Genomic DNA, 72089 nt, shown 5'->3' on the forward strand with positions numbered 1-72089 from the left:
ACTTAAATAAATAATAAATCGAGGGGATAGTTCGTATGGGAATCCACTATGCTAACCGGATCATCTATGGTAGACTCATAGCTTTATAAAAAGCATTTCTATCGCGCAACAAATATTTATTTAAAAAAAGCACAACATTAGTTGAACGACTATAACGGGATTATTCTATCGAGTCGTTATAGTCTACTCGTAGCATGATTCGTGAATTAACATACGCATGAACTTTCATCTTGTAAAAACCGCATATATTCAGTTAATTCAGAGTTTTTCCCGCAAGCGCATTATTAAGAGAGTATACTGAGTTCTGAAATATTTGGCTACTCAAGTACCATTATCTCACCATTGGGTATAGTTGCACAGGTGGCTAGCTTTAAAACCGAAAACGTAACCTAAAACCCTTTTCATGTATTGAAATAGAACTGGATTTCTCAAAGATTGCACCGCATTTTCGACTTTCTTTGCATATTTAACAACAAAGCAATGCGATTTTAAATCCCCACGTTGCCCGTAAAATTGCATTCCCTCATTTCGTGTAGTCAAATATTTATACCTCTCACGTTGATATTTCAACAGCGTAATGCTATTATGACACTAAATGGAATTCCTCTGTTTGCCATTGCAGTATAATAATTATATGAAAAAGATAATTGCAATGAAATAAGAATTTGTCTGGAAATAATGATTTAAAAAATACCCAGTGTGTAAAAAATCCAGTCCAGTCCAGTGCTAAAACGTCTAGTATGTCATAAAATACAACGCAAAAGCGTTGATGAGTCGTGATAAAGCACTGAAATCTATAATGTGTGTTTTTATGCCAAACTGTTGTCAGAAACGGATTAAGAGGGCATCCACTCCTCCTCTGTAATATCAAGAAAAAGATGGTAATTATTAAGGTGATTCTCAAATGAAAGTTTTTATTTCAGCATCTTAACAAAAAATACTAAAAAAATACTTGAAAGTAATGAAAGCCCCTTTTCTCCGCATATAAGACGCATTAACGCAGGGATCTATTGCCTACCACCAAGGCACCGCGGCAAGTAATGAACCAAAGCGATGATCTTAATTCACTTTAGCTCATTTATAATGTTAAACAGCAAGTTATCACTATGAATATGAGAAAAAATAAATATGGGAAGGTTCGAAGAACCCTCGCTACGTGCCTGACCAAAGAAGACTAAATATTTATGTTCGGATTCAGGACTACGCGAATCAGGAAGTCCTGAACCGGTTCAGAGTTCTGAAAAAAATCACAATTTTGGTACACCGATCCAATAAATTGAAACTGCTTTTTCTGCTGAACCGTTTTTTCTGGAACGGATTTTTCTACCGAAACTTTTTTCCAGTCAGTGTTACATAATCCAATAACTCGTGCATTGATCAGAATATTCCGAATAAACGTTGGAATATCGATCTAATGGTGATGCAGAAACGAGAATTGTGATATATATCCCCTATTTTAATGTTCAGAACCTCTTTTGGGAAACATCGTGCACCAGGAGAAATAATTTTGTTTTGGAAAAAAACCGGGTTTCCGATTTCAAGAGGTATACCGTTTTTCCCTTATTATCAATGAAACAACACTCTTGCAAAGCAAGCGTATGTTTTGATCTCATGATGTATATAGTAAGTTATGGTATTTGGTTAGAGGAAAAAATTCTACAATAGTAGAGAGATTTTTATTTGGAAAAAAACAGGTTTTCCAGTTACAAACGGTGCACCCGAAGCTCAAGAGGCCTCTCAATGCTGAATAAAACCATACCGGTTGGACCGGTGCACCGAAACACTGCACACCACTGTTTGGATTGATACTGCGATTGAGAAGCTTAAGCATTTTTATTTTCTCTCGGCCCTTAACCCCTAGCACAGCCTCCTCTGATTTCAACACTTCCTCCATCGGGTGAATGGGGGTTGAGGTCGTATTGTTAGTGCGAGAGTAGAACGGGAGTCGTGCAGGTCCATTTACACATCCATTATACTTAAGTGGCGATACTTGACCACTTTCGCGTCTGAGATAGTGTGTCGCATGGCGTCGGGAGGTTTTGATGCTCCTCACGACCGGACGTTGTCGCAATACGCGAGGCGGACGGTGGTCGTGGCAACTGGGAGGGAGAGGGGTCCAGGATACGACGGCTGCGATGGTCACGCTAGATTTCGCGTCGTCAGGCCAACTGGGTACGATGGAGTAAAGGAGGATGCTATGACTGTATACATACGTTGACTGGCTCAATGCGAGGACGAGAACAATTCTAGTACCTTCTACTTTTAGATGAAACTACGTACGGTCAAAGAATATTTCTTTCGGCTCTTACAGTCCGTGGCTTGCACTCGGAGTAAATATAGACAAGTGCGATGTCGGCAGAAAATTTTAATTAAGAGCGATGTTTTGCCGATCAGATTGGTATGCGAATACGTTTTTCCGCTGAATAATAAAGGCCTTTACTGAAAGCTATGTTGAACTCAGCAGGCGCATCTCGTTATCTTTTTGTTCTTTTTTAAGTTGGTACTACTTTAGGCTCGTTGAATAGCTATATACAAATTTTAAAATGTATCATCGGAAAATCTAGTCCTTCATTTACATAAACCTGTGGAAGTATTCTTAGCGATAAAAAATTCTTCGACGCAATTTTTCTATTTTTATCTTCTAGTTCAGCAACAGAAATCAACCGGAGCACTCATCCGTAAATCGTAAATGTGCGTTCAAAGCATACAAAATAATTTCAATTAAATCAACCTCGAACAGTTCGCCCCTGCTAAAATTATGGCAAATACATATTATTTCAACCGTTATATTTCATTATTAACATATATTGTAATAATTTAAGTTTCTATGTTATTTCAATTTTCATGACAAAATTGAAGATGGAGAATTCAAAGCTGTTCTCAACTTTTGGACACCGCACAGCTGTCTTGAGCCCTCCAATGATCTTTACTCTTTAAGTTGAACTTGTCGGTTTAATGGACCTGTTTCACCCAATGGAAGGATCTTCTAGACCCTGTAACCTAACTGGAAAAGTGGAATTTACACTTGATCAACAAGTCACAATTCCATGATACCGGAATTTTATCCATAAATTCGATAAGTTGCTGAATGCATACGTGTGGTGGTTTACGCAGGTAATCGACAAATAGCAGAAATGGATGAATAGTTGGATTAAGAGCATAGCTGATTTGGAGATTGATTGTAATGTCTAATGATAAGGGAAATATTTGATATGATCTTCCCTCGGACTATCAGGAGTAACACAATTTTGGTGATTCATACAACTACCAGCAATATTCTCTCGGGTGATTAAAGATATGTTTTTCTCTCACGATTCATTTCATTAATTTCGATACATCCATACTTCCAAATTAGGCACCAAAATGTTTTCAAAAATCATGGATGCTATAAATATTTCCAGGGTTCACTGCTAACAGTCATTAATGACCTGACAAGATATTATTATTCAGGTCTCAACATCGATAAGTGCAACTTTTGCACAATGATCTTTGGATATTTTCAAGCGCTTAGGGCAAATCCGAGAAAATCCATGGAGTTATTAATTCCATGAAAAACGTTTAATTCAGCCGACACCAAAGTTGCATTGCTGGAAAATACTTGTCGAAAAAGAAATTATTGATTAGAGAGCTAATTATCGATGATCTAAGACACTCGCAAACGAAGGCATTGAATTGATTTTATAATATTCGCGGTACGGTATGGTATTTGGGGAAGGCGACCGTCATGTTAGGCCATTTGCGCCTTGAGGAAAGGTTTGGGAAAGTAGAGTGGAGAGAAACGTGGCGTCCGTATTAGCCTGTTTTTAAGAAACGGGCTACAAGGGAACTGCGGCTTCACGCTTAATCCGATGGAAGGAGGGCTATAGTTCAAGTGCCCTCCAAAAATGCACTCCAGCGGGCTTTCTATAAAAAATGCCGCGATCGCCGGAATTTAAACATTGACCCAGAGGATAGTCAGCCAACACTCTGGCTACCACACCAACCCGATCCCTCTTGTACTTTCTGTGTTGCTTGACATGTTTATATTTCCTGAGGGAGTGAATTGCGACAGTTAGTGCAGATAACTAAGGCAGGATGGTTAGCGGACTGAAGGAATTAGGTCTTCCCGTTTTGCGATCACAAAGAGAAGGAGAGCTAGCCAGAGGCATTTCCTCGGTTTACGGCATTCCCATGTCACAATAATATTTCATTCTTATTGACCTACCCCTCTATTAACCTACTCCTACCTCTACCCCTTACCTACTACTTTTTTTCAAAACTGCCATTAGATTCAGTCTTCTGGTTTCTTAATATCCTTGGATTAAATCCTTCAATAAAATTGAAATTAATAAAGGTAGTCCACAAAGAAAAAGAGATATAAATAATGTGAAAAATGTGATTAATTTTGATAAATGTTGAAAGTAGATCACTTTAAATGACAGAATTTTAGGTGACCTACATCATCAACTGTCAATAATAGTAAGATTTTTGGACGCAACTCTGCACTAAATTCTCCTATCGGCTAATCTTTTGACTTATACGTAATTCTTCTGCATTGTGCTCTCCAACACCTACACTACGTATCTCATCCGTGACCTGCCTCGGCCCTTCTTTCCTTCCACCTCTTCTTCAACGATAATAATTACTACACCAAGGTGTCCAATGATATGGCCGATATTCCCCATATTGCCCCATATTCTCCCCAAGCTATTCAAAAGACTTCTCTCCTAATCTCTTTCCATCTTCCGTATAGAACTCACGATATATTCATTTAATCTTCATCACTCTTCTTTATACAAATTTTTGAAAGTTTTAAACCTTTATTTCCTCGCTGCTGTCATCGTCCATGCTTCACAGCCGTAAGTGAAACATGATACAAACGTAACTCAAAACAAATTACTATTCCTAACTTCAAAGTCTAACGGCCGTATTCATAGATTTCCGCTAAAACACGCTAGTAGGGCGACTAACTTAGTCGGCTACTAAGACCTTTTAGTCGCCTACTAAGATATGGTATTCATGGATTGTATTACGTGAGCTAATAAGAGCTACTAACTTAGTATGCTACTAGCCAGCTCGGCAGCCGATACTCGGTAGCGATTTGGGTTCAACCCGCTAGGCTACGCTTGACAACACTGCATCTGACTCCTCCGCGGCGCGGAAAATTCGTAACACTATCAAACAAAAGAAATCGATTCAGCAAAATGCATTGAAATTTTTACTTCATAATGGATAATTCGATTTGATATCGCATCTCAGACATATTTTTTGATTGCTGTACACAAACATTATGCAATACCTTTGGGAAAGGGTAGATTTATGAGTAATACCGAAGCATTTGTATGTTTGAGATGCAGTTATTGCTTTACAAACGGCCGTATATTTATTGATCATATACATTGCGTATTGTTTGCACTTCTGATATTTGTTTCTATTAGTGTATGCGTGATTAGTATGGAAAAACATAACTAGCAACGTCAGTACTATACATATATGTATTCGGAAAGCAGAAATACACCTCAATGTCGGAGTAGAAACGAAAACTTTTGCAATGCAGAAATGAATCGTTAAGAAAATAACGTTGAGATAAATGTGTGAATGATACACATTTATTACGTTACAAACACCTACGTGCGAGCAATAAGTAACATATGTTTGCAACTCCTAAAATGTTAGTCAAGGAAACAACAATCTGCTTCGCTACATTTAAATATTTCAAATATTGACAGCGTGCGGAAATATACGGCATATAGTTTACTAGAGGTGGTTAATGTAAAAAACAAAGCATAATTAACGTAACTTGTTTTACTTATTTATTGCTGATCATATCACAAATAGCACTACAACACACACAACATTTCACTTCACATTTCACGAGCTGTCTTTATTGACACTTATAATCCGTACATTCTGAATCAACTGGTTCAATGAAAAGCTTGACTCACACTTAATTTAAAACACTATAACGTAACTCTAGTAAACAATGATAATCAGTTTTCCAATCACTCTGCACACACCAAAAGAATTTGCACTCGTTGACGTTCGAAAGAATTCTTCACATCTCACTTCCCACTCATCACTAATGATTTAGAATCAGTTGATGTTATTTAAAATTACCATTACGTAGACAGTGAAATAAATAGGCTGAAACAAATTTTTAAACCAGAAATTGTAACAACAACAAACTTCCAATCTCACTCTCCACTATCACTCGTACCGTAACCAAAACAAAAACAACAGCGCAACGAAATACGCGAAATGTAAACACTGCCGAAAGCTCACGATAAAGTGACTAGAATAAGTAATATAATCAAACACAAATTATAAGCGTACAAACGAATGAAAATTTATAAGCGTTTGCTGTATCCCTAAAGAACAACTGCTTCAAATATGAAACATATCCCCTTCGCAACAGCTAGTAGATACCTTTGATCGAAATGGTTAAACCAGTATGAAAGAAATAAATAATTTTGTCGAAGCTCATACACTCACAAATCACTTCACTTGTCGCTTCACTCTTTACTTCATCGTCTATATGCAATCAATTCACTTAGGGGCGCATTGAATGTACAAATTGTGTTCACTTACACTAGAGGTACAAGCTCACTGCAAGTCGTAGCTTCCTCGCAGCTACGAAAAACTTTCAATTCCTGCCAACAATTACACTACATACGTTGCCTGCCTTACTTGAAGAATGGATTCTCGTATTCCATTTTGGCGCAAATGCATAAAAACTCAATAACATTATACAAATAAAACCGGAGTTCGATCATCCACAACGGTCCGCCATATTTAGTAGCTCCCTTAAACAAGGCCGGAGGGCGACTAAGAACCGGCTACTAAGATAGTAGCATACTATGCTTAGTAGCCCTTACTAACGATCTATGAATACCATTTTGCTAGTATGCTACTACTTAGAACGCTACTTGGGCGTTAGTAGCTTACTAAGGAAACTATGAATACGGCCGTAAGTGTTTTTGAGGAATGCTCTCTTCGTTAGGGCTCTTCTGCTGACTAAGCTTCGTCCATCGTTGGTAATTGGCTCCCCAAGTAGCACAACTCCACTGATTTAAATTGGCCTCCTATTACCTGTCAAACACATTCATTACGAACTCTTTAAACAGATATAAGAGTTGTGTCATTCGTTAAAATCACCAATACCAACCATAATTCTTCATGCAACCCAAATCCGATTTCCTTCTCAGTCACTTATTTTGCCCCACCCCCCTTACTACCATTGTCAATGCTTGGACATAACACGAGAAAAAGATGTAATGACGTTCAATCAGGCTGGAGCTACATTTATGCATTAAGTAAGTCAGAAAATTAGAGTTTTAACATCAAACAATTCCCAAATGAAATTTACTTACAGTAATGCAATGATAATTATTTATTGGATTGGAGGATTTAAAATAGCGTCTGATGATATTGCATCAGTATAAAAATGTTCACTCTATCATTTGCGATAAGTTATTCGTAAAAAGCAATGAAACGGACTTTAGCCATTTTTCACTTACTGAGATGACAGCATACTAGGAAATTTGAAATAAAGATGCGTAGCCATCGAGTGCGAATTAGGTTTTCATAGGATTTTGAAAGTTATGTTATTATGGATGTTATTATTATAAATTTCGAAAAGTTCCTCGGGGAGGTAAATAACATACAAAAACCCTTGGTTGGGCAGAATCACAGAACACACAAAAAAAAGATTAAAAAAACTCACAGTAAGTACTAAATTTTCGGTGGCGTATTACCACATTATTATTTTGCATTATTACTTTTTGTGTGTTCTGTGATTCTGCCCAACCTAGGTTTTTTTTATATTATTATAAATTTTATATAAAAGAATTGCAAAAAAATACTTTAACAAAAAATGTCAAAACTGTATCACCAGAAAATGCATGGTGTAACAAAATATTAAACGAAGAACGATACTGGTTAAAACTTTTTTGAGCTATGTCGCCGCGTCAATTTTTTTGGGTCGCCTGAACGTTTTCCGAACAATGGTGGTGGGAATCTGATGAAGTATGAATTTTTATTCATATATATTCGGGTCAGGGGGTGGGGGATGAACGCAGGAGGTTGGAGGAGTAGGAGTTGGGTGTTTTCTAAATTAACAGGTTGCCTTGCACGACTTATTTTAAGGGTGTTGTTCTTGTTAAAATTATCCTTATCCTTCTTTGTTATTTCAATGGCTTCTCTGAAGAGTGTCTGTTTAGAACCTTTCAAAATTGACGCGGTGACATAGCTAAAAAATATTTTTAACTAACATGAGTACCCGCGAAAGTTTTAACGAATAACTGCTTATCGATACTCCATTGTATTCGGAAAGCAAGCCGCATATTTGCGCTTACTCATTATTAATGGTATCCAAACTTGTCAACTGTTTTAAAATCTGACGTCTTCCTTGCCAATCCCCCCTATCCCCATTGACCTCTTCACCATCTAACCTTCTATTCGCCTCTCCCTCCCCAGATTTTATACTTCTACGTTTTGACCCTCCCTGTAACCTCCATCCCTCATCTTATCTTCCTCCCCCCTACTATTGTCGAACACATAAGGCTCGACATTATTGAGCGCTACTTCTGTTTTCCTTGATAATGACGCTACAGCCGTCGAAACTTTTCGATATCAGGTAAAAGTTTATGGAACAGTACTTTTACTTCACCATGAATATTAACAAGAGTTTTTGTTCTGTGTTTACCGAATGTTGCCCGAGCACCTACTACCTGTCCGTAGTTACCATATACATCTGAGTCACTTATTACGCTACATTTCGGTATATCTCTACCAGACAATGCAAACAAATAAAGCAGTATTATGCCTTTTTATTAGGGATCAGAAACATGTGGTTGCTTGCGTATGCACGTAGGTCTGCAAGGGATTTAATTCTTTATCATGGGTGCCAAAGCATAAGAGGGGTAAAAGCAACGCCAAAAAAAGCTTCGCAAATAATTTTCATTAGTGCGCCTGTACATGACACAAGAAATAATTATTATTTAAGTACTCTGCCGATTAAAGTAGGTTTCCACAGAGTGTTAAGGAATTATTCTAGCAGTTTCCCCTCACTTAATGGACTCCTATGTTATGTCATATAAAGGCCCATTCCCTTCCATTCTATCTAAAAATCCCATTCTCTCCCTCGTTTACCCAAAATGTATCCTCAAGCACCGTTTTTTACATCCCCTCCCGACTCAGTACTCGGTCCATTCATATATTGTCTCCTCCGTACCCCATGAAGAAGTTGCCTCTCCTCACCCAACATGTCCAGCACGCCGTTCCTCATCCTCTCCGTTCACTCCACTTCTTCCAAATTCTTCTCCATACCCCTTGATAGATTCTTAGGTCTCTAGCTTCTCCTCATCCTCCTGCCTAAGTGTCCACGTTTCCGCCCTGAAAAGGCTACACTCAGATCAGACTTTTCACTAGTATAGCTTTTTGTTAAACTCTTATATAACGATCCTCTAATAAGCTTCTTACTGTTCATGAACGGCTCCTTTGCTAACACAATTCTCATCCTGATATCCTGTATTTATTAATCCTGCTGTATTTGACGAGACACAAGTAATATCTTCTGAAAATATCATTGCTGTACTATCTAATGTAGTTTTGGTAGCGAGTTGATGAGCGTGTGAATCAGCCAGTACGTCTTTCAGGACATGTTATTTATTTCATCAGATTCAATACGCACTAAGGCAACCCCAAGAAAATAACTCCACCCGTAGTCCTTGGAATAGTCATCGCTTGACCTCTCGCAATAGGACTGCAAGAGAACTTAAATGCGCCGCGCATTCAGATCTAGCCACGCGCCTTGGATTCGTCGTAAATTTGGAACGAAGGCAGCATCAAGCGACAGGTCCGTCGCCCGCCGTATACCCACTTAACGTCTCGTTTCCTGGACTCGATGATGCGCGAGTGTGCACTGGGATCTTTCGGCCACGGGTTTCGCCGTTTGTTGCGCTCGACCGCGTTGATGATGCGTGATCTGAATCGGACTTTTCTGGTCCAAGGGGAGGGGAGAATTGGTTAAAACGGGAAGGTATGATACAAAAGGGCGCAAATTTTTTTTCGTTTTTGTCCAGAATTCTAACTTCTCCGAGAGCTCCTTCCAACATCGTGATAGTGGTAGTGCTGTCTGCTTTTTGCACGTGCGCATTCCCGGCATAATTATATAGTTTTCAGTGTGCTGCAATGCAATTTTTCGCATTTTAAGTGCTTTAATGTAGTTGATGAAGTTATTTCGGGTTTCCCACCGGATAAGGTTCTCCATCTCCGCCGAAGTTTCGATGGCCGAGTCGTCCATCGTCATCAGGGCTTGACTCGGCCATCGAAACTTCGGCAGAGATGGAGAACCTTATCCGGTAGGAAACCCGAAATAACTTCAACAACATCATACGCCGGGAACACCTCAGATCTTGCTTTAATGTAGTTGAAAAACATGCATTAGAAGATTTAAAAACGAGTTTAGTATAAAATTAAGCTCGTTTTCTCCACTTAATTCAGTGTGCATAGAAATGAATATTCCACAAATTATCTGTGAAGTCATTTGTCCAATCAAAGTGTGTGAACACTGACAAAACTCTCGTTCTCTTAGTGCTAAGTTTACAGAACAGACTAATGAATAGAGCGATTGAATAAAATTTGATTTAGTGAATAGAGTAAAGATTCATTGTTTGAAAAAAGAACTTTTTGTGTGAATATGCCGTGAATCCAATCAAAAGCCGAATACCCCGTTGCATCTGCCCGGTCTGATAAACGACAAAATGTAAGTAAACATTAATCACCTTTATTTTGGGTCATAAAATATTTCACCGTCAACCCCGAGGAGGATTATTAAGCAACTGCTCATAAAAGTTAATAAAGCATTATAATTTAGGTAGTGAGACATATAATTTATTTTAATGTAGGTACCGCATTTAATTCAACTTTCCCCGTTATGCTGGAAAGAGACTTAACATTTTGAATGGGAGAATTCACGTGCATAGGAACAAAAAAATTAATATTTCCTTCAAATGAGGCTACTGATGGATAAAACCCATTACGTTCCATTTTCTTCCAAGTTCATATGGATTTTTATGGCGAGTATTTTAATGATAATGCAATAAAATTACACAACTGCTACTCTCTATCTTAGCTTCATATTTCCATTCACTAATGAAATTCTTGCAGTTATTTTCATTTAGTAAATGTTAATAAGTGTAGGAATTGTTTAGTCATCATCATAAGTCGAAAATGGTGAGATTGGTTTGGTGTCGATTGCGCTTTCTTTTTGCGCGATTGATCTCTCATATCGCCTAACATTTTCGCGCTGATACATGTCTACTCCTTTACATTACCAACATCTGGTACTATTGAGCTCACACGAGGCTACCCCTTCCCTTTATTTCCATCTAACCTCCTCCGTCTTCACTAGTTTGTTATGCCTTTTTATAGGACCGATTATTTTGTCCCGTCTGCTTCTTAAGGGTTTTGGAAGACTTCTCTTTTTCTCCCATTCTTCTTAGCACTTCCTCATTACTCACTCGACCGATTCATTGTCTTCATTATTCCTCGGTAGCACCACTTTCTAAATGCGTCCACCCTTGATGTATCCGCTGCTGCTATTGTCCAAGTCTCACTTCTAAGGAGAAGTATATGCAAAATGCAAGTCCAAATGAATCGATTCCATATTCCCATGCTTGTATTCTCGGCTGTAAGTATGTTCGTCTTTTTGTATAATACTCTCCTAGCCTTCGCTACTTTATTAACTATTTCCTCCTTGCTTTATTCGTTGTTGATTATTCGGCTTCCTAGATAACAAAACTATTCCACTTCTTCAATAATTTGCTTTCCTAGTTTAATTGTTAGTCCCAGTCTCCACTATTTTGCAACATAATAGCATACTAAGTACGATTTCGATTTTCCACATGAATGTTATGCATTACGATTTTTCTGCCTTTTACAAACACCACTTAAAATACCCATAAAGCATCGTAGATGCTGGACCGACCGCACGTCACAGGATTGCGGTAGCACTCAGCTGCGACACGAATTCAGAAAGGGACATGCGAGGCGCTTCTCGGATTCGTCGTAAATATGGAACGAAAGCAGCATCAAGCGTCAGGTCAGTCGCCGAATGGTCATTTTAACATCTCGTTTCCTGATTAAGTTCAGCCGCTGTTGGCATTCCCTTCGCAGGGAACAACATGATGCATTGAAGTAAATAAAACTTCTTGCACCATCTAATGTCTATTCGCATCTGCGTGATCGAGGTCAACATTCCTTGGTAAATAAATAATGAAAAGGGGACAGAGAAATTGTAAAAGAAAATCTAACATGTGAGTATGAATTACGTGAAATTAGTAGACATTTTTACCAAAATAAAATTTAATTTTTACTTACAGTAAAAGAACGAATAAAAGCATTCATCTATGACTTTAAAAGCCCCTTCAATAACTTTGAAAACACTATTTACTGCGAAACTAAATATATATAAAAGCAATAAATTTTCGTGGAAAAATTATTCGGACAGGAAACACGGCTATTCTTATTCGTTTTCCGATTCTAGCGTGTTTTCTTAGTTCTTGAAATGTATTTTTTATATCTCCATCAGAAGGCAGAATCTGCGTGGAAGAATTCAAAAATAACCAGAAAATAGGTAAAAAAAATATCTAATCAAATTGACGAAGCAGAAGTATTCTTTTACTCGTAGAGTTGACACGATATTTTTTGTATTTAAATTCAGCGTCTCTTATAATAAATTTAGTTTAATTATTTATGGCCAATTCGTTTGACTTTTCACGCAGCGAGAAGCAGGTGCGCAAGATATTTTTTGCGATTTTTAGTTTGAGATGGTGATTATAAATCAATTATTATTTAATTGATCTGACGATGACGCTGCGTGTCAAAAGGCGTTGTTGAGAATGAAATTCAAGCATCAAAAAGGGAACAGTACAAGCGGAAATTACATTTTCTTAAGTTCCCGTTTCCTTGACGCGATCACATTCGTCACATTCGATCTTTTGCTCAGGGCTGCGTCATTTCGTGAAAGTGAGCCCCAACCAGGAGACACATAGAAACATTTTTATTTCAATGATGTGATTGCATTCGATTAAAAAAAATAACATTTCCTAGATTTAAATTTTCCAATTAAGCCGAATCAATTGAATTGCCATGCATTAAGAGACGATAATAAGGGCTTAAAAAGACCGCTTTTTATTGTATTTTTATCAATTCATTTTTGCTCTTTCCTTCAGTGCTAGTTATGAAGACTTTTCAATACAGAAATGTATTAGTTTCCCGTCATCCGCACGAAGTATCAAGTTATATTTACCCATGCTCATTATTAACTCATTATAACTATGTTTCTCTGCCTGTTCGTGAAATAAGATGGAAAATACGAATCTTAACAGCTGTTTTTCTTATTTCTTATGACCAATTTAGAGTGGCATTTAGGCTCGATTACATCCTCCGTCTTAGTCTTGAAGGATACTATTCAGTTTAGATTTCAGTCATCACGGCGCTTGAAATTAATACTTGCATTTTTTCACGATTGAAAAATTTATTACGACCTATGTTTCAAGGTTACGAAATCATCTTCAAGGTCGTATGTAGTAACACACTCATAGGCCGTAATGAATCTTGTAGTGGTGGAAAATAGCATAAATTCATTCCAATATGGAAAAATTACACTCAATCACGCTTGGATGTTCGGATTTTATTCATAACCGGGACGTTATGGACGTCTTTTTTTTGGTGTAACTAAACTTCTCTTCCATCTACCGAGTTCTTGTAATAAATTTCGATTTCCCCGTCTTACTATTAGGGTTTTTGGATGAGTCATGTTTTCTCAAACTCTTCTCAGCACTTTATCAATACCTACTCTCGCGATCCCTTTTGTTTCCATGCTACTTCGATCTATCAAATTCCGAATGCCTACGTCTCATGTCTTATAGTAGACACTGCACTGCCCGCGACGCGCGACTATGGTGACGTGCGGATCTGTCCGAATGGGATGCAGGGAGAGGATGGGTGAGCGGTGCGGGGGAGGGGTAGGTGTACATCATTGGAGAAGGGAAGGGAGTGAGTAATGTTGGCGGAGGGAAGTTGGATATTTTTCCCGGCGTACTTAGTCGCCATGGGCCCGCTTGACCACTGCGCCCTCCCACACTCCCCGCATCCGCCCCTCATGCTTCTCTTTGCGCTCTTCTGCGCCTCTTCTCCGGTCGCGCCGCACCCGACGACTCCCGCAGTCCTCGCACCGGTGGACATACCGCTCGCGCGCCGCAGGAGGCTCGCCAAGGCGGACCATATTCAGGGGACAGCGCTGCCGGAGACCAAGGCCCACGTCTTCAAGGAAACAGGTCAGTGTAGATTCCAGTTATTATACCGGTATGTTATGTCCCATCTTCCTCTTTTTAGCAGAGAAAGACGTGGGAAGATTAAGAAGATTGAGAGGATTTTAGAAGATTCCTCTTTTCTCCGACTATTCTCAGGCCCCATGCACACACACCGATTTTGGACGGCCGGTAAAATATTGGCCGTCCTCATTCCAATAGTGAACAATGGGAGGGCATGGGAGCTTGCACATTGACCAACCACGCACCGTCACCGATAAAAAAGCCCGTTAGCAGCAATCCATTGCCATTGTGGAGCTCCAGCGCTGATACAACAACCAAGCAAGTGATCGTTTGACCGGTTATAATCCGGAGTGTGTGCAAGCAGCGCTCCATCAGTAAAATATCGGCCGGAATTTTACCGGCGGTCTAAATTCGGTGTGTGTGTGTAAGGAGCCTTAGCCTGTAATCATGACTTACCCGGTCGATCCATTTTACCTTCAACATTCTTCGGTAACATCGCATTTCGAATACTTTCAATTTGGTACCACTCACAATTACACGCGAGGAACACAAGGATGGAGGCAGAGAAGATTGACAGTTAAAGGGTGAGGTGATGGCTACACCCCGTAATTTCTGGAATGGTTTTAAAGTTGGAGAGGTTTAAAGGTGGCAAATTTTTCAGGTGGCCCTTCAATGTATGACTTCATTTCACCAGCATAGCATACATCATCATCTTAAGCCAATAATCGCGAGATTGGTTTTACGCAGCTCTCCATTCCTCTCTCCCATCTGCCAGCCATTTCATTGCTATGAATATATTCTCTTGTGCACTTTTAATAACCTGTCCGGTGCAACTAATTCTGGAGCATACGTAATGTATGCAAAATAAGGCATATACGCCTGTCCTTAAGGGAGAAGGACACCATTAAGTCCAGTTATTATCCAGTTATTATTAAGTCCAGTTATTACCTCTGCGATGATTATATCTACGGACATCTCAGACAGGAGAAAACTCTCGGAAAATACTTGAGCAGCTTACTGTTTTACTTAGTAGTTCAATTGTATCAAACAATCCCAAGGGAAGCATCTTGAAACCGTCAACAAATATTGGTAACGACCTTTTCAGCTGGAGAGGGATTGGTGCTGTCAATCGAAGAAAGCGATAAATTAATTTTAATAGATACATGTGATATATTGAGCGGAATGATTCCAAGTTAAATTCCTTAACTGTTAGGTATGCGTTGCAACGCATGGAACGTTGGAACGCGTTGGTATTGGTGATCGATTTCCATCTCTTAAGAGTCCTGAACTCCAGCAGCCCGTTCATAAATTTCCGTAAATATATGAATCCCCCGGAAGTCTTATTGTTAGTAAAACGAAGGAGTCCACAGTATTTAGTACTTCAAAATAGTCGTTACTTTCACGACTGTTATATAAAATAAACTGACTTGAGTAACATTCACATATAAGCCAGCGTGCTAAATTGTTAAAAAAGTGCTAAATTTCCACGTGACATTATTATTACTAACATAGTTTTTCTGGTTGACCTTTCGATCAGATGGCAACATGAATTCATTTAACTTCGTTAGCAATAATTCACCTTTTACAAATAACAACGTTGTCCCCTTCCATCCTTGACTCCTTAACCTCCCACAGACAAACCAACACCAACTCTCCTAACAACGGAAACCATGTATTCAATTCCGATAATCTCGTAGTGCAATGAAACATATTGACTAGATGTGTTTGCTACACTTAATTTACGAAAATCATCGACCGCCAGAGTCATTTTCATCAAATCATTCTTATCAGACGTTGCTTTCGTCCATCATAATCCTATCTGGCGTTTAACCTTTCGGCATTTACCGATGCCACCACTTTGACCATTCCTCGGTCATTATTTCATAAGAAACTACACAGCCGGGTGTACACAGCCCACTGTAAATACCAACCTTGGAATTTGCGACATTGAGCATTACATGAAAGGAATTGCGGTCATTGCTGACAAAGGAAGGGTTTACCAACAGGAAATAGCTGATGAAAGGGGCATTGTGAAAGAACTTCGGGAAAATATTGGCAAAGAGGCTGATAGGATCTTAATTCCTGAAGGCTCGCGTAGAACTAGTAGAATAGAATGGAAATTTATAATGCTATGGGAGATAAACACAATTTACAATAATTGGCGCACCGAAAAGCTCATTGGGTTCGTTGAAAATAAAATAGAGATAGCTACTGATACAAAAAATGCGTGTACCAGCAAAGAAATATAGTAGCAGTATGATACAAACATAATAAAGCGATAACAAAGAAACAAGAACTTAAATTTCCCTAGATTCGTAATATGTACAATGTGATTAATTGAGCACAATAAGTTTAATTTTGACATTTATTGAGTAAATACATGCATAATGCCTCTGTCACTGTATAAATAAAGTCCCTGTGTTGTAAGCCATCAGGGAAGGAATTTCAAAATATAGATGCCGAGATGAAAAATAATTTCTGGTAGGCAGTTAAGCATAGATTAGATGGCGCTGAGAATAGTCGTTCGCGCGAGATTACATCTGAATGGTTTCTGACCTACTCTTGAAAATTTCCCTGAATGATCACAAATTCTCTCCATGAAAATCTTAGAAATAGGAAATACAAAAACATACGCAAAAACCCAAAATAAACAAAAATATAGCCCAATTCTTATTCACGAATATTCACATACTCTATTATTAGGATCAAGGAATAGCGCATAAAGGGCTATGCAGCCATTATATTGCATATTTCTGTATCTCGTGTTTCGTAGAACTCCGTGCCTTAAAAATTTTAATTTCTATGCATAATATCCCGAATAAAGAGGCCCAATAGTTGAGCTTAGGCGATTATCTAAAAAAATTCCACGTCCTATCACACTGCGAAGTTGGAACGCTATCCGTAGGTGAAGCATGCATGCTATCCATTATTATTAATCATCAACAACACACTTATACTCGATATTAAAACAAATTTACGACAAAACGATAGAAAACCTAAAAATATGGAGATTGCTAACAATATACATCATTATATGTATACTCATCATTAGCAACAGAAAAGAAGTAGCAAACAAAATTGAGCCTCATTTTTTCATTTCGAAGTCCTCTAAATCCCTCTCTTTCCAGGGGATCCTACATTCTTGAGTTGATTAACACGAACACGGACTACCGTAGAAGGATCTAATTTGGAAGTAAACATTACAATGTCAGATCTCCATAATTTTGGTTGCAGCCGAATAATGATGCAAGTGATATTTTAATAAATCCTATAGAACTTTGATTTAAATTTAAATCATAGGGATCGGTCGTTTAATTTGAGATTCACTCATTCAAGGAATACTATGTGATTCTCCTGAACGACTTAAACTGATATATTCATGATACATAGCTACATTTATAATAACTACACCAATATTTTCTCCGTAAGAGTTAATGACCCCAATAGACTCGAAGATCCGATGGATTTCGTCCCTATACATTGCATTTTGGCATATAAGAGAAATTATTACGAGGTAATCAAGAAGCCAGAGTTTACCAAAGAGATAATAGAGTTAACGGAAGACGAAAATGATTTATAAATTTTGATAGCTGGAGCTACTCCATCTTGTAGACCAGTGAAACACTTAATTGATTAATCAAACATGCCAAACGGTCATAAAAATCCCGCAATTTGCTAACTGACAAAATAAAATATAATAACATGACAATCCTATTGAAGCATTTTAGAAGAAATGTTTTGAGCTTAGAAGATTTTTAAGGACGAATGATTTTTTTCTTTTTTAAATTTAGATTACTGAGGACAGACTGTCGTTAAAACCAAAGGCGATCCTACACGGATTAAATTCAACGATCGCGGCGAATTATATTCTAGAGAGCAGTTAGAAATTTTTTAATGACCAGGACGACACTCTCATGAACGAATATCTTTATCCATTCTTTTCCCCTGTTTTTTCGTCCATTTTAAAATTCATCTATTCCTCCGTTAGGTAACTAGGTAACAATAATTAGATAAACATATCATAATTTACGTCTAATGGTGATGATTAATCATAGAAATCAGGCTCGCTTTATTTAAAAAAGAAGGGTAAAAGTTATTCGACCAAGAGACCGTAAAATGGAATACCACAGAGTTTAAAATGAGCTAGTGAGTTTTATTGAGTCCTTCATTCTCGAGTTATGCAATAATCTTCGTTTTCGACCCACGCTTAATTTTTCTACGCAAGTGGAGTCATTCCGTCTCGGCTGTGCTCCCGATCCGCTTGCATTCGCGATTTACACTCTCCGGGTGTGGGAGTCGGGGTTCTCTGGAGGGCGTGGAACGGCAGATATTATTACCTGGCGGTGATCCCCTCTGTTACTTCAGACGTCCTAATTCCCTCGGCGGGCTTTACTCACCGTATCGTGCCATTTCCATGGGCTCGCACCTTGCAGATAACCCCCGGATGCAGGCAGTGGAAAGGGGCAATTTCGGGAAGTGGGTAAACTCCACCGAGAGAGGCATATTTGCGTTACGTACCTATCTCTCACCTCGCATATTTCACTTGCCATCCACAGAAATTGGCCCTTCCTGTTCCGAAACTTTAAAGCCACAGAAAAGTATTTATTATTTTCGAGTGCAGTTTTCACTCACCGATGCATTCTCTCGTAACGTGTTTGATTTCGCGCGGTAAAGTTTTCCGTCAGACATATCGAACCTTTCAAAGCAAAGTGAGCTCAAAGTAGGTAGTACTTCATTAACAAAAAAGATATAAACTTTACATTAACTTCAAAACAACTCTCTAGTACATATTGAAACTGGGAATGTGATGAGATAATCATACAAACAAAGTCGGCTGTCTCACAGTACCTGACATTGAAAAAGGATACCTATTAATTCGTTGTCTCTGGTGTGACTTCATGTATTCGGCTTGACGTATTGAAATATAAAAAAACTCTAATTATTCATAAATGTAATAATGTACGGCTAAGGTTTTCACGTGATACGTCATAATCTCTAGATCATCTGCCTTTCCCCCTGCAACGTGATGATGGTGTGCCACGTCAAGAACTAGGTCGCACAATATTTAATTTATATGGAACCACCAAGTTTTTAAATTAAATTAGGATAAACTATGATATCTACGACGAATTTTATCGCAATTTTGTAATTGCGGAAAGAAATAGAGTTCATTTTTTAATGTAAATAAGAGTATAAATAGGTTTTAAACTTTTTACATCAAAGAAGGCCAACTCCTCGTATTGCACCTAATTAATACTACCCGGAAAAATAGGTAATTCCATTAGGGGATCCATCAAAGACATAAAAGAATGAACCGAGGATTCAGAAACAAAACATTTAGCACTAACAAGATCAAATATTGCACCAAACTGCTGCAAGCCGAAATTAAAGACAAATATTTCAACGAATTTGAGAATAATAAAATAAGAGAAAACATTAAACACCCCGTGAATATTGACTATTTTCCTAAGATATCAAATTCCAAATAACTCTAATCGTAATCACGTATTTTTACAAGGAATGCTCTTCAATTCACGTCTGATTCTACGCAAATACGGCTTCATTGAAATAATAACATTTAATTAGGATAAAATCTAATTCTACGAAGAATTTTCTCGTAACATAGGTGCTCCAAATAATTGGACAAATTGTATAATTGCGGAAAAATAAAAAGTTCATTTTTAATGTAAAGAAGAGTAGGTGTAAAACAGGTTTTAAACTTTTTACATCAAAGAAGGCCAACTTTTCGTAGTGCACCTAATTAATACTCTCCGGGAATATAGGTAATTCCATTAGGGGATCCATCAAAGACATTATTGATGTATGAACAGAAAATTCGAAAAAAAAAATATTTAGCACTGATATAACAAAATAATGTGGCAAACTACTGAAAGCTGAGATTTTGACACATATTTCAACCAATTTGAGAGTAAAAAAATAAGTTGTACGGAGAAAATATTTAACACCCCTTGAATATATTAACTCTATTTTGCTATAATATCTAATTCCCAATAACTCTAAGCGAGCCTACGGGGCGGAAAAGTAAAGCATAAACCTCAACCCCAAAGCGATATCTTATAAAGCTGAAGGCAATGGAATCATTTATTGAGACCCAAAAACCGAAATTAATTTTTAAAAATCGTTTGATCGAAGGAAAGTCATGCTAGCATTAGAAATATCTTAATCATTTAGCAAATATCTCGTAAATTAAAAATAAGAAAGTTTCCGCCCTCTTTTCAAGAGGCAAAAATGTCATTAGAGTTCCGCTTCATGAACTTTAAAGAGGAAAAATCCCTTTACTGCGGAAAGGTATCCACAACAGGAGTGCTAAGAACATTGAATCACGGGAGACCAATGTGCAAGGAAAATGAGTAGTGGAGAAGAAGTGTCACGCTTAGAATGAGTTCGTGTTGTCATTAAATTACCTGCAGAATGGTTATGCCCGATGACCTTAAATTGGTATAGCTGAAGACATTGGCAAACTGAAAAATGCAGGCCTCATTATTTTTTAAAACTCTACCACCATTGACACTGGCAAAAGTTCCATACAAGGCCTTCACCCGGTGGCAAGTCAAAAATATGTATAGAATCAGCATTTTTGCCTGTTCACAGGAAGACAATTTATGACAACATAGATTTCTGAGCAGAAGCTTTCACATTAACGTTCTTTACCAGGGACAGAATGGTTATTCAAAGGTCCCAACGAGCACATCCTTTTAGTCCTTTCAACGAATAGAGAGGACACATTTAGGTGAGCATGAATATATTTCGCTCGAAAGGATCGAGTGACCTCATCAACTACGATGAGAAAGGGTTTACCCCCTCGATTTTTATTCGCAAGATGCTTGAGAAGAAGGAGACGGATCGGGAAACCGAAAAATATGGTCGTACAAGACCTTTAACCGGTGGATAGTCTAAAGAAATTCAGCAATTAAATGTGTGGAAATTAAAATTGTGAAAGATTTGAAAAAGGAGTTGAATTCCTTAGTAATTGGCTGAAGGACATACACTTCTAATGTTAATTTAAGCCAATTAGCAACTCCGCACGATAACGAATACCATTTCTGCCTGCTTGTAAGCAAACAACTGGAGGCAGTAAGGATTTCTGAGTAGGAAAAAATAAAATCATTCCCTGATTTGGCGTAAAATGCAAAATTACATAAAATTGGGAAAAATAAATCTATGGATTCTAATATAATTTCATGTAAGTAAAATAAGACACATGCATGAAAAAAAGAAGCGTTTACTGAGGGGACACGGTGTTAGAAGTAAAAAATTTGAGATGGTGGATTCAAATGGTCAGGGAAAGGCTCATGCCACCTACCTATGCTCCCGCATTTTTCCCACGAATGCTAATTCAACAATTAAACTTACTAACATCACAGCTTAGCTCCATATATAAAGGTCAGCCCACTGTCTACAATCCGGTGGACGCACTCGATGACTTTAAGCTTAGACGTGGGGTTAAAAAGCAAAATGTAAGTACACAGAATGACAATAATGCTATCCTTATTTTTTCCGTTCTCACATACACGAGCTAATTGAGCCGATTTTAACGACATTTTCATGCAGCTTACAGGATTTGACTTTGATTAAAGCACTATTCTTGCCAAGGCTTACGCGATTAGCGGATGCTAATGATTTCCACTGAGTTGTTTCATGTCTGCGGATAGATCATTCAGCAAGATTAAAAGCAGTGATGGGCCAAGGACGTTACCGTGAAGAACACTCGTCGTTACTCTTCCTTCATCCAAGCACTCTTCTCCCATACTATGTACAGCCATTCTGGAATACGTCACGTAAATTTTTACACACCATAGCACTCAGTGGAAATCTGGGAACCACGGGAGAATTTTCATCACTCATTTGATAGACAGCTAGATAGTTTATTTTTTATAGGACTTTTTTTTCGAGCATCAATAAGTTTACTAAAATTCAGACAGATCATAATCAGAGAAACGAGTACAATATTGAAAATCTCGTTCAAAAAGTACAATCAGAAGGTATTCGCATTTAAGCATACGTATCTTATGGAATCACAGTCAGCAATGATTTGGAAAATATACATAAAATAAACAATCAAAAATATACAGTCTTCGTAAAAATCATATTTGAGGTAAGTAATGGTTGGTAGAATGTTGGGTAAACGAGGTAGGGGAAGGAAAAGAAGAGGATTTTTCGATAGATTGAAAGGGAGTGGGCTTTACAGCGAACTGAGGAAGGCAGTGCTGGAAGGAAAGGGAGGCTCCCAGAGTACCTCTTTAGTACTCCATGGAAACCTACCGTAATCGGTAGAATACTAAAATATATGCATATTTTCATAAATATTAATTGCCATTGAGATAATACTAATAGAAATGCTTTTAAATTTATCTACTGTGGTAAAGCTTTTCACTTAATCATTAGCTGATAGCTCAAGTGGTAGTCGTACTAAATTTCATTTTATCAGAATCTACTGGCTCAAATACTGATAAATGCCTTGATTTCAAACACACTCAGCACTATGTCCGCCCACGGGCCCACCTCCGACCGTCTCCTCGGCGGTTCCACTGGCCCTCAAGGGGATGCTTTCCGTCCGCACCACGGCCCGCACCCCGCCCTCATTCACGCCGCTTCTTCCCGGCCTCATCGCGGGCGGCGTCGGCATCACGCTCCTGCCGCCCAGGCCCTGGATACCTGAAGACTTGGACCCGAAGCGAGGGGACAGATACAACCCGACGCCACCCGCCACCACCACTCCAGACCCGCACTTGGAGGAGGGCAACGTGACGGGACGCCTAGGGTCAGTCGCGTACTTGGATTGCAGGGTGGAGGATCAGCCGGACACGATGGTGAGTAGGTATGCCATCACAAGGGGAGATTCCCAGTGGGTTCCAATCGTGGGGGTGAACATTGCGATCATCATCATCGTTGGTCAACAATACTTAAAATTGTTTTGACGGAGTTCTCCATTCCTATCTCCTATCCGCTAGCCTTTTCATGCAGAAGTATTTCTTTTACATCCTTTATAACCCGTTCTATTCGGGACCGTTCCTTGCCCTTCTTCCCTTCCACTTGTTCTTCTACGCTAGTTTTTATCAGGCCATCATGCCTCGTAATACGGCCAATTAAGTTGTTCAAACATTAAAATACATCAGTTACTCTTGAGTTTAAATCATTCAATTTGTTTCCTAATTCCAATATCAAATGGCAAACTACCGTTGCTCAGCCTTAGAAAAGAACCAAATTTTCAGCTTTTTCACTCCGTATGACCCTTACAGTAATGTTATTATGCTTATAAATCAAGAAAATTCATGTATGAGGAGATTCCTCCTTTATGTTATAATCCTATTTCCTAGAATAATTTTATTCGTTTAAATGGTCCATAATTTATTTGGCATTCACGATTGGTGTCAAAATACCATTCGGATACTATCTCACATAAGCGAAAGTGGTAATCATTTCTCATAATAATTTTAATATGATCCAGTAAGATAAATAGACAATAGACCATAATTTAGTTTCTCATATCAAGAAGAGTGAATATTTCTATGCGAATCCACTCAAATGAAATTAAAGGACATTCAACTTACTGCTGTAACGCAAATAAAAAGTTATTTCCCGATAGTATTTCAAACGACAATAAGAGTCACCGTACTCCGTATGAGGACAATTCAATAGTACAACAACCATCAAATACTCGTAAATCAGCCTGCATTCCTGCTGTGAAAGAGATCAATGAATTAATTGAGTAGCGCAGTCAGCATCACACATAATTTATAGCTGAAAAATATTCACGCCTATGACCCATTTCAGCTACTGAAATAGCCATATTGAAGCCCCTAAATGAAATTCGACGGGATAAAAGATACATCCTCGAATTTCTGCTCTCCAGTGATGAATTCATCGAGCTACCCAATTCAAACACTTTGGAACCGAAATTTCCATTCCATAACGTATTACTAGCATAAAAATTTAAATGCAAATGCAATACCTCCGCAATGTATTTGATAAGGTAAATAAACCTAAGGGTAGCTATAATCATCGTTTGCTTTTCAATGTTATTTTACTTCAAAGTTCTATACTTTGACAAGTTAAAAGAAAAATAGCAGCCACATCAAACTTTTAACTTTCATTATTATCTCGTAGTCTTCCGTGGCATCCTTGATTAGATGATATCTCCATCTTTCGGGTTCTCGCCAATTTTATGTATTAGAGTGGCAGAAATCAAATGATAATATTTATAAATACGAGGGTCGTTTTTTTCAACCTCAGCTAGCTCAGAAAAAAACACCATACAAGCGGCAGGTGGGTGCTACGCGCATAGGTCAAATTGTGCGTCCTCTGTACTACACGCTCAAGTAATTTCTTACCGTAATTTTTTAGTTTACGGTTAGGGGTAATCTCATCAACAGCACAGCCTCAATTGATTCTCACGCCAAGTGTGCACTGCGGAGAGACAGCCGGAAAACTCGCCGAACGTCTTTAAGAATGACATGTTTTGACCTTTATACCGATAAAAGAGAATTTTTTCAGCCACTGTGGCTAGAGTGTAAAACAGTGTGAAACATTATGCCCATTCCCACTCAAAACAAAAGAAGAGACATGCCGAATTCTGGGAGCGTTCTGATCTATGACAACGCCCGTCATTTTAGTGCTGATGCAGCCAACTGCTCTTTGAGCAATTTCGATGGGACATTTTTCATCTCACGCCGCGCAATACCGACCTAATGCCGTGTGGCTTCCATCTTTACGCTGAAATAAAAAGATGTGGCTTGGAGGGAAGCGTTTTCAAACGGGCGATGAGCTTCAGGACAAAGGCAACATTCATTGGAAGTCATTGGTGGCAACATCCTATGAAGAAGGTATATTAAATATTGTCCACTGGCACGACTAAATCCTCAATCGCCAAGGCGATTATGTCGCAAGGACACCACAAGTGCACTCATGATTTACCTATGAAATAATTTTTAATCAATCATTTCCTCTTCTATTCATGGCCCCTCGGAGGTTGAAAATTAAACGTCCCTCGTAAATCAAACCACAGCAGCGTGATAATGAGGCCAACCACAACGCAGCAGCGATGAACGAGGGCTATATAAACGCGGCGAAAATACCGCCCGGTATTGGCACTTCGACCTGAAGGCGCCGGGGAGAATCTTGTCGAAACTGTTGTCACCCTAAGACAAACAACGCGGTGAGAACCCGAAAGATGGAAAGATCATCTTTGAACATGCATGGACGAATGGCAAGAGTTCACGCTATCCGTATGGCATATATATCACGGATGTTACCTTTATTTACTCCGCAATAAGCTCATTTTCTGCTCCCATGAATCTTGCCACCCTAAACGGTGTTATGACTTTTTTTCTCCGAAGTCGCAAAATAAGGATACCCAAATCTCGGCGAGGTACTCACAGAAGCAATTTTATCCTCTTAAACTTCAATGAGACGCAAAATTCATTTGCAACGCACTTAATTCAGATTTTTTCATTTTGAATTTGACATTTCTGATATTGTTTCCCTCAACAACATGAGGAGTACCTACCCGCAACTCCCAATCGAACTCTCTATACTACATGCCAATAACCAGACTATAATAATTAAACATTCTCTTTTCTACTGTCTTTTTGCCAAAATATATTTTCTCCCGATTAATCCCTTTTCTTCATTTATTATATATTTTACTGAATCGGCATCAACTCATTTAACCCATTAAGACTAAAAAGCTTTCTAAACACTCTGAATGTGGCGCAGTCATATCGGTTAGTTGCTCTGTTTTGTTACCGTTTGACTATTAATTTTAAAAGTTTGTTTCATTTTTGACTAGAAGTGCACTTAAAGTAGTCAGTATTACTATGTGTGTAACATTCTATTTATAATAAATATCCAACAAATAAAATGGCAATGCAAATAATTCTTTTTCATTCCAATAGCAAACACAAAATTTAAGGTCACCGGTACATCAGGTTTCATCAGAGCAATTTTCAAAATAAAAAGAACAAATAGATATTAATACCATCCGTATGGCGATATGTTCCTATGATTTCAGGGACAAACTATCTATAAACAACTCTTTTCCTTCTTCCTAAATATCCCTTTTTCCTACACGTGTAATTTGAAGATAATATGAATTTTATAGGGTATATACAGCCGAATGCATAATATTATTTCGAATTCCAATCTATATCATACTCCCAAATAAAATATCCCCAGAATTACGACCTTAAATAGAAGAAAAAGAGCACTTATTTTCAAGTAAAACTATAAGTTTGCTTTTTTAGTTTTCTTGGTCCCTTTATGCTGCTCAAACAATGCGGGATAAAATTACCAATTTACAGATCAAGTCAAAAATTCGCTTTGAATATGAGGAATATTTTTTTTTTTATTTTTGCCCTAGAGAAATGAAGGCTTCCTCGTATTTGCATGTGTACATTAGCTTTTTTTTCTCTTTCCGTTCATTTCATGCACGGAGGCCATATCAGCGCGCATGCTAATGTTCGGATTCCGGCCCTAGATTTGAAAACCTCATGCAGCATTGATTAGCTTACCACGATTCCACGCAGGATTTCCATGGTGCAATTAAAAATGAATGCAAATACGTGTCCTTATCAGTGAGGGGGTAAGGGAACCTCTCGCCGGGATTTTGCCCTTAAAAATACGTTGCCGATTCTCGATTTGCGGTCCTTCGTTGCTTTTTCGGAAGCCCGCATTGCGGACCACCTCGCCGGTACGATTCTCTCTTCATTATTCCACTCTAAAGTCCGCTTTGAAAATCATGGAATTTCTGTTCTAATCGAGCGAAATCTAGTCATAATTTTTAAACCGTTTAGAATCAAATTAATACAAGATTTGATAAATATTCTCAAAATGGATCGATTGTGATCCAAAGTATCCATTTTGTATAAAAATTTATTTATGCAAAGCCAGCGTAAAAAATATTACCGTCAAAGATTAAGTCTTCGTTAGTCTTCCTATAGATTTAAACACCAAGGATGATTGTCGCCATGAAAAAATAATTTTGCTTAGCTGATATGGCGATAGGCTTTGACGATTCAGCTTAGCCGCTATGCCGAACATTTCAGGGCGATTTTCATCCTTGGAGTATATGTATATCTAACTTTGCACCTGTGCACATGACTGCGTATAAACATTACTTGTCTCATGCCAACAGACAATTTTTCCAAAAAGGTAGAATTGAACATTGTCCTTTTTTACATCACCAAGTACTTCAACGGACCAAGACTAAATCACTGAATGGCTATTGTTAGAAGCAACTATTAAACAAAAGGAAATGAACGAAAATATAAATTATAAGATGGAAGTAGGAAAATATTAATGCGAATAAAGACGAAAAAATTAATAACTGCGCAACAACTTTTTCGATTGACTTGGCAATCATGTACAAATGGAGCAACACTCCAAGGCGGGCTCGCAAGGAGGGCTAGATTTTAACCTCTGCACCACAGTAGGGGGAGGACAAGGAAGGAAAAAGGAAGGAGGCGCCGCCGCGATAGGAGCCCGACGACGCCTCTTGGAACGAGATAGGGAAGGAAGGGATGGGACAAGGAATCCCGTACCGTCACTAAGGCGGGCGGGTCCCACCATCAGCGAAACCTGGAAAAACATTTTTGTGTCAGCGATTTTAAAGGATTATTCTATGAGGAAGAACAATCCAAGGATCAAATCGCTAGATTGGCAGTCATGTACAGGGAGGAGAAAATGAGTCAATTAGTCAAGAGCTCTTTCTCCTGCCAAATGGTGGGGTGACATCCACCTTTATCTTTATAGATGATTGCCAAGTCGATCAAAACACCGGTTTGAAGGTTATCAATTTTTTTCCGTCTTAAATTGGTATTTTATTTTCCTACCTTCAAAAATTTACTCATGAGCCAATTAGTACCTTCAAAGCACTGCATATAAAATTTAACTTTGTATTTTCTCGCGGAAGTAAGATCATAGCAAGGATGATATTTACCTAGAGAGAAGCTGGAGACATAAATGATAATATACGTAACCGGCAAGCAAGAGATCACAGCTAGAATACCGGCTAAGCCAAATGATTTTTTTATGGCGAATTCCTTAGTGTAAAAAAATTAGTTTGAAAAACTTATTCTAAGAAATATCTTTTAAAAACGATCTGGAAGGCCTTTGAGGCTTGCACACGTCTTGCTAAGGGAAACTTCACGTCTTGCCTACATTAGTGAAGATTTCCGTAATTAGTGAAGCTAAAAATAGGTGTTTATTGGATTTCTCAATATGGAGAGTCATGTCCATTGAATGAAAGTTTCAAAGGCGCTGCAGGTGGCTTCCGAAGGTCAGTGAAGGATTCGATTACAAACCCAGCGTTATTTCCATCCGAGAAACATTATTAAAAGAATAAGAATTAAATTCACTAAAGTATGACTGCAAAACTATTTTTCCGGCATCTTTATCCAATAATAGCAATCTAAAACCCGATGATGTAAGAATGGTTTTTTATAGTGCAATATATCAGTGATGGTTACAATGAAATAAGAATCTTAATCATCTATTTTATTTACCAAGTCCATATTATCTTCTATGAAGGATTTATTAACGCAATATGAGAGTGCGATGGCTTACCCGATGAAAGGCGTTCGGCAATCATAAATGGCATGCGGCAGTAATAAAATAGTGACATATAGCTGATGGAAATAGTAGCGAGATGGGAATGTAAAATAATTGTAGAAAAGGACAAAGAAATTGACTGCATGAAAATTATCGTCCAACCATCATGTACGTGGGCCCAAAAAAGCCGGACAAAAGAAAGACGAAAGAAAGAAAGAAAGAAAACCGAGGTAGAGTGAGTACTCAATATTGAGTCAGGCAGTGGCGCAGCGAGGGGGGGTTTTGGGGGATATACCCCCCCTCCCCAGAGCTCAGAGAAATTTTTGGTTTAATCCATTTTACTTCATTGGATTGAAATTACTAATAGAATAGTGTAATAATTAATAAAATATCCCTCAGAAAGCCGTAAAACTAACCATTTTGAGCCATTTATCTTAAAATTCCGCAATTTATTAATCTCGCACCTAACGCTTATCCTGGTGGGTATTCCATACCCCCACACAACCCGGTATTAGTTGAACCTAAACTCCCCCCCAGTCTTAATTCCTCGCTGAGCCCCTACAGTCAGGTTCTGGAATGAATCCCTTTATGTCAAAGAAATCAAGTTTTAGGGTATCATCTGTATCTTATTCTCAGAGGAACTGATGAAATGGATGGCGCGGATTCAAGCTTTGCAGAGCACTAGTACAGCCATATCTTGTCCATGTTTTCAAATCGATTTCTTTTCCAAACTTACCCTTTTCTCCCATTCCCTGCGAATATCAGGTGACGTGGCTCCAACGAAGAGATGACTCGATCCAACTTCTGACGGTGGGTCGTGAGCCTTACAGCGAAGATTCGCGTTTCCTACTCTCCCACGAAGATCCTAATAACTGGCGACTGCAGATATTGCCTGTAATGAAGGATGATGAGGGATTGTACGAATGCCAAATTGCCACCCAGCCGATCAAAGTGAAGAGGGTATACCTTCAAGTGACCGGTGAGTAGAGTATCGTGTTCAGTAATAGGGCACAGCATTGTCTGATTCATCGACGACAGTACACTTTTATTTTATATACAGGGTGTCCCATTTATCTTGTTCAGATGCAAATTCAAAAATGTGTCAAGCAAATGTTCATTAGCTGTCAGGGGGACATTAATCAGCATGATTGTCTTCCTTGTAGCTTTGTTATAGGAGAGGAAATGAATTGCCGAATAAAAAATATAGGGTGCCATTTAAAAAAGACATACCGCTGTTCATATCTTTGTAAATAACAAAGCTACAAGGAAGACAGTCATGCTGATTAATGTCCCCCTGACGGCTAATGAACATTTGCTTGACACATATTTCTGAATTTGCTTCTGAACATGAAGTTACTTCGGGTGGTCAAGATAAATGGGATACCCTGTACATCAGGGTGGACCGGAGTACATTAGCTCACTTTTTCCTTAGATATTTACCTTTCCATCTTGGATTGATTCCCTCTATAGCAAAGGTTCGCCATGCTTAATGCAATTGAAAATTTTTTCATCGTAATCTAGCGGCAATCTTGGAGATTTATTTTACCATTTTATAACAATCAATTTACTCAGACTAATTTCACCTTTCCTCGGAGTAAGTTGGCCCATGGTTTGGAGCAAGTTATATATATGTGATACTTTTGTAGGAGGGGGGGCTGGGCTGCCAATCTTATCGTTAATTATTAGCGCACTCATGAGACTAGTCAGTGAACTAACATGGATGGGACATCCTGTCCTAATCGCCAATGTACCCCGGTCTACCCAATGACAGAAAATTCTTGCACCCGTAAAATTTCTGCGTGAATTACCATTACGAAGCAAGAATTTTTAGTTTTTTCAGAGCAGATTTTTAAAGATTTTTAATCATTGGTTTTTTAGAGTAGCAAGGCACTTCAATCACTGAATTCAGTTCAGAATGACTGTTCAGCATCTCACTTCATCTATAAATTTTTTAAAAGTTATCATATCATTTAAATACTGAAAAAAATGTATATATAAAAAACAAAATACAAGTTACTGTAAAAATATCAATATTATTTAGTGAAATATTACTACATTAATTTACGTCCAGTTTTTTGAGTAAAACAAGCATTTCAGATTAATAAAAAAAGCAATTCCACCCATAAATTTGCCAAAGAGGCGTAAAGCATTCAATTTAACTCCGTCTCACAGTGAAACCGAAAAAAGCTGGCCAAAAATGATTTTTTTTTCACTTTTTAATTTGAATAAAAAAAACTATTATATTTTCAAATTATAGAATGATCAGTGACCAAATTATTATATTTATAACTCTCTTTTTAAGGCGGGAGACGTCTGTCAATTTGATGAAAAATATCACAAAATATTTTTCCTATTTTTTTGAAAAAATTGACTGAAGTTTTATTGGTACTGTGGCGTTATGTCCTAAAACGCCTAAATTTAAATCATTACATAACAAAAATGATCATTTTTTGAATCCGTCTTTGTGAAAACTTTTTATTCTAGCGATCATTTTTATTACTTTTATTTACGCAATTAAAATGTCCTATTTTTCACGTATTTTTAACGTAATGTAGAGAAAAACTTTATGTTTTTCACTTTGCTTCACGAAGTGTTTAGCACCACATAATAAAATAAAGTGTCAACTTTAGTTATCAATTGAAAAATCCTGCCCCAATTTGCCACCCCGCCTCTCCTATCAAGTTATGTGCGTGAATGTCCAACCGCCCGACAGGGTGGTTAGATGCGAACATTTGTTCAGACTCAGCTGTAGTCGAGGATAATTCGCTAAAAGTGAGACGAAATTACAGTTGTCTACATTACACTTCGAAACTCGAAATTACACATCGAAATTACACTTCTAACATTTAGCATGCCACATTGGTCTTATTGTTCCAATTTTTTCAAGGGCACATTACGATTTCCTTCATAAAACATAATGGACTCAACGAATGCGCCGACAAGTCAAATTCTTGTCTTCGGAAGCGGGTGGCTGCAAAACATTGCACATAAATTCTTGGAAAACCCAATTCTATACACTATGCACTCGCATATTTTGCTCTCCTCGCCCTCCTAGGCCCATAACTTTATATTTTTATAACTCCCATCAGCTCAAACACTGGAAAGGGCACACGTGTGGCGGCGGGCACTACCCTGCCGACCGCGTTAATCCCTATTGTACCCGAAAACCCAACCACCCTGTTATGATTCTTATCTAGCGTTAAAGAAGTTCTGTACTCGATTCATAATTGTCCCTTTGTAAGAATGCCGCTTATAGCTTTATTGCCTCGGTCTATAAAGGGGTTTTTGGACAGTTGAGGATCGCTTCCCTTCGACATCCGCGCAAACGTTTTCTACGAAGTAGCTCGTGCGGGGTTTTCCACAAATGCTTCTTTCCAATTGATTGAAAAATATTTTCTTTCACGATTTTACTGAGAAAATTAGCCAGTTTGTCTTCTTGAGTGTAAAAGCATCACAGTGCTTGTGCTACGGAAGCGAAGAACTAGGATTTATTTTCCCTATATCGTGAAATTTCAGCGTTCAGGCGGAACTACTAGTGAAGGATATCTCGGAACGATAAAAATGTACGTTTTCCAAGTAAAATATCTCGGGCACGACTAATGATGGGAACATTGCCCGATTTTTTATGATCCCAAGCTAACATCAGAAATTACCGGTATATTTACCATCAAAAACTCCTATTTCATTTTTATTTATTATTTTCAAATTTTTTTTTTAATATTTAGAATTTTTTTGAAGAAGGATTGCGTGAGGACATTTTTTTTCCTTTTCAAATAGGCATTAACGAGGAAATCATCTCGAGGTTTACCTCAATTTTAAAGCTCTGACATCTGGACTTGAGATAGATTACGCCTTTTAAGCGTGTACTGCTGCATCCCTTTTTGTGGATTTGTATCCGTGGTACTACATGCCACCCACAGGGCACAAGGTGCTGTTTCATGAGCATCAATTGTCAAGGCAGCAGGCCAACTTTTGGAGGAAGCTTTGGAATCTCGCCTCAAAGATATCAGAAGATTCCGAACGCACCACACACGAAAAAATTTCACGCTTAGCTGAAATAGGAGATCTTTTCCGAAGGCACCTCCTTAATTCGGATCCTCTAATATCCAATAGTTATGTTTGCTTAAATGCTAAAAGAATTGTTTCAAAGGAAATACGAAACTTGTATTCGTAGAGCCAACTTCTGATGAGGACAGTGACAGCTGGAAATCCGATGAAAACTGGTAGTGGGCTGGTTAATTTGTCCCTTATGTTTTCTTATGTTTTATATATTTATGTTTATTTATTATGGTACATAAATAATTTTTTGTGGCATTGTGGGTTATGGTATAAATCGTTTGCTAGGTGATATCTTATATGTGTTCTCTTAGACAAAATGTTGACGTAAAGTTAAATGACTAAATCATTAATAATATTTAAAAAAGAATTTTATGTATTTAATATGAAATGTTTTATTTAAATTATTAAAGTTAATGTTAAACTACTTATTTTTTTATTCCTAACTATTAATTTCAATTAAATGTTCCCTCTCTACAAAAGCGGTCCAAATAGTCGATTTTTTGTTTTTTTCCGTCTCCTCGAATTTGTTTAAAAAAACTCCCCGGATCGATTTTTCGGAAAAATGTCATTATATTCATGTTATATAGCCTAAAAAAGGTTGGTGGGAAAAATTTCATCGAGCTAATTATAAAAATATGGGAGATATGATTTTTGTCCAGCTTTTTTCAATTTCAGCCCACTGTGCGTCTGTGATCTTATTTAAATCTTTCAGCTAGACAGTTTTTTCTCCCCTTTGGCATAAATTATTATTTTTTGCATTGTATAATAATAATATAAAATAATATAATGTATGTATATAATAATAATATAAAATCTTATGAATATTTATGCCAAAAGTTAAAATTTCATAGCTTTCACAAAATTAATCTTGTGATGTACTCTTGTTATTATGGGCAGATATATGAATATGGTGTAAAAATTCCCTGAAGGTCATTGCAATTATAATTGACATGATGAAAGGATTTAGCAAGCCCTATTATCAAAAGTTGAACTAAGTTTATGGATGAAAACAATTACTTCTTTAGAGAGGGTCTTAAAAAGGATTAAGGTAATTTTTGACCAGGTAACCAACTTTCATGAAAAGGATTGAGGTGTAGTGTTGCTTTTCCATTACAAATAATAAGAACAATTAAAAAGCATAAGCCATTTAATCCCAGCACTTTATGCAAGCATTAACATCAATATTAATCGGCGTAATACTGATAAACAGGATGATTGTCTTTCAAGGCATATTTTCCTATTATTTCGCATTCTCCTGCTTGGTTTTAAATGGAGCAATACAACCCGTTGCAGAGACTCCTTTCAAACTTCCTCCCTTCTCTCTTCACGCTTGAGCGTCTACAAAAGCCATACTTTTATTAGCACCAACAAGTGTGGAGAGGGAACATTTTATTTAATAGGAGTCTCGGAGAATCGAGAAAATGGGCGAAACTAGCTCACAATGCGAAATAAAATATCGCTCCACTACAACTGAGGGAAGGAAGGAAAAATGGGCCGTTTCCCCCCTAAAGTCAAGACTCTCCACAGGATTTCTATCAAAACACCTTTCATCAAGAGAGAGAGAGTGGGTACTGCATTCAGAAAATATTTTTCCCTCCCAATCTCTTTTTCTTTCCACGAGCACCCGAGTTGAAGATAGTGGACGAGGATCGTAACGAGCTGCTGGAGAGGCATTACAAAGCCGGGAGCGAGGTGAAACTGACGTGCCTCGCGACTCAGCTGCAAGAGGAAGACGGCGCTGCGGATGACGTCGACGCGGCGACGGAAGAGGGGAGAGATGTGCACAGCGGAGCAGAGCACGATTTGAGGTCCACGGCGCTCCAAGGAGTCGCGAGGAAAATTCTCTGGCGGCACGGAGGCTCAAGAATCGTTCGGAGCACGGTGGATAAAACCATCAGGTCAATGAGCACTTAGAATCACTCTCTTTCGCCCATTAAACAGTTGAAAAGAAACTCTTGAATTTTGGAATTTAAATCCCAGGATAATAAATATTTCAAGAATCTCTATAATATTCTGAGCACATAATCTTCAACTAATCTAAAGATGATTTAATTCTTGCTGGCTCAACTTTGTAGAAGATCCTTGTTCCTTAGAGTATGTCTCAGTGGGTGTGGAAACTAGTTGGTTTTAGTGAATATTGTGTGAAAAATTAGCAGCCATTATTTCTACAATAACTAGAATCCAAAGATAGTGTAATAACCTCGGCACAGTTTTTTTCGGGAATAGGTCGTGAAGCCAAATAAATATACGAGGCATGTTTTTAAAGTAAGTACCGTTTTGACATAAAAACAATAAGTACCTAATTTATTTTCAAAAATAATTTATTCACTTGAAAGGCCATACTTTACTCTACTTTTCTAAATAGTTCCCATTACTATTGAGGCATTTATCGTATCTTGGGACCAGATTTTGTATGCCATCGTCAAAGAAGCTTGCCGCCTGATTAGTCAACCACTTCTTCACGGTCGTTTTCACTTCGTCATCATCGGAATCGATTGAGTCTTGTGAGCAATATATAATCAAATCCTTGCGATGTTTATTAGAAAATTTACTATTTTTGTGTATTCATTTATTTTCCTCCATTATTTACTAATTGTTAATGATTAGAACAAACCATACAATCGATTACATCATCAGCTTTGAACGTTGGTTTACGCAGCGAGAGTCATCGTTGCTAACGGCTTCCGGGTGCAGCTGCTTGTTGCGCTTGCACGACAAAGCGCAACACGCAGCTGCACCCGGAAGCCGTTAGCAAAAATTACATCATCACTTTCCTTCCTTTCCTTCCCCCAATGGAAAATAGAAAAGGCCTTAAAATCTAACTTTAAAGCTTAAGAGAATAAAAATTCAAGTATTCCTACATTATTTTAGCCACATTCTCAGTCATTAACTTCAATTGATCTTGAAATTCTATAATGACCTCAGCAAAATTTTGGTAAAGGAATTTTGTGAAGTCAACGAGTAAATATGCATTAGTATTTTAACGTCTGTCACGACAATACAGTTTCACTGCATTGAATTGCATGTTTTATAATCACTAAATGTTTTAGGAAAATATGAAAGACTCACGGACGAGAAAAGTAAGATAACAATTTTTCTCGGAGACTTAGGTAAACTTTCATTATTAACTCAACTAAATATCTAAATCCCTACACCTGAGATTTAAAGACGCTTTAAGATATCATTTATTTCCCAAATTAATTTATAAAAATATATATGCCTGTCCTCCATGGATAAAAATTGCTCTGAAGAAGCAAAATTGGACGAAATCGAAATTAATCACTCGCCTAATGAAAGAAAGCGTTTTCGTCGTTCTACAACAATTATTTGATGAAAGATGCATATAAAAGAGCTGAGGTTGATTCACTGTTCTTGACGCAGCGAGAAGTGGAAGCAGGAAAATTCTCGTTCGGCATGGAGACTCAAGATTGTTCGTCGTACGGCGGAAAAATCATAAGGCCAATTAGCTCTAAATATGTCTCTCCTTCACCATTGGGCAAAAAAACGCCTTACTTTTAAATTAATAGACCACTTTTTAATCTTCAGAATATGAATTGCAGTTCACATTAATATGTGCTCGAATTTCAAAAATGCCAATTAATTTAGAGGACGATGTCTTTATATAATTCCATAATTCTCAGTCGACTTTACTGTGACTTAAAATATTTTATAGATATTAAAATATTTTATATGAACATATATCACAATCACCAGATTTTCTTTAACCAAAATTGGTGATATAACGGCTGTAACTTATTTGGCAAAATATAGAATATATAGCACTAAATAAAGAACAGTAAAATAGCTATTTTTCTCGTTATCATTCATTAAATCTCATTTTAGGCCAAAGAAAGTTCATTAGATTAGAATATCTCAAGTTAGGAGCATCTTTGAAATGCGATTTACTTCTTGCATGAAACACGAGAGGGAGATAAGATATTGTACTCGTCCAAAAATTTTTTAGTGACTGTAACATGCCTAAGAAGGAGCTGAAAACAATTCAAGTTACGCAGCACTGCGAGATAATTCAGGAAAAGTCTCGGGCTGCATGAAGCTCGATAATCGTACATAACACGGTTGGCCAATGAGCACTATGGATCACTATTATTCGTCTCTCAATACCGACGTTTGAATTTTCGATAGAATTGATGATGTAGCCAGTGCGTCTCGATCTGCCTTTGGACTGTCAGAGAATTTAAGAATACATTTATACATGCTAGTAAGCATATTTCATGCTTTATTCTCACTATCATAGAGATGTATAATATTTTCATAACAAGTAATGAATTATTATAATTTGAAATTAGTCAGTGAACATTGGAAATAAAGGTTTTATACCTTTAAATATTTATCGCTTCGTTAATATGTTGAAAAAATGTGTAATAATTATAACAGGCTGTGTGAAAGTATGTATAATTTACATACTTTTCCATAAGAAAAGCTTAAACAAGCCTAATTTCCCTGGTTTGATTCCCCGTCCTGCCAAATTTTTCACATGGAAATGCATGTTTATTTCACCACCTTTGAGACGGCAGGCTCAAATTATTACACATGATTAAAAATTATATTTCTGTAGTCTTTACACTTGATTAAAACTTCTCTCATGGAAAAAGCTGTAAATGTTTAAAACAAACTTCATATTGTTTTCCTTTGGCAGGCCCACATCAAGTGCCGATGGAAGGAACGCATCAGTGGTTTTGACGATCCATGACATCAAGGCGGAGGACGAAGGAAATTATACATGCTCGCTGGGAGAAGCATCTTCGGAAGCAGTGCGCATAAAAATAATTCGTGGTAGGTTTATAATTTAAATATTTTTGAGACCAAGCATATCAATAAGGGTTTCCATTATCTCTTTACATAGAAAATAAATTTAATGAAAACAAAAAATAAAATTTCCACTTCGCGACCGATTTTCAAAACATTTTGCATCATCTTCATATGCATTATGCTATTAAGAATTTGAACATTATTTTTTCTAAATGGGTAAAAACCTGCGTATGGAATTTTCTGATGCAAGCCTTTGACTCCATTTGAACATTTTAAAGTTAACGGAAAACTTCCAAAACAATTTAATACCACTTCACGACCAGTGTAAATAAATTCTGTTTTATATACAAGTTTATAGTATTTAAAATATATTGAAACCTATCGTGAATTGAAATTAAAGATTTTTTCAAATTTTGCATTTGCTCAAAATTTACTAGCATGTTATTATTCAACCAAACATAGTCTAAATCAACTTTCTATGTATCACCAACCTATGCTACTGACGGCGTGTACATGACTAAGGGGCAAGGAGAATACATATTTTGAATCGGTAGAAGGTTGGAGTTAAAATGAAAACATTTACTTCAGCCAAGGACTACACAATGAAAACTTAATTTAAGAAATGGACTTTGTGAATATTGCGAATTTATGTCATTTCCCAATTATTTTTTTATAAAAAATTATTTACCAATTATTAAAAAAATATCAATATATTTTCAGCATCTTAATGTCTTAACCTATATACTAATTATTTCAAATCAAAATTTACGACATCAACTGCTGAAATAAAATATTTGTTGACTAAGACATGTTCAAATATCTTCTGTTAAGTATTACCGTCAAAGGCACAAGAATAGCTCGAAAAGAGTACACCCGCTGCTAAGTCTTTGAATTTTCTTCAATGGGATAGGAGTTCTTAACTAACTAGAATATTACTCTATCATTGCCTAAGTAACTGAAAATAAATCAGGTATTATTGATATCACATATTAAAATTACTAATATAAGGCCTAAAGTACAAGCGGAGAGATGGACTGCAATATAAATATAAATACAAATAAATATATGTTGAATTAAAACTTTTGGGCTATGTCGCCGCGTCAGATTTTGGGTGGCCCCAACGTTTCCCGACCGATGCTGGTCGCTTTCTCAAGGGAATCTGAAGAGGTGGGATTTAAAATTGGTATATATAGGTATACGTGTCAGGTGGTGGGGGGAGGGGAGTGAGAGGTTGGAGGAGTAGGTTGTCGATTATTTTTGCCGATTACGGGTTGCCAAGTACGGCTGATTTTAAGGCCAGTGTCTCTGTTAAAGTTGTTTTTCTCCTCTTTAGATATTTCTATTGCTTCTCTTACGAGTCTCTGTTTAAAGCCTTTCACTCTCGCAACAATTTTTGCTTCCTTAAGGTCGATTGTGTGGCCCAGCGCTGCGTGTTCGGCTACTGCGGACTTCGTTGACTGCCCCAGTCGAATTGCTCTCTCGTGCTCCTCTAGACGTGTTTTAACCGATCTGCCTGTTTCGCCGATATAGTTCTTCCCACAGGTCTGGCAAGGAATTCGGTATACCCCTTCGACTTGTAGTGGAGTTCTATCCTTGACGGTTTTCAATAGATGCTTTATCTGTACGTGAGGCGAGAATATTGTCCTTATCTGGAATTTGCGTAGGATATTTCCTATTCTGTCAGTCTGACTGACAGAATAGGAAATATCCTACGCAAATTCCAGATAAGGACAATATTCTCGCCTCACGTACAGATAAAGCATCTATTGAAAACCGTCAAGGATAGAACTCCACTACAAGTCGAAGGGGTATACCGAATTCCTTGCCAGACCTGTGGGAAGAACTATATCGGCGAAACAGGCAGATCGGTTAAAACACGTCTAGAGGAGCACGAGAGAGCAATTCGACTGGGGCAGTCAACGAAGTCCGCAGTAGCCGAACACGCAGCGCTGGGCCACACAATCGACCTTAAGGAAGCAAAAATTGTTGCGAGAGTGAAAGGCTTTAAACAGAGACTCGTAAGAGAAGCAATAGAAATATCTAAAGAGGAGAAAAACAACTTTAACAGAGACACTGGCCTTAAAATCAGCCGTACTTGGCAACCCGTAATCGGCAAAAATAATCGACAACCTACTCCTCCAACCTCTCACTCCCCTCCCCCCACCACCTGACACGTATACCTATATATACCAATTTTAAATCCCACCTCTTCAGATTCCCTTGAGAAAGCGACCAGCATCGGTCGGGAAACGTTGGGGCCACCCAAAATCTGACGCGGCGACATAGCCCAAAAGTTTTAATTCAACATGACGAGCACCCGCGAAAGTTTTAACGAAGAATTACAAATAAATATATTTTCTTTAACTAAACATATCAGTATTATTTTGATGCTCACCATTTTCAACTGATTAAACAATGTAAATTATCCTAGAGAAAAACAATCACCCGAAAGACTTTCAAATAGCAATCAAAATCCACCCATGCTCTTATAAATTCTTCCATTGTCAAAAAAATCTACTACTTTGATTATATATCCCAAAATAAACTACAAAACAAATTTTTCCAAAGTATTTATAACACTTTCAACAATTCAGACGGAAATGCATGATGATGTTGTGGCAATTACTTAAAAAGACTTACGAAGAGAAAGGTTCTATTAAAATGTCCCTAACAACTACATTGACCTAGATGGCATCATTCGATTGGTATCAAAAGAAGGATGTGCACCTTTAAATCACGGGAGTAAGCCCAGTGACCCAGCTGTATCTCGTAACGTCGCTGGAATTATCCGATGAAAAACGATTCAAAGGATGACGAATTGCAACTCTCCGGAGATAAATAGATGCAATGTATTGTAACGTTTTGGTTGGGTACGTGACACTTAAATTATGCGCAAGTGACCTCATCTCTTGTATGTACAATCACTCTTCATTAAACCTACTAAGTATCACAAGGAGCATTAAGAATACAGTAGAAATACACCCATTTAAATACCACATTCTCCTATAATGGTTACGCATATTAATCTATCTACGCAAGAACAATTATTAGAAAATATGAATTAACTCCATTTGCATTTCCCCAAAAAATATTACAAAAATTAAAACTAGTAAAAATTAAAACGTTCCCCTTTAAACTGCCTTGATAAGTAAAAAGATACGTACTTTTGGGGCGAACAATAAAATGATGATTTCCATTGAATAATTTGAAGGATATAAAGCCAGGACAGATTCATCTCATTGCTAATTATGCATTATTAATCCAACCAATGTATTTACAACGCATTGCATAAAACAGGAGTTAAAATTTTGAAGGAAAAGGTAAATAATAAGAGAACAGGCAATAATTCACATAAGAAAGCAATTATGATAATAATAATATAAGGCAATGGAAGATAATTACAGGCTAACAATTTCTTTGCTACCACGTTCCACTGGACAACCCTTCAAACAAGTATTGTGATGTAATGATAATAATTTATTGCTTCCTTATGGTATTTTTCATAACATGTTAAACAATAGATGGAAGCTTTAGGATGTCCAAAAATAAATGCCTGTATGGGGATAACCAAAGGTTACCAGGCAAATGGAAAATTAACAAAATTATTTATTTAACAGATTTATATCAATGCCTTTTCACAATTCTCACAATATTCCGCCAAGTTCATTAGGATCACTATTTAATAAAGCTGGTTCTGATTAAATAAATAATTTCATGGGAACTACTGAAAAATATTTCAGTTTTATCAAAGTTAAAGAGTAATATTTTGATTGTTTGAAGAACAATTTAAAATACTCTAAATTTGGTGCTAAATACACTCAACTTCTCTGAAATTTGGTTATGTAAAGCCATGGGGGCTAAACATTTGATTGATTACTGAAGTTCCATTACCATTGTATTGTTATTATATTAAGCAAATTTCCACACCACAATTAAAAGATTCAATCCTCTACGTACGAAAAATTTGTTTAAAGACTAAATTTTCTATTCGTGAGAAAGTGGAAGAGAGTGATGTATTTTTCGAAGTAGTTGTTCTTATTATTGATCATGTTGATAATAATGACGGATGACACCCTGCAAATACATTAGTAACTCTATTCTATGATTTTGCCCGATAAATGTTCCATTGTACTATACCTATTGTGTTTTTTGTTAACGGATGTAGCGGGAAATATGAATGATATAAAGTAAGCGAGAGAGTTTACTTCTACTTAGGACACTCTTTTGGGTTTCCAATCGCATCAAAAACTCCAAAACTTTGGCTCCCGACACGGGTAACATCACCAAGGAATAAAATCAACTGATTTGGGCGTTACTTGGTTGAACGATGAAATTTCATGGTGAAACAAAAGAAACAAACTGTTCGTCTTGACGGTATAGACGTTGATAATAGTTGACAGAAAATAAAAAAAAGTATTTGAAACAGTACTTGGTTTTTTGTTTCACCATGAACATCACCAGGGAAATTACTGACTACAGCACTCTTAACCCTTAGTTACACGATAAGTGGGGATTTTGCCGCATTTTTGGAAAATTCGAAATAGCGCGTTTACTGCGTACAGGTGGTTCTCTGGTGATAGACTGATGGATTCACTCGTGGCATACTTTGGAATTCTATTTCTGTAATTTTTCCTCGACCGAGAACATTATAGTATGCAATTCCTCAAGAAAAATTATTCAAAGCATTTATGAAGAAATTTGCATATTAATATGCTTTATTTTTTAATGAATGGAAGAGAAAAATATTCAAAGTGCTTTTAATATTAGAAGTAATCAAAATGCGTAAAAATACCCAAAATGCGCTAACCTCATCGGCGCGTAAAGGCTGAGGGTTAATTTCCTGATGTTGGTGTCCCAGTTGTGGGCCGAAACATTGAGAGTTGAAGCGTTGAGAATCGATACGTTCAGAGCCTAAGTGTTGAAAGCCGCATTGTCGAGAGCCAAAACGTTCAAAGCCGAGACATTGATAGCCAAAACGATGCTGGCCGCGCTGTTGTTAACCGAAACTTTGGGAACAAAAACGTTTGAGGCAATGCAGATATTGACCCATTTGAAAACCTGAAAACAGTTGCTCAACATAATTTTCCGGGAGGGCATCAACTCGTATTCCACTTTTTCTGTTCAATATCTCTAAAAACTGATGCTTTCCTCATGCGTTCTTTATTTTAAGCACCGCATGGAAGAAGTAATTTTGTAAGAAGTCACGTGCACGGGGAAAAACAGAAACCAAGGATGAAATCGCCGTGAAAATCATTTGGTTTGGCCGCAATTCAATCCCGGATCTCCCAATTGCCAGTAAGGTATGCTGTCAGTTCCACCTGGCATCTGGGTGGTGTTACTGTTAGCTGGATTCCTGAAAGGCACATGGTACAGGCGAGTTCGGTACCATGGTAAGAAAAATAATTTTTTTCCATGGTAAATTTCATTTTTCGTGCATTCAACACCAATTTTAATTATTGCCGCTAGTGCTAGCGTCAGTTTTAGCGCAAGTTCATTTGTGTCGTTTTGAGTCCTTTCTGTGCACGAAACCCTCACATCGTCTTCACATAGCTCTTATTTTGCTAGCATTTTCTTTACTTTGACGAAGGCGGAGGCGAATTTAATGACCTTGATTCCCTCTCGCCGATTCAAGGTCGTTTCTTTTTGAGCCGTCTACCAGACGATTCCCTAGACGAGCGGAATTGGGTCGCTAGACCCTTTTTCACCGTTTTCACGGCATTAAAGGTGGCCATTAAACCTATTTAGCATCTGAGCCGTGCTCCAGAGTGGTAAGCTCTTGACATCATAGAAACAAGCGGAAATATTACGTCTAAAACTAGAAGGAGGAATTCTACGCAGGAATAGGAGAGAAGATATGCAACTGAATTAATTAGCATAGTAAAAACAAAATAAAAATTAGTATTAAATGCACTGAAAAGTTAAAAATTAGCTTTTTCTCCGTCGGAAAATAAAGCGTGGGTGCTGATTAGGCTTCCTGGAAATTGTATGAAAAACCTGATTGGAGTGCAATGCACGTAATATTAACATCTAAAACTAATAAAATCATCGACTGGTGAAAAGCGTATTTTATACTTTGTAGAGGGTTAAATATTACATTTGGAAAAATCGTGTTGCTTAATCTTTCCTTATTTTCTCAACTATTTAGTGGTGAATCATGTAATAGACAAAATCAGAACTGCCAAAAAAATGCATAAATATCGCCATTAATTGGTGAACCTTATAATTATCTTCCAAATGGAAGTTTAGTTATAGTACAGTGGAAGAAAATCCGAATGCAGATTATTGAATAATTAATTTGTCATAAGAAGGAAGTAAGCGCGCAAAATTTCCTGCCGATCCGACAATGGGACATGGGTTAAAACCAAATCACAAGATTCCATCGATAAACCAGGCATTTAACATAAACATAAATTTAGGCATAAACAGACGAAGCAAGTTTTAAAAAAGCGCTTAAAAAAGTGCCTCATGAAAGGCACCGCATTAGGTAAAGATCTGAGGAAGCTTTCTTAACTACCATAGCATTATTTTTACACTCATTAGTTTACATAATTACGTTTAGAATTAGAAAAATAGCATTATTATAGAGGAAAAATGATGAATAATGTATCTTGAAACCATAGTATAAAAGTATTGAAGATCAAGTAAAAAAATGGGTTCCATCAGGCGAGATAGTTTTCTCTTAGTTCAAATGTTCTTTTTGCGTAACAAAAATTGGAATAATAAATCTCACAAAAAAAGATATTGATTAGATTCACATAAAATAATTTTGCCGATATATAAGATAGGTACTGATGCAAATATCTTACGTGATTTAAAGTAATATGGCAGCTGAAAATCCCTCGGCACTTCACGTAGGACTCAAGCATAATTCAGTTTTGGTATTGACTAAATTTCCAGTAAGTAGTTGAGATCCCTCTATAAGGGCTCATTGGAGTGTGCTGCATGTTACACACAGATTTTAATGCATAAGTCGCCGCAAGGATAAAAAAGTGAACATTTTAGGTATCATGTCACAAAAGTGAGCACGTGTTGGCTTTTTGACTAGGGTCAATAATAGCTAAGGGTCACGGGTTCTAAGGATACTTTTTAATTGTTGGATTAACACTTCGAAGTTCTTAAACTGAAAATTTACACTGCGCGAGTCGCTTTAGGGAAAGTAACTGGCTGAAGATGTAACAAATAGGTTCTTGCCACTTAACTCTACATTCAGCGTAAACGTTACAATAATTATAATTCTAATGCATACTGAGAAATATAATAAAGTATTTGCTCGATTTAAATAAACTGCGTTGAATAAATTTGTACTAACCAAAATTGGTAAATTTCAAATCTTATATCGATTCCCACTTAATGATTCAACCTGAAAGTTGATGTGGATTGGTGAAGGTAAAGCTCACTCCGAACTAAGCAACAGGAGCGTGTATAACACACATTTAGGGTAGGCGAGTGAATTCCTTTACCTCGGCCACATCACACTTCAAGGATTTTGCTTGAGGGTATGCGAATGCTTTAACAGAGATATGAACCCGGGACTCCTCGATCAGTAACCAAGAGCTCAACCCACCAATCTACTAATGCTCTCCCTTGTGTAGACAAGGAATATATTTATGTAGTGATTAAAATCTGCGAAATTGTAATTGCACTGAAACACACGACCACACTACGATATTTTTTATATGAGACGTCAGCTAGCACACATACCAAGAAGCTAATTCAGGGGAAATAGGATTTAGATAAAACCGAAAGACAATTCCTAAATCGTAAGAAAAGGTCATTTACTCACTTTTTTGGGAAATTCGTCAAATTATCTGTACCACCCAAAAGTACTAAATTTCAAATTGCAAGGCCATGTCATAAATCGGTAATTGTTGCTTATCACTAAAATCCACGTCATTTCATTTTTGCTGAATCGGACTATTTCTATGTTTTACGATATGTGACATAACTTGCACGCAGAGCCATCACAGATCACAGATTTTCATCTTTCGCATTTTTTTAGTTTATTTTGTTGTTTTTAACGAGCGATTTTCAAAGCTCTTTGATATTTTTGAAAAATGTACACTATATATATTTATAAAATGTACACTGTGGGCAAAAGAATAGCTTGCTCGAAAAATTCTATATAATGGAAGGCAGTATTTCATCAAAAGAAATCCCATGTAAAAAGACGTTGAGGAAATGTTGATTTGATCCGCGGTGTTCTTGTACGAGTATATCTACCCCGGGGAAGGATTTTGAAAGCATGCCAATCAACCCAGCATTGAGAAGAAAGTGGATGATTGCCGTGTTAAGGGGTTTGAAAACGAGGTCGTCTTCATTATCACATTTGCGCCGCTGTGAAGACACGCAAGTGGAATATTTTAACATATTCCAAAAGTTGGGTGCTAGCTGACGCCATTATGCAAAGAATCCAATTCCTGGGAGTTCAAGTATTAATGTAAACAATACGAAAATCACGAAAATAAAAATTAAAATTAATATTATACGGGGTGAAAATCATCTGCAATAGTCCATGTTGACCTTATGGAATTGGCAGTAGACCCAGCCGTCCGCTGAAATCGATTTTATGGAAGTACTATTTCCACGAAAATTCTCTAGTAATGTGTATATAAATAATGCAATTTTTACTCTTGATCCTATCTCCAAGGAAGTGATAATGGCACCAAAAAATTGGTCGTGTGAATCTTTTATGTCTTTCATTGTGCTCTATACTGCGTGTACCTAACCTGGGTTATATTTGTATTATATACCTGATCGAGGAATATCAAGGAGTTTATAATGTAATTTTCATATATATAATGGATAGCATACCTAAAGGAATTCTTTTTTATTTGGATGGTAAATCCTTAATTGCGGCGATCTTTAAGGTAGAGTTTACATCCTTTTGTTCAATATATCTCAACTCCACTAAACAGTTTAATTGCGTGAGTTACTGTTCTCACGGTGCATTTAGGAAGCAGCTAGAGAGAGACTCAAGGGATCAAAAACCCACGAAAATTCTTTTTTAGGATAAGGTCATAAGTGCTTTCATTTTTATTGGTACATCGAAATACCTTTTGTGCAATCTTGTCACTGCGATGGTCAGTGGGGTAGCCAGGAATTTCGTCCGGGGGGGGGTTAGCTCGAATACCAGGGGGGAAATTTTTGAAAAACAGAATAGCAAGTAGAGCGTTTTAAACTAATTTTAACACCTTTCAAGTCGAAAAAACTTCATTTGTCTAATAAATCTTCTATGGATTCACGATTTTTTAATATTTTGATTTATTTTATGAAGGGAAGTAATTGTGTTTTTATATTTCGGGGGAGGGGGGGTCTGAACCCCCCGAACATCCCTCCTCGCTGCGCCACTGGCGATGGTCATCGTCGTTATTCAAGAATCTTAAGATTGGATTGTCACAGCTCTCCATTCCACTCTCTTGTCAGCTAGCCTTTTTATAGTGAAGTATTTCTTCTCTTTGACATCCTTAATTATCTGACCTGTGTGTCAATTGGAGACGTTCCCAGCCCTTCTTCCAGCCCACCTGCACTTTATGCCTCATCATGTGGCCTATGAAGCCTCTCTTTTAGGGTTTTTAACGCATAGAAATTACAATATTCATAAATTCCACCAAACACTACAACTGATGAGGTAAGGATTTTCTTTTTGATTTTATAAAAAGCTGCGAATCATCACCCATTCCTTATTTCTCGCTAGCAGTTTATCTCTTAACTCCTAATTGATTTTTCTACTTTACATCCTCTCTCACCTGCTCTATTTAACTTAAGAGTACCCGCCGTATAAAAAGCATGCAATAAGCATACAACCCAAATAAAAATGACTTGGACTCATGTTGACTGAAATGCATAACTTTCACTGAACTACTTTCATGCAGTTAATAGGTAGGATAAAATTTCACGCATAGCCGTTACCCCTGTTTATTTGCGAAGGATATATGCCCACCAAATAACGCAGAATGCGCAAACTGAAAAAATAAAACAAACATGAAAAGAAGGCCCACGCATCACTCCCGGGCGTTATCTGCGAGCCGCATTCATCCTAGTTTCGGGCCGGTCGTTTCGCTCCTTCCCTTTGGCCAACTAAGGCCATTCCCAGCTTCGCAGGCGTGTCGCAAATCTCCATCGCCGTTACGGACAAACCCCTTTCAGTGCGCCAATCTCCTCAGTTCTCCCCGCCCCTATCCGCCTCCCCTTGCGTCTTTCACTCCCGTCTTTTCCCTCCCTTACGCCACCGTTAGACTCAACCCTTCTTCCTTACACCCAAGTGCGAAAACCACAATCACAAGCAAACCCCTGTCCCTCCCTTCCCCTCTCTCCCAACCAACGAAGCGAAGGAATTCCGAGTGCGGCCCCATTTTCCATCCCCGTCTTCACACACATCCACAGCTTTTGTTCCCACGCCTCCCCCGTTACTTGCTAAGGATAAAGGCAAAGGCCACCCGCCGCCTCTGACACTAATGCCGGAGGTCAATTAACAAGTGCACCATCAAGTTTGCAACATGTACTGACTCAAGGACACCTTAGGGGCGTAACAGCAAACCGCATCGTATCTAGGCACGACCGAAAAACTATGGGCCAAAATATATCGAACATCAATCTCAAATTCTAAATCGAAGTAACTCTTTCCCGGTTATTATTTGCGTAAATCCTTCCAGGTAGTTCCACCAAATTAATTTCAATTGTTCAATACTCCTACTATGTTTGTTATTTTTTTTGCCGTTGGCTTTCATCCACGGTTGACAGCAAATCGAAGTAACTCTTTCCCGGGTATTATTTGCGTAAAGACTTCTAGGCAATTCAACCAAATTAATTTCAATTGGTCAATACTCCTATTATATTATTATCTTTGCTGTTGGCTTTCATCCACGGTTGAGAGTAAAACAAAGTAACTCTTTCCCGGGTATTATTTACGTAAAGCCTTTTAGGTATTTCAACCAAATTAATTTCAATTGTTCAATACTCCCATTATGCTTGTTATTATCTTTGCTGTTGGCTTACATCCACGGTTGACAATAATTAAAAATAAATTGTAAAAAAATAATAAATTAATCGATCAATAAAAAATTAAATACGTAGTTATCAAAAGGAAAAACATTTTAAAGACTGAAAAATTGTTAAAGTGCAAAGCTTTTAAAATGCAAAAATAGAAAGAATTAAAAAATAAACGAAAAAAAATATGGCATTGCTGTAACTGTTTTACGAGCAAAGTTGGGTGATTATGTGTTCCGCCCATTCAGGCGCTTCCCGATGCCACTTGGTCCGCTAGGTTTAGTAATCTATGGGTTTCGCGTATACTGCACGCACTCACTAGACGCATTGAATCTCTTCTTCAATTACACTGTGCCCTTCGCACTAGTATCGTCAATTTTCCCCATCGCACACATTACACACAAACAATTCCGCTGAAGAGGTGGAATTATTCACACAGAGACAGTGGCTAGTTCCCTCGCGCAAAAGCGTTGAAAATTCTGAGCGGGAAGAACGAGGTAAGTATCATCATATTGATAATTACTTTTTCAGTTGCAAAATAGGAAAAACTGATTTTATTTCTTTGCGATGCAACGATGATTTCCGAATTTTGGAGAAAAAAATATTCTCATCCCTTTTGGGAAAAATACCGTTAATTTAATTTAGTTTGCACGCGATATGTTTGCGCAGCAGATTCAAAGGTACTAAAGCAGGTACTAAAGCTAAACTACTTTGTTCTCGGCCCTGGAGTTTTCGGATTCTTTTTAAGTCAGGTAATATGTCTCCCAAATTGAGTGGTGAATACTTGGGTACTGACACTACCTAGTGGCGGAATCCAAGTATCAAACTAAATGGCGTCATAACGTCTCAGGGTGATAAAATTTTGGATGTGAAGGACAATTTTACTATCTTATGTGCCCCATGGGCCTCAGTTTTTGATATATTGCCGATGGAAAGTAAAATGTTAAGGTTTATGCAGCCCGCGACGCAGAAATATAGCATCCTCATGTCAATATAGCTCCTTCCGCACTTTTCCTTGACCCTAGCAACGGAATGGAAGAGTCTGTTTATATATTGCCATTAAATTGCTATTTCGTACCGCCCCGGGTTTTTTATTCTGCAGGAACATTCTGCAAAAAATCATTAAAATCTTCTCCTCAGACTTAGACTACCATGCGGGAGAGGATATTGAAAGACTCTGGAACAGGGGTCTCCAATTTACTAGGCCACGAGGGCCACATTCCAATTTCCGAATCGCCCCGCGGGCCGGATTGCAAATTTGCCGATGACAAGTATTCGATACCAACGTCTACTGAAGTATCCGGCGTCGTATTTCTTATTTACGAACAGTTGAAGGCGACTTTGACGTGTAGTGCATTGCTGCAATGCTCCAAGCGGCGTCTCACAGAGTTAAACGAGCGAGAATCGCGCGCTACTTGAAACGAGTGTGCGGGCCGGATCCGGCCCGCGGGCCGTATTTTAAAGACCCCTGCTGTAAACTGTGGGGTAAATGCAAGTAATTCTATTTCCATTAAAACCATGCTCAAAATCGAACCAGCCTTTCCAGATAATACCTTTTAATGCCCGCCTTATTCTTCATCGCAGGAAAGAAAAAAATATTTTATGGCGTCCTCACTTTTATAAGAATACTAGCTGACCCGGCGAACTTCGTACCGCCTAACAATCAATGAACTTACAGTTTACTTACACCATTTATAAATCAAGAGCGGCTGCATCGTTTTTAATCATGTTTAATTTATTATAATAAAATAAGGGTACAAATTCAATAAAACTACGTAAATGAGTACCAAAATTGCTTGTCAGAAAGACATTTTCTTTATTGAATCTACATAGGGTGGATCGGAGCACGTTTACGCGGATTTTTTTCAACAAATTTTCTTACATTTTAGGTTAAGAAATTTTGGGCATTGTGGTTTAATAAAGCAGTTCATGAAATAAAAATTATACGCATTCAGTTGTTGGCTATTATTAGCTGTGGTTGGTTATTAGCTGTAAAAAAATGTTTTTAGGTCCAAGTCTGTTGCATACACTTGGCCCATTCAGGGGGGAGGTTGACACAACCCCAGACCGACGCTTGACTGATGCTCAATATCGTGCAAAAAAAGCCCCTATGAGGCAGCATTCGCATTAAATGACCTAAGGCGCGCCAGTTTCAGTATCTCTGTTTGGAAAAAATGCTCTGCTTAAACGTACTGCATGCGTTAACGCACCACGGTGAGCCCTACACATTCGGGTTTAATATCTTGCGTCAAGCACCTTCTGATAAACAACAGTTTTTGTTTTGTTATCAGGCGCAAGATGAAGCTAAATAAATATAGCGAAGCAAAGCAGTGGCGCAGCGAGGGGAGGTTTTGGGAGATAAACTCCCCCCCCCCAAGAGCTTAGAGAATTTTTTTATGAAAGATTTTGTCATTAATATTAGGGGGACGGATGACAAACAAATAAAACATATTTAACTATTCACACAGTCGCAAAACCCACTATTTTGAACCATTTATCTTAAAAAATGTCTGGGGGAAGTGCCCCCACACTTCCCGCTTACCTTAGCGAGTTTTCTATACCCTACAGACCCGTGGTATTAGCTGCGCCCAAAACCCCCTATCCTAGCTACGCACTTGAAGCGAAGGAAGAAATACAGAGGATGGTTTATCGACTCGTGAACATGCACGTTAAATTGACCATGAGAAAATCATGGGTTTTCATTAGTACATGAGCACAAACAACACAAAAACTGAAAGAATGACCATGCGATTTTTTAATCGTTATCACGAATGCAACACGAATTGGAAATTTAATACGTTTAAGCTCAAAACGGCATATGAGTTGAGATCATGGAATCTACGGAATAAGGACTTCCTCACCTTTGAATTTTCCTTTGAGTAAAGTTGCGTGAATCACATTCATTAGCAATTATTTTAATCACCAAACACGTTCCGTTGGATAGTTATGGTTGGTTTAGGCTTCGAAAGATCATGAACACAGAAATTACACTTTGCTGTAAATCGTGCCTTGGTAAGCCAGGTACGTCCAAGGACTTAAAATATTCAGATAGATATTTGGTGATTTCGTCTTCGTTTGTTACACATTTAAAAGATTCGAATCCATGCAGAGTACGAACTATTTGAATTTACCTCGTTTTAGTCATCCACATCTTCGTTCTTGCTCGCTAAATCAACCATCTTTGATTCTTTTGGTGATCAATCATATTCTGGAACTCTTTGTTAATGAGCTCACCTTTCGCTGAAACTAATTTGTATTCATTCCAAGGAAATGAGTTAAAACTACTCGATTCCTCGACAGGAACACGGACATTACGTTTGTAAACAATTGCTTGGAGATTTGTTTACAAACACGGTAGTGAAGTGTCAACTCGAGCAGGGCCACGGCTGGGCTTACAATTAGCTCGAATTAAAGTTTTTTAATGTAATTTCAATTTAATTAATATTTTGAATATATTTAGTAATTAAAATGTTATATTGTTACTAAATTCAGTTATTAAAGTGGTAAAAACAAAACAAATTATTTAATTTGTAGTTTTGACCGACTTATCAATTGTTGTGTTACTATAACTCCTAAAAGCATGTCCATAGGAAAGAGATGAATTTTTTGTGAAATTATCCTTTTTTTAATAGCCTATATGTAAACCCCGCCTGAGGCGAATCTAAAGAATCAAATCTCATTGAAATCGGTGCAGCCGTTCTCGAGTTATAAGTGTTCTAACTAACACGATTTTCGACTTTCTTATATATATATATAGATGATTACTAAAATATTAGTGCTTATTCGACCTTAGAGAGAAAGTACCGAATACTAACAATCGCTTACCTTACTTTGCAGGTCAGGACTCCAGAAGTAATGGAGCAGGTCACATTGCACACGCGAGTGTTATTGAGAAATGCATGATTTTGTACATCATTATTATGCCACTGAGCGCTCTCACAAACAAAATCACGGATCATCTGATGGAAGCCAACATTTTATCATGAAAAGAATCGATGCAAAACTCCGCTGAAAAAGTCCTAAAGTGGTTATTTGTGATCAAATACTCTATAATAAATGGGTACTACTGAGCCGTACAAACTTTAAATGCACGTAAATTAAAAATAATAGTCTTATCAACTTAATTCAATAAGTAATGCACATTCTAATCTCCTGTAGTTACACAAACTAAACCTATGGAAACGATCTGAAATTTCGTCACTGATATTATTAAGCTTACTTTAGGTAGGGGGTTTATGTAACTTACTCTGACATGAATTCTCTTTGTGCAAACACTAGTCCAACCACTGAATTTTTTATGTATATAATCGTTACTTAGTGTTTACGTATACGATATTTGAGGATCCTTAACTTATCTTGTGATATGAGTTGTAAGCACTATGGACTGCAACCTGCAGGCATAGACCATTCGATTCAAAATATTTGAAAACTATTGTCATCCTTGTAGGTAGTCTTCTGTTTTTTTATCATTTGTATGATAAGTGCACGTTTAATATCATTTTTTTCAGTTCACCAATCAGATAAAAATTTAAAAATGGCAAATATGAACCTAATATAAAAACATTATTTATGGATAGGTACTTATTTTGTAATCTAGAAGTATTCTCAATTGGTGCTGTCAATAATCATATGTATGTACGTATATGAGGTAATTTTTAGCCAGATAAGATATTATTGTTCAAAACATGAATGGCTTTTTTGTAAAATAAAGCTTGAATACACAAAAGTGAACGCTCTGTGGCACAGAATGCATTTTTGAATGTTTTAAAAGTATTTTTCCACTAACATGAACAAATATGATATGTCAGTCATATTAGTGAAGTCAGGTTATGAAAGGATTATTTAAAAACACTAGATGTATATTTCTATTGAAGGGAAGTTCAAAAGCTAAATCAACTGAACATTAAACGTGGGCATTTTTCCAAATCGACAATAACAGTGTTAACTTGATGACAATGGACAACAATCTCTTAAGAAAATTAATGAAGAGACTCCAATGAAGAAGACATCTATCGGTAATTGCCGAGTTAAAAAAAATGAGGAATGAATTTCTAGTAGTATTCATTCATTTATTGGATGCACTTCATAAATTGTCATTTGATAGGCATAAAAAAAGGTAGAAGACGACGTGAGAACTGATTTTAGATCGAGGAAACATTATTGTTGAATTGTAAAGCCTTGAATGCACATATGTTAACGATCTAATATTGTAAAATAAATAAAATCTAATATAGAAAATTTACGCTAAATTCATTATAATTTAATAAATGTAAATTGATATTTAATGATGCAGCTTAGCAACCATAGCAACTCTTTGCATGAAAGGTAAGTGTCAACTTTCTATATTTTTTTCTGTTAATAGCTGGTGCATTACATTTTCGTTGTTTATTTTGTTATTTAATTAAAATTCCTAGTTTTTTTGCACTCTTAATTACTGTGAGAGGAGATGAAACAGTCTGTCACATATTTTATATCAATAAATTGTTAATATATTTTCGTAGAAGCCCTGACAATAGGTCAATAAAGTTTCGATACGTTGGCCCAGCAATGGCCATGATTTTTTGATTAAAATATCAATAAGAGAATTATTCTTCAAGAAATAATAGTCTAAACATAAAGAATATTCTCCTCAGTCACGCGCCACATAGCAAGGAAAAGAAAAGAGCGATCCGGGTCCATATTGGCATTTGTCAGCGGAATGCGATAGTGAGGTCGATCAACGAAAAGGGAATGGGGACGTCAGACGAGATGAACTGTTATCAAACATCCCTCATCGCGCGCAATGCCCAAGTGCTTCAGGTGAAGAGAGAAGAATCCCATCGTGGAAAAGGCTTCATCTTATAGGCGAACATTTTTCATAAACGATATGGAAGGAGGTGAGGCTGGAAATGGAAGATGTGAATATAACTCTCACAGATACTCATTTCACATTCCCAAACATGATGGGGAAAATAAATCATAATTTTTTGTGTGTGGAGAAATAGATGGATATACTACTCAACGATCAACACACATGAAGGCAGCACTGAAGTGTGGCCATCTAAATATGTCGCAACCCTAAGAATAGGTATACAGGTACCAAGGGTCGAAAATGTTTTCCTACAAGTTGAGTGGAGGAACGTATTATTTAAAGATTGTTACAAATTTGATAAATGATACTACGAGGGGTCAAAATATTTCCCCAACCAATTGAGTGGCGCCCCAGTCGCTTCATTTCAAATTTCAGCGTCTTCTCTCGTGATATACTATTCTTAGGTTACGTTGCACCTTCGGCAATTTGACACATTATTGCGCGTTATAATCCAACGGAATGCCAAGGTTTTCTCGTCAATTGACCAACCAAAACTCGAAGGAATTTGATTATCATCATTTGATATTTGATATAGGTACTCTCCTTACTTCACTTAAGGTAATTGCACAATAGGTTTTAATGAGTATGTTTACATAGTAGTGAAGCATAGTAGCAAGATTATTTGTTTACTTTTGAGTCTATTTATAGGTTACTAGGACAAAATTTTTAGATATCGACCTAAATCATATTTTAATTAATTGCTTTACTTTAAGCGGTAGATGTCAGTGATCATGGTCAAGAGCAGAAAATATTAGTAATTTTCATTCATCATGGCTGTGGCCTTGGAATATCATGAAGCCATAGAGGAAATTAAGGTTTTTTATAAGCTTAGGAAAAAATGCACTGTTGTAATGGTGAATTTAAGTTAACGTATACATTGAGAAAAAGGTTATTTTTAAATAAAGGCACTGAATTTAAATTTAAGACAATTACTTGAATTTATTTCACACAATCGGTCAACAAATTGTGTTTATTGATTGTATAACTTTGCTTATGTTAATTTTTATGTGAATATGCTATTGCTTCGGAATATTTTCTGTTATTGTATTTTTACTATATTTTGTATTTGTTCACGAATATTTGCGTAACTTTACTTGTATACTTATTTATGCAAGATGAGTCGTATCTGAAAATGAGCTATTTTTTTTAACGCTAATGACACTACATGTACCGCCTAGTATTGTCTTAAACTCTTGAAATGGCAACCGTAACGTTATTTCTTCTGGGAGCCTAATTTCACTGTTTTTCTAATTTATTATAGTGTGCTTATTTGACACTGATATATCTGAATCAAAAATCGTCCGCAGGGAAACGTGGCGCTCCACCGTAAAGAGAAACTCTTTTGAACCAGAGTATCACCTCTAACTACAATGTTACCAGGCTTGCCAGGATATTAGTTTCGTGCGGCTTTTCGTACCTGTAGAAAACGATTAGTAGCCACGCTTGGTGTACCATTGCTCGGTTCTCTGTAGCGCACGTATGTCCCCGGAAAGCTTTCTGCACGTTCGCTCTCATCACCAATATTCGGGTCTTTACGCTTCCTGCATGGCTTCCAAGATGTAATTTAGATTACATGATAGATATATCTAGATTACATATTCATCATTCACTAGTGAATCGGAGAATGTCATACGCTCAGTTGGTCAACTGCTTCAAGATGCCATTACCTTACAGTAGGCAGGTATATAGTGCCTTACCGTTTTCTAATCGTGAGAAGAAAATTCACCACCAGAATTTTACATTGGAGAAAGAACTCAATTTATTTTACCAATGGAAATGACAGTTGTAGAAAATCAATAAAAATTATAAAATATATTTATAAATCAATATTATTAGTTTTTGTATGCAATCGGTGAAGAATAGTTATCGCAGAAATGGTAATGTAAATGTAATCTGTGAATAGGCAATCAAAATGTTCCAAAGCCTATGATAACGAGTAATTATTTCCAAATCCATAATTTGAAATTATAATCTATAAATTTGACTCCATGCAACACATATTTTAGCTTAAAATTCCGACAATGGACAGCACCCTTAGAGAAAAATAAATTGAAAAGTCATGCGTATGAAATATGTTTGCATCATCGCTATGAATTTTTAAGAGGGACATTTTTAATGTTTACGTAAAATTTCATCCGATAGATTTCAAGCTCTCCATTATATAGTAACACTTTTCCGCCGGAAGAGATATCAGTTGCCTTTACTGGTATTCGCGCAGGGTTCTTCATCAGTTATACCTCTAAGGTAGGTATTACATGGCAAAGCACCTGGCGGAAACAAAATACTTAATAGCCTCCCTCTAGTGTGACTGCTACAGAAAAAAGCGCGAACAACACCCGTCCATAACGACTCTAGATAAAATGTAATTATTTAAACAATTACCCGCATAAATTTACTTTAGGATATCATTTACCAGCCGTCAATAATTGAGTTTGCCCAGTGATACATTTTAATGTGGAATTGGATATAGATTCAAATGGACCAAATCATATTTTCACATTCAGAATTCAAAAAGAAGATACAATAGGTAATAAAATTCTTCCGCGGAAAAATCATTCATTTTGACCTCAGTTCAAACTGGAATAGGTAATGTAAAATGTATTATAAAGTGCATTGTTTCATGGATTTGCAAATCTCATGAATTCTAGCAACTGTTTTTCATTATCCACGTGCATAAACCGGCAAAAATTATTCTGCTTAATGCAAGCACTATTTTTTGTTAAAGTATTTCATGTGTGTGTAGTCATTTAAAATGTGAATGTTGATATCAATGCTGATGCTTTTCTTTTTAATTCAAAGCGTAAAAGTTCCAAGGGACGGCATGCCCAAAAAATGCTAATAAACGAAATCGATGTATACATATAAATTCTCACTGCCAGGAATTCAACGAACGTGCCTAAACTTTGCCTGTATAGCCATTTTTGAGCAAGATATACCAATAGGATTAGTAATATTTCAAGTACAATTTCCAAAAACCATGCTATCAACTTGGTCAATGGAGCAATCAATTTAGTCATCTCGAAAACACTCGTTGGCTCGAAATGAGCTGAGTTATATTCAAGCGGCTTATTTGAATATTTCCGCGAAAATAAACAGGCCGGAAGGAAGCAGGAGAAGCCATCCAATTTCGCCGTTCGGTCCAGGAGTCCCGTTAATTCCGAATGGTTAGAAAAATCTCCTTTTTTGCGATTTCGTATTCGCAGGTCCCTTTGATCTTTTGTAGACGCGTCCCGAATCCATTGCTTCAGCCGATGACTTTCTTCTTTTTCTCGAACACTTTATGCCCGTTTTCTTAAAACCTTTTGAATCTCAAATGCCTCGCTTCCCCTTTGCCCAGATATTCATCTATCTGCGTTCCCCATCATTATAATTCCGGGCCTTCGCGTCCCTTGGAAAAAGGGAACGGGACGCGGTCGGAATATGAATGACTGATTCAACGAGGTTAAGAAAGGATGAGAAACATCCCAACAACATTCCGAAGGGAGGAAGATATGAATACGCATATCAAACGTATCGGCAACTCGCAGCCAAAGAAAGCAATGGTTTCTTTGCATCGATTGACTCGCAAGCACCTTTAAAGCATTGAAGGGAAAGAATCCAATGTTACGACATGCATTGCAGAATCGACAACCAAGGCAACAAAAGTAGATATTATGACAATGACATGGAGCTGAACTAGGCTCATGAATGGCAAATGAACAGTGCGAATATAGACAACATTGGCATTTTAATATTTGGGTCACAACCATTGCATGCAAAACCCCCACGTGCACACCACACGGTCATAAAAATACGCATAATAACGAATACAACTTGAGCACATTCATGCGGTTGCTGTGAGCTCTCACCAATTGTGCAATGTTTAATGCAACCCGAGACCACAACATAAATACAATCGCATAGAAATCCAACATTTGTCAACGGTTAGAATTTCATATACAACCTATATCCCTGCACATTAGGCAAAAAATACACTAAAAATAAAGTTAGGCATATAAAAACTCGCCATTACTATGCAAGCAGGGAGATTGCACCCTCGTATGCACATGTACAATAGGTACTGCGTAAATTTTGATGATTGATCCCTGCCTCAATATCGATATTATCCCCGAGAGACGTGAGTGCTTTGAGCTGTTACGGACAAACCACAATTCGGCCACGGAGACCCGATAGACGGGCGCTATGCGCATCACAGCACCGGCCGGTCCTCAGGGGAAAGCTGTCACAAGTGAAATCACTGCGGTGCAATAAAACGATGTGAACGCCTCAGTCTATGATGTTCACGAGAATCGCTTCCGGTGATTCGACGGTTGAACGCGTGGCGGCGCCAGCTATGACCACGAGGCATGCCTACACATCATAAGCGACATATAGGATCAAAATGAGCTGAATGCATGCTTCCTCAAAGTCAATTCCTTATCAGGGGTGGACGGACACGGTATCACACCATAGAGTTATAATGGCAAGAGCAATTTGCAGTGAGTCCCTTGTGCAAGAAACCATTGCGATTCGAAAGCCTTGGTGGCGGGATTTAGTTCACCTTTTAACTAATATATATAACGGGAGTTACTTTGTGGTACCATTCAGTGATAAAATCAATATTTACAAAAAAATCATAGAAATAAAATAGAAATAAATAATTAATTCAATCTACCCGAGTTACTCGCGCGGTGTGCTCTGGTCAAGCAAACTAATATTTCTCCGAGCCTTTTTTTTAATTTCAAAACACTGACATATCCTCTTCCATAGCTGGAATGTGATAGGTTGGCCTTTGCTCAAATTGCACCAAAAAAACCCAGACACACATTGTGAATTATCTTGTAATAGTAGCCTCAAAAGGGGATTATTTTCGTGTCATTAAATCTCCTGCGATCAAATTTCGGTTTTCGGGATCAAATGTGTCTGGTTTTTTTTTGGTGCAATTTGAGCAAAGGCATACCTATCAATTCCAGCCACGGAAGAGTGTGTTCAGTGTTTTATTTAAACTTCATTTTTTTCGCAAATATATTCCTGGAGGTGTAGGTCCATGAAAAAATTACTTCAGTTTGCCAGCGTTTCAAGCATGTAATGGATTTGTTGCATTAATTTGAAATTGAATAAGATGCGGACAGCATGTATTGGCAATAATGCAAAAATAGAGTAAAATACAAAATCATTTCCAACATTACAAATATGTATGCACCTTTATTTCCTTATTCTGAAGTTAATATTTATTAATCATTTTTACATTGCGACAAATAACTTTTATACATCATGCTAATATATTTGCTTTAAATATTTTTTAAATTTTACTCTAATTATTTTAAAATAATGAACGGAATATTTCTAGGTTTTCCAGGATCCTATTCAGTCCTAAACGTAGGTATTTTTTGGTGTGAATTCATTGGTAACCGAAGACAAGGTTGACAAATCAATTTAATATTGTGAGTAACATCTTGAGTGACAATGTGAATTCCCTACTATTTGTGACGCCACGTATCAACACTTGAGAAAAAAGGAGCACATTAATTATCATATAATGGTGATCTTTACAATCAATACTATGGTGAAAACTCTTGGCTTTATCCTCCAAAAGATGTCTAACATTATTTTACAGTCGACATGGCAGTGAATTTAACGCCATGAAATTACCGAGGAAGCAACTGTCGCGACGCAATACTAAAATCAAGTACTCAAACAGTTGTGCTATTTAGCATCCAAATATGATGTATATATCAACTTTGAATGAGTGAAGAATATCAAGTAACTAACCAGAGAGAATATTCTCGTTGTGGAAAGTTTCTGGAAGAGAGTCTTCCATCGAAGTAATTTAGATTTCTGGGAAATTAGAACGAAAATCTAAAAAAAATTACATTTTGCATTACATTTGGTGGGTCATGAGTATTCAAAAGTTATTCGTGGAAAAACGTTTCTTTCTGGACACTCGCCGTATTTTTCGAGGAGTTTTCCCACAGTACTTATTTGCAGTAGAAATTAATTCCCTGAATATTCCAGGCTAGTGGGCATCTAGGTTTCTTTTCATTTAATACCGTATTTGCTACGAATTCGGTATTAATTTTTTTATATATTTCAGAGCTTAACGCCAGAGAAGCCTGTCCAATAGGGAATAGCACCAGAGAGGGAGAGAGAGAGTGGCCTTACAACCCAGCAGAGAAATTTATGGTAACTTGTGCGAGTATTTATAGGGTTTGGGAAGATAAGACTCACGCATGTTGACAAGGTTTTCGGGCTGTGGTGTCAATTCATAAATAATTCGGATCATTTTCTTGGAAGACTATCGATACGAAAGGTGAAATATGTTTGACGCAAACACAACTTTTTAAAAAAAATGCAGTAAATTCCGTTTCAAACTATTCGGTTGCCTTTATGATATGCTTTAGTTCTGCAGAGGTATTTTTCAAATGCGTGGTACCATAAGAACTTAAGATTCCATTAAAAATAAGAGATGTGAGTGAAATTTCAATAAACTCATTCTCATCATGGTCCGTTAAGACACAGCATTACATCAACGTATATTATGTCCTCGGACGACAATTCAATTCCCTTTTTTCCAACAACGAGTCGAAATGGGATCTTCAAATTTGTGCCGAGTGTTTCCACCGATGAAGCCACTATGAATGAAAACGAAAGGAATGTGTTTTGTTTCACCCCGAAGCGATACAACATTTTCATAGAAACGCAGAATACAGTATATCCGGTTTATATAAAATATTATACTCAAGTTCAAATTAAGTGTTTCACGTAAAACTAGCTTCAAAGCTTTGGGGAGTTTATAGACGAAATTAGCGCGTGCACTACGCTATCTATGATTTATAACCATGGCATAACCAAGGAAACTGCTTAGAGGCGGCCCAATTCCATCCCATATGAGGCTGATTTCTGTTGCCACTGCAGTCGCATTTTAATCGGTTTTCAAAAATGTCCGCGGCGCAGTGATGAGCGCAATTCGGTGCAATTTTTTCCAATATTTTGCAGTATAATATTTGGAATTGTGAGGAATAGCATTGAGGATACGTAAATTTGATAGATGGCATCATCATATTTAAAAATGTCGGTCAAAATCGCTAATCATAGTACCTTAATTCCTCGTGAAACTCGGGTCAATTTGCCTGTCAGCGACGCGGGTGGTGGTTTTTGTAAACCCATTTAAATGCGTGGCGGTTGACAACCCATTTAGAGGCTGAAATGAGGATTCTCTTATGAAATATTCCAGTGCATAACTATGATTCTTTTCGAATACCACTGCGGCTGACCAAGTCATGCAAGGTCTGTATGTTTCATGCGGCGCTGCGTCGCGGCACGAGATGGGACCTACGACACGAGGGATATGGGATGCGGTGAGAATAAGGTGGTCGTTGCCTTCTTTTCTCAAAAATGTTTGCCAGGGCATAGAAGCGAAAGGCTATAAAAAAAACCAACACAGTTAACTTACGAAGCGTACACCACGGAGGTGTGAAAGGGGCTGAATTTCTTGGAGGCTATCGCATTTTTGTTGTTTTTCAGGAAGGCGCGAGTCCTCCGTCCCCACCCCACGGAAAACTTGGGCTTGCCTCTCAGTCGTAAAGATATTTGAAATGAACTCTAATATCAAATCCTTGTGTAGGCTTTCGCGGTGTGGTGAGAATTCAGCAGACTGGTTTTCGGGGTTACTACCGCGTAGATTCATCTCTGCAGACGACAGTTTTCCCGGCATTGCAGCAGGCTTCTTCAGGTCAATGAAGTGAAACTGACCTGAAGAAGCCTGCTGCAATGCCGGTGAAACTCTCGTCTGCAGAGATGAATCTACGCGGTAGTAACTCCGAAAACCAGTCTGCTGAATAACTCTATTATCAAACTTCCACATATATGGTATTGCACTAGAGTTAAGTTGTTTCTAAGCCACACTAATGCTTTTTCCGTGGTGAGCTTCTCAAATGCATACTATTCCGTTATTTTTTATCCAGAGGTATATTCTTCCATGACAAATGATTTAAGTTAACAAAAAACTGATAAAAAGTGCATAAGAAATGACTGGGACACTGCGAGTTCCCAAGCTTTATGCTACTGTTCCCGATGATTTTAAATCGGCCAAACCCTACCTAATTTTTGCGTTAATTTAGAATAGAGTAGAGTAAAATAAAAGTAAATTTTTATTACCATGAACATCGCCGTTGACTTAAGAGGACTGGAATCTCACGCAAAGCGTTCCCTGTGGGCAATTTATTGCCAATTATTTGTATAAAACGGGCTTAAGCATCCAAGGCATTAAGCGAGCAACTAAGCAGCCTGATTCCCAGAAAAAGATAACAGTGGTAAGATCAAACAAATGCTCTCAAATGAGTCCACCACGTTCCACTCAGTACCATAGTCGTGTATTCAAGATCAATACGCCAAAAAATCCAAACAATTTCTAACGCCAATCACAATTACCGAAACGATTCAAGCTGAATATTTCGTTCATCTTCGAAAAGGATAATATTGATTTTGGAGGCCGAGAAGGCGAAAAATGATAAAATTCCTTCCTTCAACTTTTTTCCGATTCCTTCGAGAAACATTGATTCAATGACGAATTTCCTTCGTCCGTCGTTTCCATTTGATGACATACTAAATGACGGGAGCCGTCCAGAATTTCTGTTTGATTTGCAGAGCTAAGAAAATGGATAAAGAGAAGAGAGAAGTCTGGGTAAAAATGAAAGAGCTGTTCCACTTCAATAACAGCATTAGTATTCTCATTATTTAGAAACCACTGGCCTTGAAAAAATAAAAAAATAAATCTTGAAAGAGTGTAATGCAATTGATTCTCATTGGTGCTTATAAATGTAAGTTATTGCAGCATTTTTAACAAGGACTAAAATCTGAGTGAATTTTTTCAAATATAATATAAAAATAACGTAAATCATGTATCAGGTCAATTTTTTTCAGTAGATCACTTAAGATCAGAAAAATCCGTCCCTTAAATAGGAAGTAAGCCTAGCATAAGCAATCATCCAACATAAAGCTAACTGATATATAATACGTGATATGAAATTCACGATTCCGATTCACGAATTTTTTGTTTCAATTGTCAATAGTTCACCAATTAACAATGGCCACGTTTCATCGCCCTCCCCTTGACCTCCGACGGATAAAGGCCGGGACACACATGACCGCACCGAGCCCGCGCCGATACACGGCCGAGTGTTGGACGTGCTAAGGCGAGAAAGGAAAACAATGCATTCAAACGCGTAGGGACACACACCACCGCACCGTACCCGCACCGTCATCGTGCTTGGAGACCGCGCCGAGTCCGCGCCGTCACCGACTAGTTCAGTTTACTTTTTGACGGTGACGGTGCGGGCTCGTGCAATATGGAGAGCGAGAAACTTATTGAAGAAGTGCGGAAATTCCCAGTTCTTGATTGATTTTCTCTGAATGTAACCATGGACTACAAAATAATCATTGTTACCGTAAACAAACAAACACCACTAATTAAGTTACGTTGAACTCCTATGTTTCCCTTATCTCAATTACTTCATACTGAATTTGTCATTTCATTTTATTATGAACTAAAAACCGTATTGTAACTTTATATATTTATGCTTCCAAATTTTACTCTCATATTATATTTAATTCATCCATATGTTTATCTCATTTTCTTTTTCATGACCAAGCCCTTTAGTTGATATACAATTATATCAAAGCGTTGGCTAAATTTGGTTTTTATTTATTTGGACTTAAACCCCAAGAACTCACAAAAATATAAATAAATAAGTTTAAGAAGAGGTAAAGAAAGAATAAAAATTTAATATGTATAATTAACGCACTAACACAGTTGAATTTTCCACAGTTGAAAGTTGAAGTTCAAAATATTATCTCTACTTGTACGTTAAAGTCCAATGTCATTTGGCGTTAAATCTTGGGCGTATTATATTCCCAGTGCAGCCCTCGCTTGCCACTCTACACTTCCAACTGGAGAGTTAAAGAAATCCTTGAGTTTTTCTCGAACAGCAAACGCTTCTCCCGTTGACCCTCCTCGTAGACGGGGTAGGTCTTGAATATTGCAGGCCCTGCTACGGAGTCTGGTGCTCTCAGTCCCATCATTGCTTTCATTTAATGCTGACATGTTACTTCCTTCATTTTGTCTTATTAAATTGTGGAGAACAAAAAGCAGCTAGTACTAAAGTCGTAATGTTTTCAGGATTTCCTTGCAACCGTCGGGAGAAAATGCGAAACTTCTGTACCAAAATTCCAAACGCATTTTCAGAAATCCTCTTAGCTCGGCTTAGACGGTAGTTAAATATCCTTTTGTCATCTGTCAAACCTTTTCCAGGATAAGGTCTCATCATATACCTTTTAAGAGGAAAGGCTTCATCACCTACAATGACCATTGGCAGTTCGAAATTTGTTCCAGGTAGTGCTCCACCCCTGGGAACATTGAGCTGGCCATGCTCCAAAGCTCTTCCGAAATTCGAGTTTTAAAAAATACCTCCATCCGAGTTTTTCCCGTAAGCTCCGACGTCTACCACAATGAAGTTGTAGCATAGGTCAACTAAGGCTATAAGTACAATGGAGTATTAGTGCTTGTAATTCCAGTATAAACTGCCTGATAACTTCGGAGCTTGAACTGTAACATGCTTCCCATCCAAGGCTCTAATACAGTTGGGGAACTGCCACTTTTCCCAAAACTCAGATGCCACAGTGTTCTATTTTGCTTCATCTGGCACAGGCATGACCTCGTTTTTGAATAACGTCCACTATTTCTTTACATGTACTGTGGATGATAGCAGCTAAAGTCGATCTGCCCAGCCTATAGATGAATGAAATTGCCTCGAAAGTATCCCCAGTTGCAAGAAACCTGAAAAAAGATATTTTGATAGATTTTAACATTAAATTATTATTCTAAAAGAATATTTTTTAGGAGGGCCGGAAGAGTGCAGGAAAAGGTGGGCCTCGTTTCGAGATCAGTTCCGTCGAACTCTACAGAAGACGAAGACAAAATCAGGACAAGCTGCAGCAAAAAAACAAAAGTACAAGTACGAAGACATTTTGCAATTTTTGCTCCATCATATTGTGGAAAGAGAAGCGCTCTCAAAGTTCCATCAATAGAATACCAAAGGGATGATTCTGAATTTGACCCAAGAGTGGTAGAGCCTGAACATGATCCCGAAAGTGAGCTTGAAAGCCAAAATGATGTTTCTCAATATCCTGGTACATGTTCACAGATTACAGTTCAGTCTACCTCTCTAGTTCCTCCAGCTGAGTCCACACAAGCCATTTCTGGGAAATGAAACCACTTTATTAGGCCATTGAATGCTACACGAAGGGGATCAAATTATAAAAAACCGGCGCAAGAGTCTCCTTCGAGCCAACTTATGGCGTACATATTAGCCGAAAAAGAGGCAGAAAAAAATCAGAGTTAATCCTTAATTGGACCCCATATTATTAAACCAGGTAAAAACTTCAATTTTCACCACTGTGCAAGACTTTGAGTTGAAGCAGTTATCAAAAAATGAAAGCGTCGCAGGCAGCAATGATTCCTCCACACGTTCATCATTCACCAATGAATCACCTCATTACAGTTCCCTTAACGAAAGCACCCAACAAATAACGAATCCATTTTCCGTGCATACGGTGAACCACGCCACGTTTTTTAAATTGTAAAAATAATAATATCAACATATTAAATATTAAAAATTTGGCAATTAAAGTACTGATTTTTTGAAATTGTGTTTCTATTACCACTGGTGACTCTCTTATACAATTATGCAAAACTACAGAAATTAGAAAAGAAGAATATTTGGTCATGTGTATGTGTTATATATATATACACACACACATATATGTATACCTCCTAAAAATGCACAAATATGGGCACATACCTTAAGCACACAGGCAGACGTTCTCTTAGTGGAATACATCTCCAAAAAGTATCGTTCTTCTTCAGATGTTTTTGGAGCTTGTTGAGGAGAAGATGGAGAAGAAGGTATTTTTTGTCATTCGAAAATTTCCGAAGAACTTGATTTCATCATCCATGAGACGATGAAACAGGGTATTCAATTCTCCCTCAATGGGTCTTGATTTCTATGCACTGTCCACCAAAGTTCTCTTTCTTCGCCTCCTCAAAGTTTCCTCTTTTTCCTCTTCGTCTAGAGCCAAGGCAATCACCGCTTGATCACTGTCCCGAAAGTTTGAAAACATGATCAAGGTCAGAAAAACACACCACGCTAGGAACAGAAATGAGACAATACTGACGGCCGTCGCACGGTGCAGTGATGGGCCAGTGTGTTCTCCTACCACCGTCACCAACAATCGTCCGTGCCGCGGCCGTGTGTCGGCCGTGTGTCGGCGCGGGCTCGGTGCGGTTATGTGTGTCCCAGCCTTAATCCTAAACAAACCGTCTTAACAACGGTGGAGATTGATTCAGTTATGACGACGCAGCAGTGAAGTGAAACATGTTGATTCAAACAAAATATATTATATATTGAGTGGAATTCAACAATGTTGAATTCATTTTCTGTTACAATGGATATCCACAATGTCTCGGCCAATAAATTCACCTTATCATGCATATTTCTTTTTCATACCTCGCCCGCTACTTAATTAATATTATCAAACAGAGCGTAATTAGACCGTAATCCAGATCGTAGAGTTTAACCTGAGCATTTTCATTATGACGGAAATGGCTAATTTTTATAGCAGTCAGAATATCATGGATTTGCAGACGCGAGCCAAGGATAATCAAGGTGCATCCTGCAAGGAAAATCAAAATACATTCTGTTCAATAAGGTTTTCATTTCAGGATTAATGTGCTACAGTAAAGCCAAAATGAAATCTCAAAATTTACTGTCCTCTTTTTTATATCCCTCGAGATTGTCTGAAGGAGGTATAGGCTAATATTTGCAAATAGAGAAGCACGCCCTTGAGACGTCGAGCTAAAAGTAGTTTCCTAAGAAGGGCTCCCGACCAGTGATGCTGTGTTATAATTGCGCATTCTCTATTGAGTTTCGTCTTTGGTAGGTTACCCGATGTTCTTACGCGCACGGCTGCATCGCCTCAAGCCAGGTAACTCACTATTTATGTGAAAATTTTGAGGGAATTTTCGCCAATCACTTTGTTCAATGCAAGCAGTTTTAACTCTGCGTAGAATCATGCCGCACAGTAATCCAGCATGTTAAAAAGTACGGCACGGTAATCTATCGATCATAAAACAGAGAATTTATAGATTTTATGGGTCACTCTTACGATTTTGATCTAGAAAATTAATAAAATTCAAATGCGAAAATTAACATCCGAAATAATGTCTGAGAACCCGAGTTTTTGTCATCTGGAAACTTCTTTCAGATTAGAATATTTTCAATAAATCATTATTGTGTCAACAAATGAATTTTGATGAATATCAAGCACGATATTTACTATTTTCTGTAAATTAGATACTTCCTACGTACCTACTCAAAATTCCTTGTTCCAAATTACTCGTAAAAGTATGCGAGGAACACTATAACCAGGGGCACAGTTGGAGGTGGCATTTATTTTTAAAGCATAACTTTCGCGTATCAAAAATTTTGCACGATATCGAAAATGCATTTTGAATCTTTACCTGTGGAGAAAAATCTGAATTAGTTTATTTTGCAAAGCAAGAGGTATTTAAAACAATTCGTCACTTTTTCTTAAGTGTTTCACTTTCGGTTCTGTACGTTCTCCTTTAATGGCTAGAAGTTAAAAGATATGCGAAAATAACGTATTTTTCAACAATAACCTTCAAAAGAAATTTATATTCTATTTAAAGCCTACAGAACTGAAGTAGAAGAGAGCGCAATGATGATGTAACATCCTGAAGGGATGGCTTACTTAGCACACAAGGAATATGCCAGCAGCCTCGAATTTTCAGACTGGCCTGTGCTGACTTGCGCAATCTCAGGCACATCGCTAATGAAAGGGGTCGAAGCTCTCCTAATACACCTTATCCGTAAAAAGTTTTGGAAAGAAAGCACAGTTTCGAGTTAATGCCTTTTTTGGGGATCTCTGGACCACTGTGCGCCGCTAGCGTCTCGGAGTCAGTGGAAACAGCGTACGGAGAATGAGTCCCTTCGAGTGCTACTATTATAACCGTCAAGTACTCACCGAAAACCATGAGTGCTGCATGCTTGGTGTGGAATTACCCCGTGCCACACACCATGGTGGTGGTTTGCGCGGTAGGTCGTAGATGTAGACGATGGCGCAGACATCGTCGTCGCTAACTCGAAAATTACCAAAGAACTTCTCGTCATCACTTCATTTGGAGGAAAGCAAGGTACGGAGAACACCCAGTTCATCAAAAAACACACTGCTTTACATATCACGTCTTCGTGAGTCAGCATCCTCGCCTTATCGCCCAGCTTACCGCCGAATCCTTCGACACACCCGCATTCTAGACACACCCGCAACAATGTTACGATGCACACAGCAACGACGGCGGTGTCACCAGGTACATATTGCTATCACGACTTGCAAAGCACCACACAAATTCGTCCCGTATTGTACACCAACAGCCGCCTATGGGGAGATGCTCACGAGGCTCCAATAACGAGAACACTGAAATCAAGACAAACTGTCGAAATTTCAAAGCCACCACGGGGAGAAAAGCGTGACGTATAAGCGGCCTTCTTCCCACCCAATAACCAGCGAGAACACACCCTTATGAGGAGACCAAAAGCGACAAGCCAGGTTAGTCATTCGATGTCAGCGGTAAGCTATGACGAATGCTCCGAGATGCACTGTGGTTTTTAATACACCCATGAGGCCCATTTTACTGATAGGACCGAGTCGGTGAAAACTTGGGTGGGTTGGCGAATGAGGTGCACATGCATCTTTTGCCTTTCCGTCACCCCGGACGGACGCGGGTGCGACCGGGATAGCGAAGCGGTAGTCAATAAGATAGTTTCCTTCATCAAAGAAAACGAAAGGCATTGATTTCGATCCGTTACCCACCATAAGTGTATTCATAATATACAAATTATTTGGTTTTAGAAATACCGGTTTAGACGAATGGCAATGGTCAATTTTATCCTCATTTGAAAAAGGCCAGATCGGCGCCCATGCGATGCCACTCCACGTGACGTCACAGGGATCTAGTCTCTATACGAGTAGATAGGAGTTTTATATCTTCTGAGATTACCAATGCATGCATGAGGCACAGACCTCAGGGAAACATCTTTTTATATTCACCCAATGAAATTACCTAAATTCGGAAAGTTTCCTTCGTTTGATAGGGTACTAATAATCCTCATTTAAGCCAAGCGCTACCAGCTAGTGGGGTACTCTGCTACCTGCCAGCATCCTACGTCGTATCAGCGCTCAAAGCCTCGCCCCAAGGTCACCTCACTTGCGGCAGCGGGAACCAGCACGACGTCACACGGAGTTGTCCCAGCATTCATACTTAGCCGTCGCGTTTTCGCGCGCTTGAAAATTTTCACTTTTCATTTAATCGCGAAAAATAGATATCGTCATATAAAAATCTAAATGCTTGAAATACGTACTCCAGGAGTAATAATCTTTCGATTTACGCAATAAAAAATAATGGGAAACCACCCTATTGCGGTAGTTAAAGCCCTAGTGGACGGAATGCATTGAGGAAACTCACGCCCACGCACACGCTGGGATATCTCGAACGTTTTCATTCGGGCTCCGTGGCGAGGTTTATCTCTCTTTGGATTCATATTTGGACACACCGTATTTTTATTATGAGGACGTGGTACCGCAGCTGAGTTTATTTCATGCGCGGTTATACCGCTGACATTCTGGCCGGATACAAATCCGCATTAATCATACTTTTTAATTTTGGAAAAGATGCACTCTTAACATCAACTCACTGGATAAGTTGATTCATAAAAAAATTAATACTGAATTTTTTAAACGACTAAATTTATTTTACCAACGACTCTATCTACGTTAACACATTTCTTACTACGCAGATTCATTCACTGAGAGGACATAAGCGGGTGAAGTGGTAGTGTTTGCATCTTCGTGCACTTAAGGCTAATTACTGTCAAATCTGCGTTGGATTGAATTCTTACCCATCATATTGCAATTCTCAATAAATAACCAAATACACTCGAAGATGAAATAATTCCGATAACCCTCGAGCACTATAAATGATTGTAATTCAATCGATGGTCATCGTCTTCAAATTTATAGCACTCGGTATGACAAAATGTGGGAGTGTTGAATAAAAGGTTTTGGGCTATGTCGCCGCGTCAATTCTATGGTGGCCGCAGCGTTTCCCGACCGATGCTGGTCGCTTTCTCAAGGGATTCAGGATCCCTCCGAGGAATTGAGGCAGCGACATAGCCCAAAAGTTTTTATTCAACACGACGACTACCCACGAAAGTGTTAACGAAGAAAATGTGGGAAGTTTAGTGATTAAAAGCACCGACGTCTTCCTTCCAGGGGATATGCAGGCCACAACTAGCTCTAAGGACCAGGTGGAAATAAACTAGTACATTAGCTCTTTCACCCTATATAATGCGAAATATTTCTATTTACAAGTATTATGGTCTCACCTTTTGATTTCACCACCATCAACGGGCGAAGAAAACCATGGCCGCTTCATTCACCCAGCCTAGACTCCGAAGTGAACTTGAGGGGAATTATGACAAAGTAATGGCAACTAAGGGGCGCCACGAGAGGCGCTAGTGGCGGATTTCCACGACTTGTGGAATTCATTTTGATGTCGGCCTCATAAAATTAAGAAGGATTATTTAAATAAAAGCGAAAGAGAGGTGCTAACGGCATGTGTTACATAGATTTCACACCAATTGGGCTGGAATAGTGACTCGGAGGCTCAAAGATTCGATCTCTTATAAAAATTAAGAATGGATGAATTTCATAATGACACATTATCTTAGACCCTCTCTATATTTACTGTTCCAAAAGAAAAAATGGCTAAAGAGTGATAGTTTGCGTAATTGAAAGGTGTAGGAATTTGCTTATCCTCAAAAAATAATAATCAACAAATGAAACTCGGAAATCACAATTCCTTTCTTTGTGTTCGTTATATTAACGATCATTTTCCCTTATCTCTGCGATAAATCCTTTGAGGAGGCTTGCGAGGTCATAAGACGATTTAGATGTAAAATTGATATCCTAGTTGGCACGTATTAGAAAGCATGGTTTTACCGCATCCATGGAATTTGTCTTTCTCTATCAGTTATATATGGCAGAACAAATTTTGAAAATAGGTAATTAAACTCCCATCTGAAGTTTATTAGCATAGGTTTGTCATATCACAGCCTTTGAAGTCTGTTTCACTATACGCCTTAAAAATACAGAGGTATATGCACGGAGAAAATGCTTGAATTGAGGGCTTCTCTTTAGAACTAAGCGTCAACTGCTTTTGGCTTCAATTCCCTTTGCTTATAAATGATATTTCTCTTCCTCCCATGCGTTTGCGGGCAATATCGTCGCATGTGACCCCATTTTCCACTTGAAAAGCATATCACCACCGCTTATTTTCTTCTCTGCACGTGCTGAACTTTTGACCCACTGGTTAGTGATGGATTATTCCTTTAAGAAATATTAGCCAGAGTCGGCTTACTAGCTGA

The 72089-nt window shown here is 37.8% G+C and overlaps 1 protein-coding gene across 1 annotated transcript; it reads left to right on the top strand.

The window, feature by feature from the left end:
* Positions 1-14058: 14058 nt before the first annotated feature.
* Positions 14059-53934, top strand: LOC124165368. The gene is made up of 6 exons (XM_046542744.1): positions 14059-14321; positions 22818-23149; positions 29652-29865; positions 34567-34843; positions 37603-37739; positions 52539-53934. Exons 1-6 carry the CDS (start codon positions 14096-14098, stop codon positions 52685-52687), a joined length of 1335 nt encoding a protein of 444 aa, XP_046398700.1. The 5' UTR covers positions 14059-14095; the 3' UTR covers positions 52688-53934.
* Positions 53935-72089: the final 18155 nt, after the last annotated feature.

This window comes from Ischnura elegans, chromosome 9 (genome assembly GCF_921293095.1).
Source record: "Ischnura elegans chromosome 9, ioIscEleg1.1, whole genome shotgun sequence".
In the NCBI taxonomy this organism is placed as follows: Eukaryota; Metazoa; Arthropoda; class Insecta; order Odonata; family Coenagrionidae; genus Ischnura; species Ischnura elegans.

Excerpts from the sequence above, each read along its gene's own strand:
- LOC124165368 (XM_046542744.1), top strand. The coding sequence starts at position 14,096 with ATGGGCCCGCTTGACCACTGCGCCCTCCCACACTCCCCGCATCCGCCC. Across the intron at positions 29,866-34,566 it reads GGTATACCTTCAAGTGACCG|CACCCGAGTTGAAGATAGTG; the intron begins GTGAGTAGAGTA and ends TCTTTCCACGAG. Across the intron at positions 37,740-52,538 it reads GCGCATAAAAATAATTCGTG|GTCAGGACTCCAGAAGTAAT; the intron begins GTAGGTTTATAA and ends CTTACTTTGCAG.